The sequence below is a fragment of the Coffea eugenioides genome, chromosome 8 (assembly GCF_003713205.1).
Source record: "Coffea eugenioides isolate CCC68of chromosome 8, Ceug_1.0, whole genome shotgun sequence".
Lineage (NCBI taxonomy): Eukaryota > Viridiplantae > Streptophyta > Magnoliopsida > Gentianales > Rubiaceae > Coffea > Coffea eugenioides.
In genome coordinates this window covers 4,000,619-4,071,415 of record NC_040042.1, presented here as the reverse complement: position 1 = coordinate 4,071,415, position 70,797 = coordinate 4,000,619, and the positions used below count along the sequence as shown (strand labels likewise).

The 70,797-nt window shown below is 35.8% G+C and overlaps 9 protein-coding genes, 2 long non-coding RNA genes and 1 pseudogene across 11 annotated transcripts; 6 read left to right on the top strand and 6 right to left on the bottom strand.

Moving 5' to 3' along the window:
• Window positions 1–195: 195 nt before the first annotated feature.
• Window positions 196–1,269, bottom strand: LOC113781006 (abscisic acid receptor PYR1-like). The gene has a single exon (XM_027326826.1). It carries the CDS (start codon window positions 1,194–1,196, stop codon window positions 495–497), a length of 702 nt encoding a protein of 233 aa, XP_027182627.1. The 5' UTR covers window positions 1,197–1,269; the 3' UTR covers window positions 196–494.
• A 19,117-nt stretch (window positions 1,270–20,386) lies between these two features.
• Window positions 20,387–22,268, bottom strand: LOC113781414. The gene is made up of 3 exons (XR_003469599.1): window positions 22,225–22,268; window positions 21,808–21,885; window positions 20,387–20,621 (listed from the first exon to the last, which is right to left on the bottom strand). It is a non-coding gene; the product is annotated as an uncharacterized LOC113781414 (long non-coding RNA).
• A 253-nt stretch (window positions 22,269–22,521) lies between these two features.
• LOC113781415 lies at window positions 22,522–23,093 on the bottom strand. The gene is made up of 3 exons (XR_003469600.1): window positions 23,040–23,093; window positions 22,676–22,749; window positions 22,522–22,584 (listed from the first exon to the last, which is right to left on the bottom strand). It is a non-coding gene; the product is annotated as an uncharacterized LOC113781415 (long non-coding RNA).
• Window positions 23,094–25,830: 2,737 nt separating this feature from the next.
• Window positions 25,831–26,782, top strand: LOC113780013 (annotated as a pseudogene).
• Window positions 26,783–30,238: 3,456 nt separating this feature from the next.
• LOC113780012 (carboxylesterase 1-like) lies at window positions 30,239–31,219 on the top strand. Its single transcript, XM_027325835.1, has one exon. The coding sequence runs from the start codon at window positions 30,239–30,241 to the stop codon at window positions 31,217–31,219; it is 981 nt and encodes a 326-aa protein (XP_027181636.1).
• LOC113781374 lies at window positions 31,007–34,850 on the bottom strand. The gene is made up of 7 exons (XM_027327292.1): window positions 34,471–34,850; window positions 33,898–34,350; window positions 33,230–33,701; window positions 32,879–33,109; window positions 32,671–32,792; window positions 32,347–32,539; window positions 31,007–31,072 (listed from the first exon to the last, which is right to left on the bottom strand). Exons 1-6 carry the CDS (start codon window positions 34,805–34,807, stop codon window positions 32,475–32,477), a joined length of 1,680 nt encoding a protein of 559 aa, XP_027183093.1. The 5' UTR covers window positions 34,808–34,850; the 3' UTR covers window positions 31,007–31,072; window positions 32,347–32,474.
• Window positions 34,831–37,022, bottom strand: LOC113780011. Its single transcript, XM_027325834.1, has 6 exons — window positions 36,960–37,022; window positions 36,757–36,903; window positions 36,338–36,604; window positions 35,136–35,221; window positions 34,914–34,970; window positions 34,831–34,843 (listed from the first exon to the last, which is right to left on the bottom strand). Exons 1-6 carry the CDS (start codon window positions 37,020–37,022, stop codon window positions 34,831–34,833), a joined length of 633 nt encoding a protein of 210 aa, XP_027181635.1.
• A 2,630-nt stretch (window positions 37,023–39,652) lies between these two features.
• On the bottom strand, window positions 39,653–51,966 carry LOC113780010 (protein TONSOKU-like). Its single transcript, XM_027325833.1, has 19 exons — window positions 51,688–51,966; window positions 49,966–50,763; window positions 49,085–49,261; window positions 48,807–48,898; window positions 48,095–48,193; window positions 47,408–47,871; window positions 47,242–47,329; window positions 47,191–47,197; window positions 46,921–46,981; window positions 45,748–45,867; window positions 44,104–44,204; window positions 43,832–43,955; window positions 42,603–42,715; window positions 42,011–42,122; window positions 41,577–41,681; window positions 41,427–41,493; window positions 41,207–41,327; window positions 40,964–41,137; window positions 39,653–39,754 (listed from the first exon to the last, which is right to left on the bottom strand). Exons 1-19 carry the CDS (start codon window positions 51,964–51,966, stop codon window positions 39,653–39,655), a joined length of 3,204 nt encoding a protein of 1,067 aa, XP_027181634.1.
• A 2,220-nt stretch (window positions 51,967–54,186) lies between these two features.
• LOC113780009 (probable carboxylesterase 120) lies at window positions 54,187–55,954 on the top strand. The gene is made up of 2 exons (XM_027325831.1): window positions 54,187–54,367; window positions 54,539–55,954. The coding sequence occupies exons 1-2, from the start codon at window positions 54,187–54,189 to the stop codon at window positions 55,528–55,530; spliced, it is 1,173 nt and encodes a 390-aa protein (XP_027181632.1). The 3' UTR covers window positions 55,531–55,954.
• A 3,037-nt stretch (window positions 55,955–58,991) lies between these two features.
• Window positions 58,992–60,417, top strand: LOC113779127 (carboxylesterase 1-like). Its single transcript, XM_027324582.1, has one exon. The coding sequence runs from the start codon at window positions 59,033–59,035 to the stop codon at window positions 60,035–60,037; it is 1,005 nt and encodes a 334-aa protein (XP_027180383.1). The 5' UTR covers window positions 58,992–59,032; the 3' UTR covers window positions 60,038–60,417.
• Window positions 60,418–63,358: 2,941 nt separating this feature from the next.
• On the top strand, window positions 63,359–63,949 carry LOC113780008 (carboxylesterase 1-like). The gene has a single exon (XM_027325830.1). The coding sequence runs from the start codon at window positions 63,359–63,361 to the stop codon at window positions 63,947–63,949; it is 591 nt and encodes a 196-aa protein (XP_027181631.1).
• A 1,667-nt stretch (window positions 63,950–65,616) lies between these two features.
• Window positions 65,617–67,125, top strand: LOC113779932 (carboxylesterase 1-like). Its single transcript, XM_027325723.1, has one exon. It carries the CDS (start codon window positions 65,851–65,853, stop codon window positions 66,841–66,843), a length of 993 nt encoding a protein of 330 aa, XP_027181524.1. The 5' UTR covers window positions 65,617–65,850; the 3' UTR covers window positions 66,844–67,125.
• Window positions 67,126–70,797: the final 3,672 nt, after the last annotated feature.

The following is a 70,797-nucleotide window of genomic DNA, read 5'->3' as shown; positions in this document are numbered from 1 at the left end:
GTTGCAAGATGGAAAAGTATGTATGTTGATGGCCAGAAATTTTCCGGAATAAATAAAAATAAAAATCCCAAGTACATTCACCTAGGAGAATTTCAAGAAATCCAAATTATTTTTTCCCAAAAAATAGATCAACTGAAAAATCGTCTTAAAAATTACACAAAATAAACACGTAGAACATTTCTATACTCCTAAAGAAAATCTTAAAATGCCATCACGTTCCATAGTTCATTGATCATTCCATTCTTGGTTGAATCAAAAGGTGTTTTACAATTTTGTGATCCCCACCAAATTTTTGAGCCAAAAACACAAACTCCAAATTTCTTTTTCCTAATAAAAAAGAAATAAACTCAAGATCCCACAAGAGAAATACAGAAGAAAAAAAAGGAGAAAACTAAAAAAAAAAAAAAAACCAACCCATTTTCATTTTTCCATTTCTTCTTGGACTTTTTCTTGGCATTCTTGAGAAATATTCACATGGGCCAAAAACATTCACCTCATGACCTCAACTCACTTCCACCACCACTGATCCCACCACCGGTTTGATGATGATCACGTGACATAGCTTCAGTCGCCGACGCCAACTTCTGAAGATTCAGCCTCACAACCGTATCAGCAAACAGACGCGTGTCCTCCTCCGTGTTCCCCTCCGGCACGTCAACGATATACGATTCCAAAACGACGGTCCAGATCCTCCCGTCACGGTCAAACTCATGGACAGTCGTCACCGACTTGTAGTTCCTCAACCGATGTTCGCCGCCAATAATACTGAACCCGGTGACGTGTCGGTCGTCGTCCAGCATATCCAGCCTCTCCGTACTGGTTGCAGCCGGTAATCCGGAGATGACGTTGACGTCCCTCGTGTCGCCGACCGCCATTCTGAAATCTTCTCTGACGCTGCAGCTCTTGATGAAGTGTTTATAGGTCTGAGGCTTGTCGAAGCGGCGCACCACGGACCAGACGTAGCGGAGCGGCGCTTGGATGCGCTGCGCGAGTAGGGATGAGCAGTGACCTGAGTTGACTCGGTAGCTGTGGAACTCGGTCACCACGTGCTTGAGTGAGTCGAACTCGTCTTGGGTTAGTCCGTGTGGGACTGTTAGATGATGGGTTGTGTTTATTTCCAGGGCTTCTGCTGCTTCTTGCTGTTGATCTTCTTCTTGGTGCTGGCTAGATGAGGCTTCAGTTTCTTGCTTGTCCATTCCTGGGGAAAGAGAAGTAAGAGGAGAGAGAGGGAGAGAGGGGGCCTGAGAGGCTGAGAGAGAGACAGACAGAGCTGAGGGGGATTGGGGGGAGTTTATTTGTTGGCATCTTCGGAGGGGGAATACAGGACAATGTAGGGATAATATAGGGATTTTACTTATCAATTTGTTTAAGTTTTTTTGTTTTGGGGGTGTGGGGGCTTGGTTGAAATGGGAAATTGTGGAGTGGGGTTTTTGGGGTGATTCATGGAGTGGAAGGAGTATGGGAATATAAAAAGGAAATATGGGATTTTTTTATGGGAAGGAGTTGGAAAGTAGTGCCAAGTGACTTGCAAGTGGGGAGGACAGGGAGGGGTTGATGGGTCCCTATGATGATATGTAATGGTTTACAATCCAATGGAAATGGATATTTGGTTCTACTTCCACACAGTGTTTAAGGCTTTTGAAAAGTTGAGGGACGAGAAAAAGGATTTTTTAAAGGTTAAGGGACCATCTTAACAATTGTCTTTTGTACCTATGCAGTCAACATCAATGGTACCTGCTTCAGAAAAGAACAAATGATAAGAGTATAAACTCTTACGATTAGATGCATTGATATACGTAAAATTTGGACTTCAAATTATGTGTCATATATCTAATAATAAAAGAGTATACACTGTTAGTATATAGAAAATTATAATTTATTATAATTTCAGCATAGCAACATTTTCATAGCCTGCATTCTTATCATCTTTTTTTTTATACGTGACATTTCCATTAACTTTATTTAACACTAAATTATGATAGTGTAAAAGATTATGTGCAAAAAAGGTTTGGATTCATAATACATATACAAATTTTTTTTTTGTGAATGAAAATGATATATCAAGACTTGTGTAAAAATCTTATATGCTAATTGTGTTGAAAACAAATGGAAAAAATGTTTAAGCTAAGCTATTGATATGTCATAAATCTTGCCCTATTTGAAATTCTAATTTAGTGAATAAAAAAAGAAAATACAAGAAAACAAAAAGATGTGAGGAAAAATGATATAGAAAATAAGGAAAAAAGGAGATAGGAAAAAAATTGAGAAACAATAAGAGTTTGGGGATATTTGTATAGTATAAGTGCACACTTTCAGGGGAAATTCCATGGAATACTTTTTAGTTTTCAAACAAATTCTCTTGGTATAATAGTCTTACAAATCTAGGGATAATTTCAGAAATCTTCGTTGAAGTTTTGGACAATTTTGTTAATATTACACTTACTTTCCTTAATTTGAGTTCAAATGAAACAAAATCTGCCAATTTATCCAAAAAAATTCCCATAAAAGCTATGCTATAAAGTATTGTCTTTTGAAATTATCCTTGCATATACTCATAAATTCAATTGAACTCATAAAAGAACTTGAAAAATGCAATAAACAAGAGAAAAAGTTGATCTTAAAAAATTAATCATAAAAAGGTGATGAGGTAAATCGTCATTTATTTGACACATTTTCAAGTTATTTTTGCAATTCAATTTGTTATATCAATTTTCTATATGCCATGGAAGGGTAATTTGTTGGTGGGTCCCCCTTAAATTGCTTTCGAGTCGCTCTTTCGGTTAACTCCTATGTTTGTTCTAATTGAGTGGGTGTGTGTGTTTCTTTCCGTTGTTGAAAAAAATGGAAGGGTAATTTGTTGTCTTTTAGTATTTCATGTGAGTTATGGGGTTGGTATTGTTATATCAAAACTGAAATAAGAGAGGTAGATGTAATATCAAAACCTGCAAGGAACCAAAAGGAATTGTCAGAAAGAGAAGATTATGATTTTTTTTAGAGGTTTATTAAATTATGTCTTGAATCTATCAAGATTAGCTTTTTCTCGTCCTTTTGATCTTTTGTTTAGATTGAATAAGATGGAAAACAAGTTAACAACTATGACCTTTTGGAGTTAAGCGGGTTTGAAGTCTAAGACATGTGAGAGAAAGCAGTTTTCTAGATTTTTTGTAAAAAAATTACTGTAACAATTTGATATATGTGAGATAAAAAGGTGATTGTAAAATATGTTCACGAAAAACGTACCAATTTTTCTTTGAAAAATTACTTTCCAAAAAAAGCAAGTAATTTTACCATTTTGTGGCTGAAAGTGACATTTTGAACGAAACCCTTGAGATAAGAACGAAATAAGTGGCAAAATTGAATGATCCAAGCGCAATTTTTTCGATATAAAAGAATGTTTTTGTCTTTTCATGTTCAGCATGCAAATCAAATTCTAATTTCTGAGTATCACCAATAATTCTTCACTACACCTAGATATTCAACTTACAAGGTCGCACACTTTTGCCTGGAAATGGACATAACGGTGGGCTTTCTTGAACAAAAATTTGGTTAATTTTTACTAATATTTTTCATGGGAACTAATATTTTTTTGCCCTCAGGGGCTTGGTCTGGTGGTTGAGGGTGCTGAAGATGGGGCTTCAGGTCCCTGGTTCGAACCTTGCTGCCAGCAAGTTGTTGAGGGTGGTGAATAGTCTGCGGGGTCCACTCCCTGCGGGACACACCTAAAAAAAAAAAAAAAAAAAAAAACACAACAGTCTTTTGTGAGAAATTAAACTCTGTAACACATATCATCACATCAGAATTAATACATTTCACTTTCATATCAAACAATATGAAAAAACAAATGTTCGGTTGCTTCCAAATCAATCACTTTCATATTTCACTTGATAACTGGATACAAAATTAATTAAGCTTGATTGATACTCTATCTTCAGCTTAAGTAACTGAATATAAAATTAATTAAGTTTGATTGAGACTCTATTGTTCAGCTTAAGTAAGATTGTAGCATACAACATGAAATATTGATTGGAGTTTGATGAACATCTCATAGCTTATTTGTTCTTTTTTGGTTGAAAAGTATCGACTAAACAGCCCGTTATCCACCCTAGATACAGGCATACCAAAGTCATTTACTGCACCCCCCCCCCCCCCCCCAAAAAAAAAAAAAGGATCACAAATATCAAGGGTATATTTCCTAAAAAACATTAAAGGTTTATTAGTTATAATCTCCACCTAAACTCCATGAATTTGTCCTTGGATCCAACATCAGAGTTCCACATAGGAAACACAAGATAAAAGAACATGGAACAAGAATCTAACGAAACCATGAACCCCTTGAAAAAAGCAAGAAAAAGTAAAGAATCTGTAATAGTTGGGGGAAGAATTATCCCTTTATCGTGATTTGAATTAGTATTAGTTCCTTTATATACCGGTGGAGTAACTGAGTCAAGTTTTGCACTTTTGCCATCTTCATTCATTTATATACAAGTGGAAATGGCAAACACAAGCCATAAATTGCTCCCTTATTAGCAAAAAGACATCACTTTTGCAACAGAGAGCCAACTAAAAAAGCTGTCGACAAAGCAGGCGAGCTAGATTCTTTTACTGATGACGAATAATAAGCCCTTCTTTGCTGATGCTTTTGCAAGCTTTTGCCATCTTTTCCCATGGAGCATATAAGAAAAAGACAAGAGAATAGACATATAAATGACTCAATGCGGTGCGGACTTTAAAATGTTTTTAACCAACATATTTATGCGGTAAATGTGCAACTGTCCTTTCTCGATCTCTTCTCAGCACTTCGGAAGTGATTGGATCTTCCTCATCGCTCAAACCGACGGCTAGAGTTGTGGCAAATATGGTTTGTATGGCCATGTATACTATGCAAGTAAAGTTGATAAAACACTAAAATTAGCCATTATGTGTAAGAACGGACACACTGAAATTGCAATTAGGATTGGCAATTTGGTTGCTGACTAACTAATCAAGGATGGGTTAGATTAAACTTCTTTTTCTTGGTTTAAAAAAACATCTTCTTTGCCCCTAAATTTTATCAACTCTGATTATCTACTCGAGAGAAGGTGCTAATAGATACTGCTCAAGTCTCAAATTTCATCCTTAGTAAAGTGGGGACTAGTGGGGAAGTTAAAAATGTCAATAACGGATGGAGGTATACGAGTGAAACTCATGCAATTTCTACCCTTTGATAAAATTCCTAACATGAATCGTATTCAGCATTTCAATGTTTTATCAACAGAATAAATGAAGCCTACCTAGGGTAAGATGACACTTTGAGAGATTACAAAACACAAGAAAAAGGAAGAGGGGGGGGGGGGGGGTGATGTAAATAGGGATATGGCAAAACATTCACATGATCTCTTAATTGTTCAACAGTTAAACTTGTCTTGACAAAGAGATAACATGTCTTTGACAGTTGATTGTTGTGCTTCTAAACCATTTTCTTCCCTTGGAAAATTCCAAGTCTACTACGTAAATTAAATTCTTCTTTCCATATTATTCAAATCTCTTTCAGTCAGTATCTCTCTTTTGCCAATTGCAATAGGTCGCCAGTCAAGTAAAGCTACTTAAATACCTCCAATCTCATACGTATCAATATGTGCTTGGAAAAGACATATACGACTATTCTACTTGACAGAAAGGACTGCATTGAATAAGTACATGCATAGCAGAAAATTTGATATAGAGAAGCTGGAGCTTGCGTGGTTCCCTCCTTAGAAAAAGAATAAGCATCCACATCATTCCACGTTTTTCCAGCTCTGCAAACCAATCTCTACCTATTAAATATAACTGATTAAGTTGCATCACTCTTTGAACTACTCAATTGTTGCTTGTTTATCTTTCCAAATTCGAAGGCCTAATAGGAAATCGCAGAAACGTACATGCAAAGTTGCAAGTTGCAGCTAGGCCTACGATGCATGTATATTCTCTCACTGCTAGATATGGTATTTGCACTTTTTTGGGGGATCAATTCTTGTCCATACCTTTTTCTTTGACTTACTGACTGATATTAAGAGAGAATGTTGGCCGATGCAAAATGTTGGGGGTCATGCTTTAATGGAGTAATGCTGATTTTCTTTCTTTTGTTTGATTTCCTGTGTCACTTGTTGTGGTTGAGTCTAATAACAAAATAATTCTATATTAAAAAAAACTTGCCTATAAAGTTTGGCAGAAATTTAAAGTGATTAAATTAGACCTAATTTTTTGTGAAATGTAAGGGTTCAAACACCCAAACCTGCATTATAGAGCCACATTGATAGAGTAGAGATGTGATTTCTAGAATATACTACAATGGTAGAATACCCTACACTGTGATTCAGATCAATTTTGTCATTGCTTATTCTACTTTCTCTAATCAAAAAAATTTTTTTTTTGAGAAAATTTAAAAATGTCAACTAGCAGCATGGTGGTATGGGTTCTAAATGATGTCCTTAAGACATGGGCTTTTGAAGCTAGTTTTCTTGATGTTTAATGATTTTGTAATTTGACTTTAGGACATGGAATGTGTATCTTAATTTCTGCATGTGTGTCATGAAAGCAATTTGAGGGAGTCACTAACTAAGCGTGAAGCAAAAGATAAGAAACACTATCTAAGCACTGCTCTCAATGGTGGAGGAGAAGAGAAGAATAGACTATTATAATCATCTAGCTTGAGATACAACGGATATGGAGAAGAAAAATGAAAGTAGTCTGCATTCGCTACTTTACATAGACTTCAAGAGGAATAATAACCCAAGATTTTCAGTTTTGATTTATAGTGGAGTAACAAGACTGATCGTTAGAACACGAGCGTGATGTAATTATAAGCTTCAGATCAAGTACTATAATTATTATTGTTATGATTTTTTGAGATGTGTTTTGTTATCTTAAGCGAGGAGTTGAGAGGTGAAAAACCCGTCAATTCATTAATTTAACTATAAAGTGAGTAGAGAGTTACAATGGGTTATAAATATTATAAACCTAGACCTAAAATTTAAGTGAACAAGAAACATAAATATCAAAGGATTCCAAACAACAGGGAATAACCTAATTCCTAAGTAAAAAACATTAAAATCTTACATAGTACTAAAACTGATTGACAAAATACTATGTCAAGATAAAAAGACAAAATGCTTTTGAATGTTTCCTTTATTCATGAGTCTTATTTCCTCCATCAAGCCTGCATTTGGTTCTATCGAGAATTAGCACCCCAAAATTTTCAGGTGTGGCCAACTTGGAGCCAAGTTCTTCTTCTTCCCTTTCCGGCCCGTTTTCTTGTCCCTGCTGCTTCCTTGGGGTTTTGGGTGCTGCTTGATTGAACTGGAAACCCTTAACTTTTGCGGCTGGAAAGGAGTTAGTAACTATCAGAAATGAACTATAGAACATGGAAAATTGTCAAAAATGCATTTACTTTCATTAGGGTATTTTATGCGGACATAAATTTATAAAAAAACAAAAATTCGTTCTTTTTTAATGGAAGAATGCTAACGCATCATTTTCGTTTTTTTTTGAAGAATGCTAACGCATCATTTTCGTTTTTTTTTTTGGAAAAATATATCTAAACCTCCTTTTTCTTTCATTTAAACCTCTGCAGCGTATCTCTTGGCAACAGAAATTCAAAGGGAAACAGATAGTGCAAAAGCGAAAGTATAGTAGCGTGGACGCATTCTCATCCTTGCTTGAACCCTCTCTAACTCTTTCACTTTTCAAATTCTTAAAGGCATTGTTCTCTATGTTTTTTGTCCACATTTCCAGGTGAAGCAATATATCTCTGATTGAAAATCATGTCTTAACGATGGTATATGCAACAAGGAAACGTAACAGATCCTTAATCTTGTTGCGCACAATTAGATTGTGAGACTGCATGGTGTCTCCTTCTTAGGATAAATAACAAACTCTAGATAATTACGTTAACAGGAATATGACAGTTTGCACCCTTTAAATTCATTACTTAAATTTCATTTTTGATCATTTTGGCCCGAGTAATATTTAGTTAATGTTAAGTTTGAACTGGGATTTGATGATTAAACATCAGTTCTTGAATATTACTGAGACGGTTTTGAAATATAATCGTTTTAAACCATCATCTAAGATCACGGTTTTGTCAAGTGCACAGTTAGCATTTAATCCTTACCATTCGACTATGGATTTTGATAAAAGCTTTAGGTACTAAATAGTCACCTATAAAAGCTTATGCCACAAAGAGCTTGGACTCTTAAAACCTTTCAAGGGTGCAAAGTAGGATTATATTTGGTAGCTCTTAACCTGTCAAAGGCACTTTTAACCATCTATCAGAAATGATCACCTCCAAAAGTTGATTATATCATTTAACACACTACACTGGGAGTCTTTGTTTGTATGCAGAAAGGGGAAGTATCGTACCTCGAATTCATGAGGTATAGTACTGATAGGAACTTGAGGCTGCTTTTTGCATTGAGGGTTCTGTTTGCTTCTGAAAGTTGGATATGAAGAAATCCTTTCTGTTTTGGATCCGCTATTGCTTGAAGATGATGCTCCCGAAGATGTATAAACGCTTGAACTGCACGACTTTCTGCAGCATTCAATTTCCAAGCAGAGCTGATGTAAATGAATATTATTGTTTGATCAGTATAAATGTAGTCCATAATCCTCCATTGGAACGAAAATCATCATACGTATTACATCTACACCAAATAATGTTGGCAATCACATGTACTTCAAACAGATTAAGGTAAATTCCATATTAAGAGAATTTATCTGTCAAAAGTGACATATATCCACTGACAATTGTTCCAAGATATTGCTAAATTAAAAAAAAAAGGTATATTTTCTTGAGAAAAGCAGATTATTTCGTGCCCTCAACATCAATCAGTAAGCAGATGAAGAAACGCACATATTCTTAGTGGGATTTCCAAAAGGTAACCACTAACAGTCCTAATCTGGGACATGGTCTGGATGCAACGCACGAACATATGTATATGATCAGCGGACGTAACTAGGCATCATTAGCAAGACAACGATGTATACTTCCACTAGGTAATTCGCATGCAGTAAACGACAAAAGAAGCTTTTACGTGAACGGAAAGAATGGAATTGAAGGCAACAATAATATCTGACCTGGACAAGACGATCTTCAAGAGATGCAATTCGATCCAACAATGAGCCCTTGGAACAAGGCTCCTGGATTGTCACATTTAGGGGCATAAAGCATCTTCCATCTAATCTGTCTGCTGAAGTGTTAGTATCATCTTTGGTGCTGCTCTTATTGGCCCACAAATTCTTTCTTCCACCTAAACGTTTCATCTGGCTTACAAAACAGCAAAGAATGAATGAAAAGCTTATACACACAAATAGTTCCCCTTTAAGAGTTATTGTCATAATTATTTGTGGAGCAATAACCAAACTGATAGTAACCCACAAGAGAATCCAGGCGATTCAGCCTTGAAAGAAGAGGTCTGGACACTTCAGTTTGTTCTTGATATTCTTCTTCATCGTTACCCATTTCTTGTCAGTTAATTAGTTCCAAAAAAGAGGTTGGTTAAGGTTTTTTTAAAGCTTTTTACACTTGCTAAGAGCTATAGAAACATGCAAACTAGACTTTTTCCAAAGATATGTAGCTAGAATTTTGCCTAGATTGTCACAGGTGTATATTTTTTGTTATTGACTAGCAGATTCTCCGTTACAAGTGTTGAAGCAGTTCAATTACCTAAATACTAGGATTATGGTGCTCTTAAAAAAAAATACTCTTTGATGGCTTGTTTGGAATTAAGAATCTATCCTTTGTTATTTGGTAACCCGTTCAAATTCACTTCAAATCCTTTGTCCTATAATTAATTTTCTGTCTTGTGTTTATATAGCTGTCACGTATATTGATGTATCGATAATTCAGGCAACCTTTGACTTGTCGATCGAATTTGTTATCAATTTGCTTAAGTTATCAAAGCATTAATACATGTAGCAGTTGTATAAATACGGAGCAGGCGGGATAAAAGGTAATTTCGAGATAGAGAATTTGAAGAAGTTCAAATTAGCTTCTATTGTGGCTAACATAAAAAAATTTGCCCGTAACAAAATCTGCTCACACCCCACGCTTTTTAAATATGATTGAAACTATTTTTTTTTTTTATTAAACTCTCGGTTATCAAAGCAACCGTCTGACTAACACTATACCAAAGGGGCACTTAATGTCAGTTTTTTTGGGACATAATATGAAATTCTTTGTAGACAATTCACATGAGCCGAGCGTTAAATATTTAAGCTTCAAAAAACAACGTTTTACTAATTTGGTGATCTAAGAAAAAAGAAAAAAAAATAAAACGTTCAAAATGTTAAGAAATCATCCACATTTTCATGGGGAGCTTTAATTGCCAATGATGCCTTTGCTTAGACAAAATTCTCAAATTCTCAAACAATTTTAGTTGAACATTCCCATAATATTGGGAAAGCTGCTTTAGTTCTTAACGAAATCGATTTAATCTAACATGTATTCAAGAAAATTCTTTGGGAGATTGACAAGACAAGATGGCAGGTGAACAACCCTAGCGAGGCTATGTTTGCAGGGGTGCAAGTGTTAATTCTTCTTCCACGATGACACTGTACTTTCCGGTGGTTAGATTTTTTTTTTTTTTCAATCTATAATTTTTGTAACAAAAAGATAAATCTGAAAATAGTGCCGTCTTTAGAGATTATATGTTCCCACAGAAGTATGTTAGTGTACTTGAGATCCATTTTCTGGATGGGCTAAAAACTTCAAGAGTGAGTAGAGTATACTATTTATTATATTCTAAAGAGTTTAAGTTGGCTTAAAATGATCCATTTTCCAGATGGGCTCGAACTATCTCAATTTGATTGAAATTCTTTTTTCTCTTTTTTGAGTAAACACTTTGATTGAAATTCAATAGTGAGGTGTTTCCATGAATTCACTTTAGAAAATGTCACTCTCAGAAAGACATTAATTATTCTATTTGAGAATGAACAATAAGTCACTTTTGACACCAAAGCAATTCATGTGCCAATATTCTAGCAAAGCGTAGTCTCAATTTACAAATAAACCTAGTACATATGATTAAACCTAGTACATATGTTCAGGTGAAGATTTAACATTTGTAACCATATTAGGAGTATGTACGTTTGACTTTGGCCTCCTGCTGATCCAAATAAATAAAAATTCCAACTGATCCAGAAAAGAAAAAGGAAAAGAAACTAAGTTGACATTTTGTGTTACTACTCATTAGCCTTTGTATGTGTAATCGCATTTCAAGTGTCAACTAATAGCAGATGATTTACAGCCTCACAACAATTATTGGTATTTGTAGCCACTCAATTCTGGATGGCCACGAACCAATTAGCTGGATGGGTGTTTCTTATGATCCTCCTTAAGTTCAACCCTCGGAGTGTTTTAGCTAACTTTAATCTAACTTGTGTGCAACTTTGACATATTGACAAAAAAAAAAAAAAAACTCTTGATGGCCAAGCTCTTGAATATACAACCAGACCTGCAACCGTTTCTGACAGTTATGTGCATGTTGTATACGACATAATTTTATTTATACATGATGTAACTTATTTTCAATAATATGTAACTTTAAGACAAAATTTTGTGGGTATCATATATGTTAAAATTGAGATACAAGATGAAATCTGGACCGTATAATTTTTTTGGCCAAATCTTGACTGTGAACTATCAGAAACTGTTCCTACCCCTCTTCCATATGCAACCATCCATGATGATGGTACGCTAGTACTTGTGAAGATCACAGCTTGATAGCTTTATAATGACATCGACAAGGTTAACATGAACATTGGAACGAGACTCATGTATGACTACAACCACGCATAAAGTGCCACTACAAATATTCATGCAGACACGCACGCACACACACTCTTACACAGGGAAATTTAAAAAAATCAGTGAAGTATGTAAGTTTTGTAGAGACCAAATGCATAATACAAGAAGAACAAATGTTACCAGAGAGATAAATGCGTGACCAAATATCCCAGCATATGTTGGATTCATTGACCATAATATGATTTCATCTCCATTTTCCAATGAAAAGCCATGTTTTCAGACTCGGACCGGTATCGATTCGGTCGAACTCAGGAGTCAATGGATTTGATTGGGGTTGAACCGGATGATGTCATAAATAAAAATTATTTAAAAATTAAAATATTGTATGTAAAATACCTAAGAGTATGTTAATATTAATAAAGGTATATTCATATATATATATATTTGATGTTTCAAATATGTTTAACAAAAAATACAAAGAAATTAGAATGATCAAGTAGCAATTTATATTATTTAATGAACATTAAAAAATTTAGAATTAAAATTATAGATTTGATTGAAAAATAACATCAAATTTTAGGACAATATTTATAAAATATGAAATATTTGAGATATATTAATAATTTTTAATAACTTAGGGGTCAAAACATAATATTGAAAATGATTGACCTTTTCTAAAAAGGCTTTGATTGAACCGGTTCTTCTGATTTTTTTCAGTCAAACCCAGTCTTTGAACTGGGATTTTTAAAAAAAGGCTTTGACCCGATTTGATCGAATTTTTACTCATCCAGTTTTTTAAATAAGTCGGACAGGACATTTGATCAGTTCTCGATTCGACCGGTCAGACCGACCGGTCTAGTCCGAGTTTAAAAACACAGATCAAAAGTCGAATTCAGACTAGGCAACTATAGTTTGGCCTTAAGAAGTTCCTATCCACTGGAGAGAACTGTGAATCAATAGAATCCGTTATCTGTCAAATTAATTTAAGGGTCTTACCTGAAGACAACTATACACAAGATCTCAGATGGGAAGTTGGGAACATATATGCTGTAAGACGTTACAAATTTAGCTGAGAGGTCTGGGTGTCAACTAAGTGTATTGCATTCTCCTCTTTAGCTGTAAATGGTGTGTATAACGAGCCATTTACCTTCCTCTCTGTGGGAAGTTAAACCAAGTTATTCTTTTAGTAGTTTCCTAATTGGTTTGGTAATAGTCTTTGTGTTTTGTCGGTTGGAAGCTAGTCTGGTCCAAGTCTTGTTTGATTTCCATTGTCAGTTCGGATTTGAAATAAGGAATTGGTATTCTATAAATACTGGTAGTGCTGATGCATTGGGTTGTGCCGAGAATTAAGAAATAAGAATTGAGAAGTTTGTCTCCTGAAGCTTTTGCCTGCCTGCATTTCTTTCACCGCGCGTTGCTTGTTTGTTTTTCTATATTCCGCTGCCAAGTTTCTTTTGATTGTGTGAGATTTGTTTTGTTAGTTTTCTTGTGGGTTAATTTCTTGCACTCCTTTAAAGACACCCCATAAAAACAACAACCCGTTCCAATCTGGCAAAAGAATAACACAACTCAGTAAGGAAAAGGGGACCAACACCTGTATGCAACAAAATGAGCTGTGCGTATGGATGTGGACGTGTCAAAGCCAATCTCAAGATATAAAAACAAAGCAATGACGGTTCAGTGAATGTGTTATATCCAATCTCCTGAAACAAAATAAACCAATAAAGGTTCACTTCATACACTGGGAGCTATTTGGAAGCAGGTGAGATGAAAATATAAGAAGTTCAATCCCACCAAGATTTCCTCTAAGAGCTAGATCGTAATCAACCAAACACTTCAATAAGGTCTTGTAGCTTCTGTAGCACAAATAACACCGAAAATGATCACACTTCCAACATGGTTCAAAGTCGTGGTGCGAGACGTGAATTTTTGAAATATTTAATATTCTAAAAATTATAAAAAATATGATAAACAAAATAATTTAAAAATTAGTAAAAATAATAAAAATTCGAGCTGACTCGGGATGAGTCGAAGTGATTTGGTGTGACTCGGTCATTTCAACCCTTCACGGCGACGTCTCGGCGAGTTGAGTATCTTGGTATATCGGCCAAGGCTAAGACGGTGACGACTCGGCCGAGTCTTCGAACCATGACTTCCAATGCAAGGCAACTATACGAAGAGGAAGCATACTTGCTAATATCTTCTGCAAAAAAGTAAAGACCAATGCTATCGTCTTGGGGATAATATTTCTGGAACTGAGTAGGCCGTGCATTTGAGCGAGACACCTCCTCCAAAAGAAGTTTGTCAGAGAATTAATCCATGTTTAGCCGAAGATTTAACATGTGTAAACCATAGTAGAACTATGTACATTTGACCTCGGCCTCCAGTTGATCCAAAAAGGTAAATATATAAATAATCCAATTGATCCAAAAGAAAAACGGGAAAAGAATCTAAGTTAACGTGTTGTGCTGTTATTCATTATTGCCTCTGTATGTATAATGGCATTTTAAGTGTCAACTACTAGCAACTGATTTACAGCCTCTCAACAACCATTGGTATTTATAGACACTCAAGTCTTGAATCTTGATGGCCATGCTCTTGTATATACAACCATCCGTGATGAAAGTATGCTAGTACTTGTGAACATCACAGCTTGGTAGCTTTATAATGACGTCAAGAAGGTTATTCTATTCACTAATATCTATTGGATCCTACAAAGCCCATTTCAATTCCACGTAGAGCTGCAGAACATTAACAACCAAAAGTAAACCTAGATGTCACAAGCAAAGAAAGTGCTCTTGTCCCTGGTGAATTACAGTACCTGAATCGCATGTCCTCTGCTTCTTAGTGCAATTTTCGGGCACAATTTATTGAAATTCACAAGTGTATAGCAATGGAGTATAAAATGCTCCTCTGGAGATCTTCTAGTGCATGCCCTTTGTGAAAATTATGCTAGTGAAGAGTTAATAGTTTGCTTCTTAATGCAATCTTCAGGCACAATTTATCGTCTTGAAATTCACAAGTTTATAGCAGTGGAGTATAAAATACTCCCGTGGAGATCCTCTGGTGTATGCCCTCTATGAAATTATACTAGTGAAGAGTTCATAGTTTTGCAAAACGCAGAGATTTTTGAAGAAACAATCGACCAGCAGCAACGTATTAACATTCTGGGACATCAATTCCAGCAAATTCCAATGCTTAGTTTATCTCCAAGACACAAGAGTCTGGTTCTATATACACAAAGTGATTATCGATTTTGATTATAATATATTACTGCTATCAACACACTAAGCATCATATTCTCACATTTATGCACAACATGATAGAAGTTGCCAAAACCATAACCATTATAACTGAATGAAGTAAGCAGCAACTAGTTAATTCAGGGGTAAAGATTCAATAACATCAATAGTCTGACTTTCACAGCTCAAATGCATTTGACTCTCAAACTAAGAAGGTTAAACTCTTATTGCTGCCGCAAGAACACCTACTATAGTTACACACTACTCCTCCTATTTCTCTGCCAACTATGAATGTATATACAAGCAAAAAACAATGACTAAAATCCATTAGAGCATACCATACTGCAATCGCATTCAATCCAAATTATCATGCTGCAACTCCTGTGACATCACTTGCTGCTGCTGCTGGTGCACCGGCAACACCAAAAGCTGCTGCTGCTGCTCCAGCTCTGACTCCCCTGCATTCAGCCCTCCTTTTGGGGAATCTAGCATCTCATGCCATGTGGCAAGCACTCCCTGCCATACACCTGACTCTCCATGCCATTCAAGTTGCTCTTCTAGCAACCTCCTAGCTCCCTCTCTCAGCCATTTAGCACTATGCGCCATGCATCCAAGCCACCTTCCAAAGTATTCAGCTGACCTTCCCATCTGTTTAGCAAACCCTTGCGTGTATACAAATCCTCCTCTACTGTGTTCAAATCCCCCTCACGTACGTTCAAATCTCTTTCTTGCTTGTGATCAGGTTGTGCAGTCGCATATTAAAGGCATTCTTGCAGTTGTTATAGGCATCCTCATACCTATTTATGGTATTCTCGCGGGAAATTAGGTTGTCCCCAAGCGTGGATAACTTCTTCCAATCATTTAGCAGTTGCTGCTCTCGTTCTCATAAATCATTGTAAAACTTTTGTAGTCGCTCCTACCACTCTTACATAGGGATGTAATCGAATCGAGTCGAACTCGAGTATCGTGGTGCTCGAGTTCGACTCGACGCTAAAAAGGCACTACTCAATCTCGAACTCGAGCTTGAATAATTGTTCGAATACTCAAGATCAACTCGATTATGTTCGATTTTCTTGCGAGTATGATCAAGCTTGAGTCAAGTACTAAAGTAATTTGCAACTTTAGTATTATAAAGTAAATCAAGGATTTTGATATATAAAACTTTGCATTCACTCAAACTAAACCCATTCGGACCCTTAAAAATAGGTGTTAACATAGTTTTTTAATCTAAATTTGAAATTCAATTAAATAATGGACTGAATTTTGGCTAAGTTAGAATTAAATTGAATAAAATCCAACCCATTTAAGAGTTTTAAATTAACCAAACTCAAGTCAATATAGAAGAGTTTTCTTTGGGTTTAAGTTTGGGGTTATTGAAACCCTCATTTGCAAAGCCCAAATGATAAAGTTATGTATTTATATAGAATTTGGTTGAAACAATAAGGTTAGTAAGGGTAATTTAGTCCAAGGGCAATATAGTCCTTTTATTATGATATAAGTGAGGGTAAATTAGGTAAAAAAATTTAAATTAATTAATAGAGGTAAATTTGTCAAAAAATTTAAGATACTGAATAGGGGTAAAATAGTCAAAAAATTTAATATAATTAGTGGGGGCAAATTATTCCATTTATTATCATGTTATTGTGTGGCAGAATGGTTATTTAATATTCCGTATGAATTTGTATGATTTGCAAGGACAAACTAATCCAAATATTGTTATGTTGGTAGAAGCAGCAAATCAGTCAAAAAAACTTTAAATTAATTAGTAAGGGCAAATTAGTCCATTCATGTTATATTATCATGTGAAGGTAAGGTTATATAATTATGAGAGTATAAATTTATATTATTTGTAAGGATAAATTAGTTTAAAATTTTATTATCCTATCTCTCAATCATCCCAAGATGACTAATATCACCTCCCCATGAAATTATTGTATCCCATGAATAGGGGATTGATTTGGTTAATTTGAATATATCATCCCATATATAAAATGCAACTAAATATGGGATGACATAGGATAATTAATATAATACTGTGTCATCCCACAAACCAAACGAACCCTAAATGACTATAGATTTAGGGTCCAAACGGGCTTTAAACGGACACAAACGGGCAAGTTTGCTTAAGCCTCCTTGTCTTCAACACTTACAGAAGATGAGGAGGTTTAAGCAAAGATAGCACTTAGATTTTTTTTTTTTTTTAATCTTATGTCTTTTCTCCTAAGAAGTTGGCAGTGGCAACAATAGATGGATGAGGAAATATGAATTGGGTGTCTATTTTTTGAATTTATTGCATGCTTTATTCTTATTCTTCAAAACATATGGACTCCATTCCTGAATTGTGTATCTGAAAAATAACTATTGCCCGTTGAGTAAAAATGCTAGATTGCAACTGATTATAGTGTACTAAGAAATAATGATGTTTTGCCTGCAGTTGTACTTAATTTGAAACTAGAGGAACTAAGGATTTTGTTGTGTATGAATTGAAATTTGGAACAAAGAGTACAACCAACCCCAAGTGCTGGTATTTGTGTAACTTCCCCAAACTTAAATTAGCAGTCCTACGCTCCTATTTCTAGAAACTTATCCATCACTTACTTCGCTGCTTGTGCCTCCTCTCTCTTTCTGGATTTCCTAAGTTGATTGTCCAATATTACAATATGGAAAGGCAAAGAACAAGTAAATCCTTTGGTGACTTTATGAAGGAATTGCGTTTTTCTATTGGAATTGCGTTGAGGGTGAATAATGCTGGTTAAAGTGTTTGTTTGAATTTTTTGATGCCCTGAAGACTACAAGAGGATCAATGGGAAGTAATTTGCTTCAAATAATCTATTAAATTTTCAAGAAAAAATTAAAAGGAATGAGTTGCTTCTCTTGGTATATATGCTATATCTGTAGTTTTTTTGTGTGATAATCTTATGACAAATCCTTCAATGTCAGGTATTGATGTTGTGGTTGACAGTTGGGGTGTAAACTTAGAAAAAGATCTAAAAATCATAAGCAATTGGGGCATAGTGATTTTTGTTGACGCATATGGACCCTCGACGGGAAACATGGTATTTGGAACAGCAATGGCCAAGCAGGCAAGAGTTTGAGGTAATTTTATAATTGTCGTCAACTTCATGTACTTGGACTAGTTTGGTTACAAGATGTTTATGGGGTTTCACCACCTTGGCATTATTTAATCTAGATATCTTTTTTCTGGTTGCTTTCATCATTGACTCGTTTTTTGCATTAACAAATTAATTTATGAGCAGTATGGCTTTTGACTTGTGGATACAGTGCCTAATAGATGGTTCAAAACGTTGGACAAAGCAGCAAATATTGTTGAATTTTTAAAGAAAGAAGTATGGCCAGAGATTGAAAATGGATCTGCGAAGCCTGTGGTGCACAAAACACTTCGACTGTCTGAAGCAGCAGCTGCTCACAAGCTTATGGAGCTCACTGACAATTATCAGAATCTGTACTCAGTAATTTGACGCTTTGTACTATGGCTTGAACATTATGCCTGTACTGGCAAGGTAGCAGGACATGTTATGGGGAAGATTTTGCTTATTCCTGACTTGGAAAAGTCCTGAAAATCCTAAACAGCAGCACATGCCATGGGAAAGATGTGAACCCCCGCTTCCTAACCTGGTTTGTTCTGTTTTATTTCCCAAGCACTGTTTCTGAAGTCGGGTTTCAGCTTCATTTTCTGAAGTCGAGATTGTAATGACCGGGGAAAATGGGCAACTTCTTGTCGGTCTTACCTTCCTCCATACAGGTAATCAAAGGTCGGAGCTATATAGATGACGGGCATTGTTTTGTCCAGTCCAACTTGGTTGTTTTTGTTATCGTTGTTGCTTGTCTGATTGTATATGGCCTGGAATATTTCATGGTTTATGTAACATCTCTTATGGTGCTCCTTGGAGATTGTAAGGAAAATGTTGTCACTTGTCATGTGGTATTTGTGTTGCATTTATAGATTCAAACAGGCGCATTTGTAAAGCCCATTGTCACTAATTTACAAGTGCTCGTGGCTGCGTCTTCTAAGGAGGGTGCAAGAAGTATAATTGTACAATTTTGGAACGTAAAGGAAGTTGAATCTTTACTAATTAGGCCGTACCTAGTTTAGCGGAATACTTTCTATTTACAGTGCCTTTTTTGGTGAAATACTTTATGCTTACAGTGCCTCTTAAATATCCTTTGAATCAAGGTAAAAAAGGGATTACACTTATGAGGTCTAAATTTCCTTTGAATCAGGGAAATACCAAAACGAGTGCTCAGAAGTCGTAGTATTTGAATTTACAAGCTTAATTCGTAAAATATATCCTAACATATTTGATCTATGTAACAGCACACGAGCCTAATTACCATTATGAGATCATAAATTTAAGGGCTAATTACGCTTTGACCCCTCTCCCCCGAGCCTCCGAACTTGGTCCCTATTAACATTTTGTCTCCGTTAATTCTAAATATCTGACGACAATTAATTTATTGATGATTAAAATACAGTTATATTTTGCACGATCAAAATACCAATGACTAATTTTTGAACACATGTAATCTATTATTTGAGATTTTTTTGCTATAACACTTTTTTTTCAATGTGATTTGTATGAGATAACTCGTGATTGAAAAAATAAAAATATAATGAAAACGTGTTTGGAGAATTTCTAAATTTTTTCCTGAATAATGTTGAATCCAAACAAAATATGAAGAAAGGTATGATTGTGGCACAAAAACACCAAGTTGCATTTTATTGACTTATGAGAATCTTGTGAGAGTTGTAAGGGAAGCGAAAATTATCAAGACCAATCAATTTCTAATATAGAAAGGAAGAAAGAGAGACGTGGAAACTCTTTGATAGAAGTTACGGAGATTTCTCAAAATTCCTTTTTGGATTAATCTTATATATACTGTTATTGTATACACTATCACCATTAAATATATGACACATGTGCAAAATTTGAATTTGAAATTCAAAATTTCACTACAACAAAAATGGCCTTTAACGGCATTTAAAAGTGTCAGTATAGATAATCTAACCTGACACTTTATCTATCCTCACACCTAGGGCGAGTGTTGTCCCTTCCAATGTGGGGATAGACTCATACTATTCAACATGTCAGGAAAACTATGTTGTTATAACATCCCATCTGCCAACAAAAATCCCTTTTCTTGATAATTGAAAGTGTCAGGATAGGTATAGTACAACATTAGAATATCGAATTCTATGCTGACACTTTTAACTGCCAGGAGTTTTTTTTTCTTTTCTTTTTGATATAGAAGCAACCTGCAGGTAGTGCTCCCCGCTATACATTCTGTCAATCAGAAACCCAAAGGACTTGTAAAATTATCCCCAAGAACAGAATCCATATAGTAATCTAAAAGCAAAAGTCAATACTCAAATATAATTTGTTGAACTAAAAGTCAGTAACAAGTACTAACATAACAAATCCCTAACAAATACAAACTTGAAAGATTCTCATGTGCACAAACTTAAAAGATTCTCTTGTGCACAAACTAAAATATTCTCATCCCTAGCAAGTAGAAAGAACTTGCAGTAGCTTCCAAACTTTCCAATGAAATGAGAGCCTTCAGTCATAACCTGATATCTTTTGTGAGCCATCATTATTCTGCAAAGAAAGACAAGAAATAAAAAAATAAATTAAAGATATCAGCACCTAGCAATTACGTTCTAATGTAAAGTAACGATACCAAACAGGATTCATTTCATTCGAAATAAAGTTGATTGCTGAATAGCCAAATTTTGGTACCAAGCAGGTTTGCAAAACTTAACTGGCAAAAGCAAAGGTGATAACGCAAGTTATATTTTCTTGTATATCAAAAGGTTTTGGAATAACACACTGATCCAGTTGCCATCATTGCACTGAAATTTCTACTTGCTATCACCAAACATACTACTAAATAGGGGTGGCAATTTTCGACACGACCTGAAAACACGACACGAACCTAACACGAAATTAATGGGTTTGGGTTGAGGTTTTGGGAATTCGGGTCAGAATCGGGTTGGACCCGAGGAACCCGAAAAGAAAACAGGTCGATTTCGGGTCAACCCGTGGTGACCTGATATGACCCGATATGACCCGTTTACGAATTAAAAATAATTTAATAAATATAAAAATAATTTTATCTAACTAACCTAAGTTATTCTTTTTTTCAAAGGCATTAATTACTTAATCATAAATGAATTTATTTAATTTGTGTGTAGTTGAAATTATTATATTTGGACAAATAATATATTATATTATTTTTTACTTTTATACTGTTTTAATTTATTTTATATTTTGTTTGGGATAAAACACTTTTACGGTGTTTAATTTATTTTAGATTTGGTTTGGAATTACTTATTTAAATTTTTATTACTTGATTATGTAATTAGTTTTGTGAGAAATTGATTTTATTAGAAATTACAGTGATAAATTAATAAATTAAAATTAAGTTTCGGGTCATTTCGGGTCGACCCGCCAACCCGTCAACCTGAAATTTTCGGGTTCGGGTCAGCATACCTGACCCGTCACGGGTTGGCGGGTCGGGTTCGGGTCAACAGATTTTCTGGCGGGTTGACCCGAACCCGACCCGCCAACCTGATTTGGACCCGAATTGCCACCCCTACTACTAAAGCAGCAAACATACTAAATAAAGAAGAAGAATGACCAAAAAGATAGATGTCATGATTGAAATTACCCCCCTTTAGAAGACTAGAATTTATCAATCTAGATGTAATTTTATCCTTTGGCTTAGCAATGAATTCAAACGTTTGACATAACAATCTGGGGAGAAAATGTGAAAAAGCAATACCTCTTCTTTGAAGTTTAGATCATAAGTCTTGTCTTTACCATAAAACTCAGAAGCAGCCACATCCATCCCAATCACAACCTGCAGCAATTTCAAACTCTTCAAACTGATTTCAATACAGACTTGTTGAAATAAACCATACCACAGACAAGCATCTATCAAATAAGTTCAATTAGGATGTTCAAGAAAGCAATGGCTGGACCAATGCCAGAAGTACCATTAATTTTTTAGGCAAATATCTCACTTCCATTCTCACTCACCACTTCCCTTTATTCCCCAATGTATTTAGCCAAAGAGGGGAAAATACCAAAAAACAAAAAAAAATCTTCAATTGAGTGTACAGATGAGTTTAATTGACAAGCTTATGTAGCTTAAAAAATTGGATAATATGAAAACTAGCAATAAATGAAGTCCACTAACCTCTAACCGAAAGGCACGTTCCTCATTGTTTCCCTTCTCTGTGCCACAGTGCCATCACTCAAAATCCCTCTATACACTACCCCATACCCTCCATTTCCTATCACATTTGCTGCACTAAATTTGTTTGTTGCAATCTCAAGCTCTGTGTAAGTAAAAACTTGTACACCCCTAAGCTTGGATGCAGCCTGCTTCCATACAAACATCCGCCTTTGACATCTGCTCCATTTTCACCAGCAAAACATATACCCATAGCATTCAAGAACAGTGTAACCAGTATAAACATCCATTCCAATAACTTTTACCAGTGTAACCAGCTTTAGCAATAGCTGTTTTAAGCAATTCAAGACCTTCCTTGTTCTCCTGAAATGTCAAAGTCACAAAGTTGTAAAATATATGACAACCGAATTGAACAATGAACAGGAAGCATATTAGCAAAATGCCATGAACTAACCTGGATATTAGAGCAATGTCACCCTCATCACCAACATTTGTTGCATCTTGGCCATACTTCTTCTTAATTACAGACTGAAGAAAGAGATCAGCAATAAACAAGCATATGTCAAAGCAACAGAAACACATCAAATGCGCTCACAGATATGAAAGAGGATAAAGCATCTTAATTACAATAATTCTATTAGTTTATATATTATTGAGTAAATTAATATCAGTACCAAAGGAAAGAAGGTTGACATTTTATCGAACAGGTTATGGACAACAAATCCAGTATAAAGGGTAGTGGTCACTTATGTGGGAGAAGCCGGGGTACAGGGCAGGGGGCAAGAGGAGCTTTTTTGGCATAAGACGAGAGCTGATACCTTTGCTTTCCAGCAACGCCTCGACACTAGCAATCATTTCTGGTACCTTGCTCTGTGCAAAAGGTTATTCTTATGAGAAGCAAATCATGTATAGGGAATTACTCGAGCAATATTATATGCCAAATTCACTTCCCATTTTCATATATGGGACAACGAACTTTCTTATTCTTGACTCGTGATGTGATTAACATAGAAGAAGGCTTCCCTTTAGGCTCTCTGCAAGGAATGAGTGGTTAGCCAGTTTGTGTACTTTTGCCCATTTTTTCCCCTCATTTGTTATAAGCGGCTCACCTATTAATTTGATAATTTCTTTGCAATGCCTTCCATATCCATTTTCTGGTAAGCGCCTTCTCTGTTGGTTAGTAATTCTTTGATTAGCTCTGCATCTATTATAATTAATTGGGCTTGTGAACCATGCCAACTAATATATAGTTCTTACCTGTCAGCCGAAACAGAAAATCATGAAAACAAGATTGAGAATGAAGCAACTTTTAGAAGAAAAATCAGTATCGAACTTGAACTAGCATACCACAGAATCTTATTGCAGCTTACAGGAGTTAATTATTTTCACATCAGTTGGTTTACAGAGCAGGAGCAGGAAATTAGAAAATTGTACAATTTAGGGCAAAAGGTAACCATGCAATTACATACCTTCAATAGGGAAGCAAAGGTAGTTTGATTGCGGAGAGATTCAGCAGAAAAAACTTTGTGGGGAAAGGAAAATTTTGGCAGAGAGCTTTGAGAGATAGTTTGCCGAGAGAGATGAGAAGAGCCAAAATTTTGCTGGCCGGCAAAATGAAATTTTGAGATTTCACTAAGTGTTTTGGCAAAGGAATCTTCCGCCAAAATCAAACGACATCGTTTTATGTTTTAATTTTTTTGGTGTATCTCACATTTTCTCAAGTGTCATGATAGGGAATCTAAAGACACATTATTATTTTTATATCAGATAAAATAAAAAAAAATTAAAGTATATATTATTGATTTGATAACAAATGTCATGATAGAAGTGCTATAATGACACAAACCAACAAGTGTCCTTATACACGTGTCAAGAAAAGCCATTTTTGTTGTAGTGTTTGCTCATGTATCATCCATCTAACCATGATAGTGTATATAATATTTACTCATTCTTTTGACTTTACAACATAATTTTTTAACTCTCTGGTGTTCCGCTATCTTTTAGCTTTAGATTTTGATTTAGCTAACAAGCACTAATGGCACTCATTAAGGCCCCGTTTGGGGTTGTAATAGCTTATAAAGAAGTACTTTTAACACAGATACTTTTAACAAAAGTACTTTTAAGTTACCAAAAATTGGACTCCTTAAGTTACAAGAAATTAGTTATCAAATACCATAAAAATGGAGGGAGGGTGGAGAGGGATAGATTGGATGGTATAGGAGTAGGAATTGTAAGTGAGAGATTCTGAATTTGAAACCTCTTATTAAAAAAAACCCTAAAAACATTCACATAAAATTGAATGCATAGTTACTTTTTTGAAAGTAAATTCGACACATTGGACTAATGATCTACAATTTGTTTAGTATGAGTACGAACACCAATTACAACTTTTGAAGTGACTAATTTCTTTACCATTAGAAAATACAGTTGTGAGTTATAATTGACAATTTCAAACAATTCTCTCATGGTTTCTGGAAATTATACACCTCTTTTTTGGGCCTAAAATGACTGTTTTGACACTTTTTGCTGTCTTGTCAATGATGAATTTGTTCTTTTGTTAAAACAAAACGTAAATATTTTCGTAATTTCAGTAAGAACACCAATTGCAAGCAATAGTCCTTTACAAAACCAATTGCAAGTTTAGTAAATTGTTAGGGCAAATTACACTTTACCCCCTGTGATTTAGTATTTTTTCTTCATAACCCCCCTATCGTTTTAAAAGTTATATATAACCCCCTCATGATTTGGATTAAAGTGTCAAAGTGACGGAAATAATCATTCATAACAGAACTTTGAAAATGTCGAAGTTACCATCATAAATATATGACACACTAATCCCGTATGATTTTATGTTTTACCATATAACCCCTTTATAATTTAATATTTTATCATATAACCTCCTTATGGTTTTCAAAATATACACATAACCCTCTTTGGTTAATAAATAATTTTCAACTTTACATAAGGGTATTTGTAACATTTTAGATGACTCCGTTATGAATGATCATTTCCGTCCCTTTAACACTTTAATCCAAACTATGAGAGAGTTATGTATAGCTTTTAAAATCATAGGAAGTTATGTAAAAAATAATAAACTACAGGGGGTAAAGTGTAATTTGCCCAAATTGTTATTATCTCTAGTTTTGCATTCTTTTCTGTAAAGGTCGACCATCCTTCTTTAAACTGAATTAGATTTGATCCCATTGTTCTTCTAGCTTTGTCCGCTCCTTGATGGTTCAATCATGCACCTCCATCTTATAAAACCATCTTCGGTGACAAAATTTTGTGCGTCTTGTGTTTCATCTTGGTATGCTAATGTCACTGTACAGAAAATGTGCAAATCCAAAATTGCGACAAACAAAGAAAGATGATCTGCACATGTGTTGATGATCATCCAAAATTGAGCTTCCGTTTCAAAGATAACAGTTGACATCCTACTTCCTAAACAGCGGCTAAGTTATTAAGCTGCATGCTTTGATGCTGCTTCTGGCCAAAAGACTTATGGTAGTTTATTCCTATCAAACATCCACAAAGTGCTTAATTGAGTACTTACAAACTTCACGATTGTTTGAAACACGGCCATACAGTTAACTAGAACTAGTCAGAAGAATGTCTGATATATCACCAGTCGATCCTAATATTGATCTTTATGGCTTCCTTGGTATCATCCGCAATCCTGATGGCACGATCACGCGTCTTCCCGGACCAGCAATCCCTGCCTCATCTGATCCCAGAAACCCTTTTCACTTTTCAAAAGACGTAACTATAAACGAATCCAGCAGGACTTGGGCGCCCATATTTGTACCCCGGGAAGCATTTGACTCCTCTCCGGACACAAAATTGCCTCTGATAGTTTACTTTCATGGTGGAGGATTCATTAGAGGTAACGTATCCACACCTCTGTTTGACGATTTGCACACTGAACTCACGATTGAAATCCCAACAGTGGTCATATCAGTTGACTACCGCCTTGCTCCAGAGCACCGACTTCCGGCAGCCTACAATGATTGCCTGGAAGCATTGCACACCATTAAAGATTCCAACGACGAATGGTTGGAAAAGTATGCTGATCTATCAAAGTGTTTTCTCATGGGCACTAGTGCAGGTGGTAACATAGCCTACCATGGAGGATTACGTGCAGCTGCATGTGTTGATGATCTAAAGCCTCTGGAGATAAAAGGGTTGATTGCATCATCCATTTTTTGGCGGGACTGATTCAGAATTGAGGATGGCCAATGATAAGGTAATACCACTTTGTGCAACTGATTTCATGTGGGAGCTAAGCTTGCCAATTGGCGCCGATAGAGACCACGAGTTCAGCAATCCGATGATGGGAATCAATCCGCAGCTATTTGAACTGATCAAGGCTCTGGGATGGAAGATTTTAGTCATCGGGTGTGCTGGTGATCCATTGATTGACCGTCAGATTGAGCTGGTAAGGAAATCAGTGAAAGGTAAATTTGATGAGGGAGGATATCATGGCTATGGTTATGTTAATCCCACGGCCAAAGCAATAACTATGGTTGTAAAAGGGTTTGTACTATCTTCCATCACTTGTTGAAAAAGATTAAACAATGAACTCTGAACCATGGAATATATGGAAATAATACGAGGTTTTTTTCTTTTTCTTTTGCTTTTAAACAAAAAAGGCAGATCCATCTTTTTGCCAAAATTAGTAGTTCATAGCTTTCGGGATACTCTTTTCCTATTGTCTTCTAAGTATTTCTTCATTTTGAATGCAAGGCTCTATATTATAAAAGGCAGTCCTTGAGCAGCAAATTCTGGAATATTGAGTTATTACTAACTATACTACGCATATCAGAGTATCCCCCCCCCCCCCCAAAAAAAAACCCCCAAAAAAATGTAGTGAGAATCGTGTTTAGAGAATTTCAAAAATTTTTCCCAAATAATGTGGAATCTAAACAAAATGTAAATAAAAGTACTATAGTAGAATGAAAACATCAATTTGCATGTGATTGACTAATGGGAATTTTGTGAGTTGTAAGGTAAGCGAAAATCATGATCAAGGCCAATCAATTTATAGTTTAAAGGAAGGGGGAAAAAAAAGAAACAGTGGAAAACCGGTGCAGAAGTTTTCGAGATTTTTTTAATTTGTTTTTAACTTTACAACATAATTTTTTAGCTCTTTGGTATTTTGCCATCTGGTAGTTTCAAGTTTTCGATTAGGGCTAATGGGCAACCACTAACAGAGGCATCAAGTGTTAGTTTTTTTGAAAAAAGTACAATTAATTTTGGAAAGTATCTAAATACAGGGAATGCAATAATTGTGAATTTAGGCGCATTAACCGTGCTTGCTCAGCCGCTAGAAAAATTCTTAAATTTTTTTTATAGCAATGACTAGTTTTTTCTTTTTTCTAGTCAAATGATCCACATTCCCACATAAAGTAAGTATTAATCTCAACTATTATGTATAGGCATTAATGTTATCATGTTAAAATTTTGTATGGAAGTTCATTATTAATATTTGACTAGTCAATAAAGCAGCAAAGTATATATATTTAAAGTTAAAGGGAGCAAATTATTATGAGGGGTAAAGTTCAAAGGGCCAAACTATAATTACCTCTTAATTTAATGAGAACGCTAACCCTTACAACCATGACACATTTATTCAATTTCTACTAATACCCACTTTTTTGGCTGTCCTACTAAATTGATCATTGATCATTACCAAAACATTGATAAAACTATCTGCTGCTTCTGCTGTTTAGATGCTATTTGTGAAAGCTAAATTGGGTCTGTGATTGGAAAGACATCCATTGCTAGAAAATGCTAATGGAGTAGCTACTTCCCATTGAACCATAAGATGCATTTCGAGCCCTGAGTTTGTCTTCCTATTGAGCTAGCCTCAGATATGTGGTCTTTTTTCATCTTTTGTCATAATAAAACTAGGGGCTTGCGATGTTAGCCTAACTTGTGGGAAGGAAAATATAAAGTTAGATCAGTTAATGTAGACAAGCATTTTGAATTAAAAGCCTAGATCAATTGATATTGATCCTCAGCCTTTGACTGTCAAGGGTTAGGTCTCAAATCCCAAAAATTAGTAGCTAATTAAAAGAAAAGACAAAATCAAGATTTGTTGATGATAGAAGAACAAAGGCAATTGAACAAGAAAAGGAGAGTTTTTGCAGAGAAAGGGAATTTCCAATTCAATTAAGTACGAGGTAAGTAGCAATGTGGGAATGAATAAGGTCATTTGAGCATACATGTCTTGTTCCTCATAACAGGTTACATGGCAACAGCCAGCACTAGATGCACATAGACTTGAAATGTATTGGTTTTCCTCGCCAATTGATGACCTATCTAATCTCCCTGACTAATAATCTAGAATCTGTTTAGTATGTGTGACTGGCAATTAATAAGAACACCAATTATAAGTTTTGAAATGACTAATTTCTTTACTATTAGGAAGCATAGATTTAAGAGATAATTTCAGAAAGAGGTTTCTAACAACTCCAAATACTTCCCTCATGGTTTCTGAAATTACACACCCCCCCCCCCCCTCGATGGTCTAAAGTGACTATTATGTCCCTTTTATTCTACTGAAAACAATTAATTTGTTCTTTTGTTTAAAAATAAAAAGGACAAATTACACTTTATCCCTAGTGGTTTAGTATTTTTGTACAGAACCCCCCTATGGTTTCAAAAACTATACATAACCCCCTCATTGTTTGAATTAAAGTGTCAAAGTAGCGAAATTTGCAATCCATAACGGAATCACCTAAAATATAAAAAATATTCCTATGTAAAGTTTAAAATTATGTATTAACCACATAGGGGTTATGTGTATATTTTGAAAATTATTAGGGGATTATATGGTAAAACATTAAACTATAAAGGGGTTATATGGTAAAATATAAAATCATACGGGGTTAGTGTGTCATGTATATTATGTTTATATATTTTGGTTACTTCAGCAGTTTTAATTTTTAAACAAAGGTAATTTCAACATTTTTAAATGTTCCATTACGAATGATCATTTCGCCATTTTGACACTTTAATCCAAACCATGAGGGGGTTATGTATAGCTTTTGAAACCATAGAGAGGTTATGTACAAAAATACTAAACCATACGGGAGAAAATGTAATTTGCCCTAAAAAAAACTTTATTCATTTAGTAATTTAAGTAAGACACCAATTGCAAGCATTAATCCTTATAAAAACTATTGTAAGTTTAATAAATTATCAATAAGTTAGCTCTACCATGCTTCTTTTCATTTTGAAAAGGTTGATAATGGCCTTTTCAAAAACTGAATTAGATCCTAACGATAATAGTGGACAAAGGTTTAGCAACCTTGATGGTTCAGTCGTACTTCCCCACAGGATCATCAAACGATATTCCGAGTAGTAATCCCTTTACCCTTATTCAAAAGGACATCCCGGTTAGCAAATCCAATTCGTGGATTATTAACCCCCTGAAGCAGTTGAATCCTCTGCATTGACCAAATTTACTCAAATGATTTTCTTTCATGGAGGAGGATTCGTGCAATTTAGTGCAACCTTAAATACTATTGGCAATTTCTGCACTGAAGCCATGATTGGATTAGATTTTGTCTGGTACATGATCCTATTCTGGCTACCTCTATTCATTGACATTTCATAGCCAAGACCATGTACATGGTACTTACATGTGCTTCTCTTTTTTCTATGCTAATGTCACTGTACAGAAAATGTGCAAATCCAAAAATTCGACAAACACAGATGATTTGAATGACGATGATATGGTCCACATCCCAAACTTGACATATATGCTTAGGTTAGCATGTTGGAAAATGTTGACTCTTCCACTCTAAAACGCCAGAAAATTGAGCTTACGTTTCTAAGTTGACATCCTTCCTAAACAGCCGTAACTTATTCGCTTCATGCTTTTGATGCTGCTACCTGGCCAAACGGCTTATTATGTTAATTGCTATCGAACATCTATAAAAACTTGAGTACTCATAGAACTTCACAATTATTTGAAACACAACCATACAGTTAACTAGGACTAGTCAGAAGAATGTCTGATATATCACCAGTCGATCCTAATATTGATCTATACGGCTTCCTTGGCATCATCCGCTGTCCTGATGGCACAATCAGACGTCTTCCAGGACCAGCAACCCCTGCCTCATCCGATCCCAGAAACCCTTTACACCTTTCAAAAGACATATCTATAAACCAACACAATGGCACTTGGGCTCGCATATATGTACCCCGGGAAGCATTTGACTCCTCTCCGGACACAAAATTGCCTGTGATAGTTTACTTTCATGGTGGAGGATTCATTGTAGGCAACGTATCCACACCTCTGTTTGACGATTTGCACACTGAACTCGCGATTGAAATCCCAGCAGTGATCATATCAGTTGACTACCGCCTTGCTCCAGAGCACCGACTTCCGGCAGCCTACAATGATTGCCTGGAAGCATTGCACACGATTAAAGATTCCAACGACGAATGGTTGGAAAAGTATGCTGATCTATCAAAGTGTTTTCTCATGGGCACTAGTGCAGGTGGTAATATAGCCTACCATGGAGGAATACTTGCAGCTGCATGTGTTGATGATCTAAAGCCTTTGGAGATAAAAGGGTTGATATTGCATCATCCATTTTTTGGCGGGACCAGGAGGACTGATTCAGAATTGAGGATGGCCAATGACAAGGTAATACCACTTTGTGCAACTGATTTCATGTGGGAGCTAAGCTTGCCAATTGGCGCGGATAGAGACCACGAGTTCAGCAATCCGATGATGGGAATCAATCCGCAGCTATTTGAACTGATCAAGGCTCTGGGATGGAAGATTTTAGTCATCGGGTGTGCTGGTGATCCATTGATTGACCGTCAGATTGAGCTGGTAAAGAAATTAGAAGAAAATGGTGCATCAGTGAAAGGTAAATTTGATGAGGGAGGATATCATGGCTATGGTTATGTTAATCCCACGGCCAAAGCAATAACTATGGTTGTAAAAGAGTTTGTACTATCTTCCATCACTTGTTGAAAAAGATTAAGCAATGAACTCTGAACCATGGAATATGACATTATGGAAGTAATAGGAAGTTTTTTTTTCTTTTTCTTTTTGCTTTTAAACAAAAAATGCAGATCCATCGTTTTGCCAAAATTAGTAGTTCATAGCTTTTGGGATCTTTTTTCCTACTGTCTTTTAAGTATTTCATCATTTTGAGTGTAAGGCTCTATATTCTAAAAGGTACTCCTTGCGCAGCAAATTCTGTAAAAGTGGGATATTAATGCTAAGTACATGTATCAGAGTGCTTACCCCAGAACAGGCCGATATTAGACAAACGTTTGTTTGGATAGGGTATTATTTGAAATATTATTTGGAATAATTACTGTAGCACTTTTTGTAATGTGATGTATGTGAGATAAAAAGGTAATTGGGAATATAAAAAGGTGGGTTGGAAAATGTGTTTATGATGCAAGCGAAATATTATTTGAAATAAGTTTTGTATCCAAACATTATTTTTCAATTATTTAAGTTGAATACTTGAAACAAACAACGATAAATCCCATCACAAGGGAAAAGTGTGTTCTAGATGTTCAAAGTTTCCCATTTTCAACATGGCATGCATTAATTACTGCATATGTGTACTCCACGAGAATCCTCCTAATTGTTGAACTCTGAAGAACAGAACTTCAAATGCCAACCTATATCCTAAGTAACAAGCAAAAATGCCAAATCACATTAAGAAATTCAAAAGTATGGATGCACGGAATGGGAGTCCCTCGAATCCCCTGGAACATACTGAATAGGTCTGTGCTTGTACCTCAAGGTTATGGTCTACATGCTATTGGAACTGTGTAAATCTCATATATTTATGTAAGAGATAGATGTCATTTGAAAAAGTGAAATAAACTAGAATTCCAGATTTTTGCAGGAAATTTGAAGTTTTCAGACTCTACTAATTTACAAGCGTGCACCAAATAAATTTCAAAACATATGATATTTCGCCACTATACTGATAAGCTTCAGTTGGATTATTTTATCATTTATCAAGCTGATGGCTTACGCATCCTTAGGCTGAAAGCCTCAGATATGACCATGTTATGCCTGCTGTGGGAGGTGACAGTGACAGGGAAATGTAAATTGATAAAACTTGAGACTTTTACCACTATTAGGAGCCTGGTATGAAGCTAAATATCCACCAGACTTCAGAGGAGAACATTGATGCTGCAAACACAAACAACTTCTACCAACTGGTGTCCATTTTAAGCCATTGTCCTGTGATAGATGCAAGTCATGTTGAGCAATTCACCTTCCTCTCTTTAAAGACTCCCCACAAATATAACAAACCATTCCAATCTGGCAAAAAGGAAAATGCATAATTAATTAAGGCAAAAAAGAACAGGGAGAATCTATTATTTTGTGCATGTTCAAATCTAGTCTTCAAGATTAAAAAAAAATTAAAAATAAAAAGTTAATTCAGTTCATACAGTGGGAACTTTCAGGAAGAAGGTGGGATGAGAATATAAGAAGCTCAATCCGGTCGAAATTTCCTTTTAGAGCTATATCACAGTCAACCATGTATTGCACCAAGCTCTTGTAGTTTATATAGCTGCATCAGAATGAAAGAATTTAGTATAAATTCTCGAATGATTACAATTTGAACATAATGGGAGAAGAAAAACAGGAAGATCATACCTTTCAATGTCTTCTGCAAAAATGTAAAGGCCAATACTATCATCTTGGGGATAATATTCCTGGAACTGAATAGGCCATGCAGTCAAGCGAGATACTTCCTCCAAAAGAATTTTGTTGGAAAAGTTCTTTACTGCTTCAGGTATTTTGGATGATGACATTGTAGACAAGTGTGCTTGAATTCTATACAAGATTCTGGGCAACCTTGAAGAGTTCTGAATTTCGCATTCACCTCTGTAAGAATTTTAGAACATGCATGTGAAACATCTTAGATTTCATACATTCTGCAAGAAGTGCACATTTCTAATTCATTAATTAGAGAGCAAAATTGTGTGACTAGAAAAGAAAACACACTTCCATATGTAATCAATCAAGGGAACAGCGAACGCCCTATAAGCATCAATCTGATTGCAACATGATGGACCAGCAACTATCTGGCTGCTTCCATCCATATCCTTCACCCTTGTTGTATCAAGAATGGAAAGTGAAGAACAGTCTAACAGGTGACAGTATGAAGCATGATCCAAACTTCCAGTTCTACCATAGTCTTCACTTCCACTTCCATTTGATAAACATTTATTTGCTGAGGTGAAAGGAGATGTCTGGGGGGCTTTCTCAGTAACACTGGAGGATGTCCGTAGCACTGTCAGTTTTTTTTCTCCAATTGCATCAGACCAACTACAAGGATTTGTCGACTCCAACAAGCGATGAGATGTTTCACCTTTCTGCTTTGCCTCCTGAGAAGCATCAGACACACTGGCAAATCGTACATCCTCAACCATATCAGCTATAGGCAAGCACAGTGTCTTTCCCTTGCCTGCAATGACTGTTTTTTAGGGAGACAGTCAAGAAGCACAAGACATCAAAGTGAGGAAATTTAATTGACAGATGAAAACATTTAATAGAATCAAGAAAAACTCGCCAGGGGATGGCAGTTGTGAAGGGCATGAAACTAGACATGTGCATAAGGTGTATGGCTTTGAATTTTCAGAACCAGTGGAAGGCCAAATTCCATGAATTACCTGAGTCATCTGAAATCTGAAGAGGGTTGATATTAAGATATTTGGTTCCACAAACGTCTGGAGGTGTACATTTACCATGAGATTCAAACTTCTTATCACGTGATGCTGCAGAAACAAAAGTACCATCTTTTGTAGAGCCGACTTGCAGCCTCTTAAATCTGGTGTTAGATGTCATTTTAACTGAAATATGTTCATTCATGCACCTTAATCTCTTCAAACTGCCATTGTCAGAAAATTTTGCTGGAATCCTCTTAATTTTTGGACCAACAGCTTTTGAACTGCCACAGCTCGCATCATTAAGTGGCAGAGTTTTCCTCATTGTTCGAATAGTACTACCTTTTTTCTTGTAATGAGTTTTAACGGAGAATTTCCTATTTTCTGGAATTACATCCAACCGCTGTACTTTTGGCCTCTTCCCTGAATCATTAAATGATCTTGACTTACTCAGACTACCTGCGAAATGGAAGACATTTCGCCATAATCAAAGTATCAGAAGCAGGGTTCAAAACGACTAATACAGAGGATCGAACCAAGATACAAAATTTCCAGAGTTTGAGGATCAAGAATCAATACCAGTTGCCGTTTGAAATAGTTTGGTTTTTGGCAGATTTCGACCTGATTTCCCTTGAATGCTTTTAGTTTGAGAAGAGTAATCATTTGACAGTGACAATTTATGACTAGGCTTCACCTCAAAACCTGGAGCCCGAGCTTTGCTAGAGTCTTCAGATATACAAGAAGGCCGACTTTCTGGTCCAAGTGCTAATCTTTTTGTCATTGACGTACAAATTACATTGCCTGAAGTTCTCTTAGCAGATAGTAGAGAACTTGCTTCGTCTCCACTGCTCTTGTCAGCATCCAATCTTTTAGTATTTATATCATGAAGTTCCTTGAAATCATAAGTATTTGACATTTGACACCCTTGGTTTGATGGATTTAAAGATTCGTACTTTGGACATGTAACAAGCGTTTCAAATTTGGTTTTGGTCATCTTATCTTTATCTTCTGATAGCATGCACTCTTCACACATCCAATTGCTGTAAGGAACTGTCTCCAACATTGGGCACATGCAGTAACTATCACAAATAACAGACAGAGAATATCTAAATCATACTCCATCCAGGAGAAAACATCAAGAAGTGCACAAGCAAAGGATAAACATCCATTGCCAAGACTCATCTAACTATTTAAAATGAAAAGAGCATTCACAGAACAATTTCTTTTTTTTTTTAATTACTTACACATGCTCTGCACCAACATTGCACTTGCTACAAACAGCAAGAAATTCCTCCTGTCCAGCATCTCCGCAGATGTCACAGACCTTTACCTACGTGCCAATGACAGCAACCATCTCATGTCACTCCAGGGTTTCAATCACCCAACAAGCATGAACACATAATCATAAGAATAACTGGAAGTGTCATACAGATTCAGGGAGGCTGAGAACCACTGCATATTTGTCTTATTTATTAGACTAGTGCCATGGAAGTCAAGCTACTATATCAGAAATATTTTCAAACTGAAAATGAAGAGCAGCCAGCAAGTACTTCATAGTTTTCCTCTATGTTTACTGATAAATATTATCATTCTTTCATCTTTCTCGTGTTCTCAGGACTAAATTATAAAGTAGTCCAACAAATATCAAGAACAAAATATTAAAGAATAATCAATTTCATAAAATACTACCACACAAGAATGTTAAAAGAGTAAAAAGTTTAAAAGTCTAACCTAAAATACCCCATATCTGAAACAACAAATCCATTAATAACTTCTCTGCTTTTGATTTTAAACACTAAGACTGGTAAAAGAAATGCATTACTTTCTGTTTTAAGGTACAATTTAAACTAAAAAATTAGACAACTACTCCGTGGCAGGACAGAAGATTGCATTAGGCTGGTAGCACTGGTGGGTAGATGGCTGCTGTATAGTGCAGGAGGTCAGGCATTCAACTCCTATTAGCAAACCTACTGCAGTGATTAAAACCAAAAAGAAAAATAATGGACAGAGGACTCCTACATTTTGTTCAAGTTATGTGCACACTTCCAGATTATTGTTCAGAAAGATGTTAATTACTTTCTGCATTATACAAAGAAGCATCGGAAGTCCAGTATATAGTATCAAATAAGCAAAAAAAGTAAGTCCATCATGTAAACACAAATATATATAAACAGCATGTTAAATACTCTAATTTTCTTTCATTACACAAATCTCCCTTTCTGCAATGTTCAAGTAGGACAGCAACAGTAAATCTGCAAAGGACTTAACGTGTCAAAGGAACACACTATAAGTGAGAGCATCTGGGACCATTGCAACTTTAGTAATCAATCAACCAATAAGTTCAGAAACTACAAAATCTAGTTCTATGACCTCAGTACTTTCATCACCAGAATGTCTAATAATCAAGCCACTGTAATGAGGTAATAGGAAAGAAAGTAGAACATACGTCATACAGGGAAGCTGATTCACCATCACACCTCACAAACTCTGAAGGCTGAGTAGGTTTCTCTGCATTTGATTGATCAATTGAGGTTATGCCTCCATTATAACTTGAGCAATTCACGAATCCAGTAGCACCATCTTGTGCAAATATAAGCTTAACAGTTTTTTGGCTATCAGCTACATCTTGTTTGTGTTGCACCTTTTCAGCCCTGACTGTTATGACTGAAGATGATGACCCTGTCTGATCCACGGAGCTACAGCGAAACTGCCCCTAAACAATATAAAATGTTTCAAGTAAACAATTAACCAAAAAAAAAACTGTTTCAAGACCTTTAAAGAGGTTGGACCAGCATAATAGTCATTCAAAGAAGACAACTAAGCTGAATTGATCTGAAAGGAACTATTAGCTATAATTGAACCCACTGTTTCATCTGTTTTGTCCGTGTAAATACTTTGATTCTCAGCTGAGAAGCATGGGCCAGCTCCTTCTACAAATGAACTTCGATCATTACTGCTATCTAGAGTGCCACCTTCACTCTCATGAGAAGATGCAGCAGAAGTTTCAGAAACCTGCTCAAAATAGGCATCATGTTCACAGGATTTATCTGAAGAACAGTTAGATTTACCTCCCCTCTGCAAGAGTTCTCGGCCGAGATGCGTGCAAGAGGCACAAGGGGTGGAGCAGACATTGCACCTTCCAAATTGAGTCGTCATATCAAAATTTTCCAGTTTAAAACCTGTCCAAACAAAACTTACTCTCCCACAACAGAAAAGTAGAAACTACTGAAAGTAGAAAAGCACAAATAACATGAAGATTCCCAAAAAAAATAATAATAATTCCACTTTTGCTATAGATGCAACGCACTATGAGTTCCAGATCTGTTGGCCACCTGGTATGCTTCTGGTATTTTTTTTAGAGTTTAAAAAAACAGAGTATTGTAGGACACATAAAGCAGGAAAGACTCCTGATAATCTTGACAGTGGTAAGTTTATGAGAAAAATTCAGTAGAAGTTACAAACTCGAAGCAATGTGATATATCTTAAATAAGAGATGGAATGGAACTATCACCAAAACTAATGCCTTTCAATGATCTGACACCGTTACCTAAACATATATACGTGCTTAAAAAAAAAGTGCAAGTAAGCATGAAACCCTATATTTCATATCGCACTGAAAAAGCAAAGGCATTTCTTCATCATCCTAAGATTTCCCAAAAAATCTTCACAGAATCACAGTTTAAGATGTATGCACTGCTGAAATAAATTCAGAAAAACAGAACATCAGAAACCTCTCAGCTTCAAAAGGAAAGGATAATATTAACAGCACGGAAATAAAATTACTGTTCGAGTTTTTTTGCCAATGAAGCTTCAAAATATCATCAAATAGTACTTATTATACCTAAAAAAGGAACTATTCCCTTATACATAATACGAAATGTTGCACTATGCACATGTTAACAACAAAAGCAGCAGGGATTTGTTAATATGATGCCAATTTACACCTCGTTTAAATTGTATCAAGATGGTACATGTTAAGCAAACTTAGTTGCTAACCCTGGAATCTGATTTTGTCTGATACTTAAGGGTCTTTATTCCTCGTCTTAAAACGAAATTCAATTCTCCCAGTCGCCATTCACCAACCCATTCCGCTTTCCCTGCTAAAAATCTAGAAAAACAAAAAGCTATATGTGTTCTTCTACTATTAGAAATCCTTTGAGCAACCCTTTTCAAGATATTGTATCCTGCAGAATTTCAGCTGCTTAATACAGAATATCTTATCAATTACTAGAATATAATCAAGTTCACCAGACAAAGGGAAAAAGAATAGAGAAAAAAAACTAAATTAAATATCATCAAGAGCACAATTTGATGCCAAGTAAGACAAGAGAAGCAGTAACCACATAAACATATTTCTAAAACCCTAAAACCCCTAGAATTCAACCAAAGCAGCGGAACATTATCAACCAAAAAAAATTTTAAATCTATTTTTTCCGTAAATTACAAGCAATACAGAAAATCAAGCATTGAAGCTAAAATGTTGCGACTGAGGGAAAAAAAAAAAGGAAAATAAAAAAAGAGAAATAGGAACAAAGGCTTACCGGAATCAGTCGAGCTTTATCGATAAATTTCTTCAAAAGTCTCGAATTTGCAACGTTTTACTAGTTGGAACTTAGGAACTCCAAAAACCAAAAATGAAAACTAATAAACATGCTATATATTTGTTCGAACTTCAAAAGAAAAAAAAATGTATAATCAAAGTGAGAAATTTTCTTCAAAATTATGTACTAGTTGGCTGTTTATTTATCCGACCGCAAATTTGGTTAGACTTCGACCAGAATTTGGTTTATTGACTTTTAAAAGATTTCGAAAGTGGCGGGCTTTGTTAAGTGGGCCATGAGGCCTCCACCGACGTCGTCACTCTTAGCTGTGGCGGCAATTTTGTAAATTTGGTCCTTAATTAAGACCTTGTATTTCAAAAGTGCCCCATAAAAAGTGCAATAGTTATATATATATATATATATATATGTGTAAACATAATATCGCTGACAATAATTTTATTTACTAACTTGATTTTTTTTTTTGGTTCACTACAAGGGAAAGGAAGGATGAAAATTCGATAAAATATTTTTTTATATCAATATGAAAAATAATCGTATCAAAATTTTAATAATCGACTATTCAAGAACTGTTTCAAACGATAGAAAAATTAGCGAAGATTTGTTAATGGAATCAAACACGTTTACTTTTGCCATTTCTCTTTTCGAATCACGGTACTGGAGATGGACGGCAGCTTCTTTGCTAATAAAGGAATATCACTAGCTTAAGTTTCCGGCAATTGAGCTATGGATTCCTTTCAACTGTTTTGTTTCTTGCTTTTGCTGGAGAAGGTTTCGAGTTTCCTGCGAAGTTTCCTTGATTTCTGGTTTGCGGCTCAGTTTCATAAACGATTACCAGGATTCATAAGTTTCTGTATTATACATGAATTAGTTGCTAAAACAAGATAAGAATCCATTCTACTTTATATTAATGGTTTGTGTACCTAATACATACACAAATAATCACATTATGAAGAGAAACTAATGCTTAAAGCGCATCATTTGTGTAGCTGTTAGATCACAAAATCAACTGGGATAAATATTTTGGCAAGTATTTGCTTTTAGTGTTTCGATTCTTCATAATAATACGCAAACTGTATAAATAGAGAGTGGAAAAATGAAAAGATTGGCAATGTTCACAAGGTAGAAAAGGCACCTATCTACATAAGCTTCTTATGGCCAGCGTTGGAAGTAGCGCAGTTGATGTCCTGTTGGTTTTTCTGTCAACTTCGACGGAGTTGTTGAGAACAATCAGGAATTGCACCAGGGACAAGCTCAAATCCTTCGGCAACAGGGTCTAACACCGCAACATTTATGTCCTCGCACTGACAGATGAATCATGTTATCCTGAATGTGACTCTGAGCTAAACCAGCTCTTGAACTTGTTGACCAAGCAGTATACAATTTCTCTGCAACAGATTGGCAGAATCCATTGTCGCTAAGATCTAAGCTTAGCAAATGTTTCGCCCTGGAAATAGCAACTAAAATATCTGGAATGAAATTAGATTCTGGACGAAGTTCTTTCTTTTGAGATGAGCCAATAGGATTGTCACTCAAGTCCTGAGTCACTTTCTCCCCAGTTGTGTTCCGTCAAATCACTGTCTGCAACTTCAAGCTGATTGTATATTCTGCTGTGACAGTGACAACCTCTTGCGGAGAACCCTGAACGCCTCTTGGATGCATATGTTGCTTTCCGGAAGGTGGGGTTGGTTTGCTTGAAGTTTGAGCCTTTTTCTTTCATGGGTAACTTAAGCAAACCCACAATTCTGGAGCCGTTGTTGCTTTCTGGATGGAATTGTTTTCAGCTACAGTTCAGCTCTTCCAAAGGAGGAGTTGCACGCTAGTTCGCTCAAGTATCCTGAGGTGCCAACCGGGCCAGTTGGCATTTGCTTAACACCAATAAACTTTCCAAAAACCACTATTGAGGATTAGCAACCTAAAGGACCGCCAATGCCTTGCCACCCGCTTTCATGCTTTTCTGATTATTTTATTTTGGGTTTTAGATTATGAGAGGAATAATCTGCAGAAATTTTGTTTCTCACTCCAATTAATTTATGATCATATTTGTCAAAATTCTTCATTAATGCCAGGTAGATTGCAACTCTCTAGTATTTAATGAGGGGCATGCGATGGGTTTTAGCTAACTTTGTTGTGTGATGCAGCAAGTTTACCTTCTTAATTATGTTTCACGTAGCGACACGCAACACTCGAATGCATGTAGGACTTTATGCATTGAACATCTGATGTTAACCAAACTGTTTGTAATGATTGCCTTTCTTGAAAAAAATTTACTCACATTCTTTTTTATTTGAAATCCATGCGGTGAATTGATAAAGCCACAGAGCAGGGGTTAAAGATAATGTCCGCCTCTGATTAGCGAAAATCCATTAGCATGTTTATTGACAGATTAACGTTGTAAACTCCATACTTCAAAAGAAAACGAAAGCTATCGCATCTCAGGACAAAGAACACATCTAAGAAATACATAAGCAAAAACTAACATCACATGCTTCTTAGTAGAAAAGACAACATACCTCTTGCATAAGAGGATTCCCTCCAAGATTCAGCTCAAGAATACCATAAATCAAAGACACTTCAATATTCAGCCTAATAATATAGTCACATGTCAGTCCACATGATGATAGATCAAGCTTCACCAGTTCCTGGGTCTCATTAGCTAGCGACTTAGTTAACTGTAATGCCCCATCCTGCAAAAGGCCTCCCACGTAACTTCATCAAGTTATTGCTCCCTAAAGCAGATATGCTAATACACTTACTGTTCCTATGGAGCTGCCTCCAAGTATCAACCCGGACAAGCATGAATTTGTGGCAAGCTGGCAAAGGCTATCAACCACAGGTTTGCTTAACTTTATGCCAGTTAGGTTGAGTTCTTGGAATCTAGTAAAATCAACACAAAAATTTTTGTCTTTGATTTTACATCTTAATTTGAACAAATTGTGAATTAAAAAATAATTGAGATCTGTAATGAAGCTACACCTGTTTAAGCTACAAATCTTCACAAAAAGGTTGATAATGACATTGCCAGATATAGGGTTGTTGTGTCCTGTGCAAAAACAGAGAATTTGGAAAGTCTTAGAATAGTGCATAAGGAGGATTTTGAAAATGACTCATCTGATTGAGCAGTACCTAAAGACAGATGCGCAAGTACAGATCCAGAATCCAGTGAATCAGCAATCTTTTGGATTGTTCTAGACGTGATAGAACACTTCTCGATATTCAAAGTATAAAGAGCTGGTGAAGAAAGCTTTCTTAAGAACAATGATAAAAAAACAGGAAAATCTGTGCACTTAGGAGAATGGTAAGAAACAAGAAGATGGTTGCAATACAAAAATCCAGACACAATATAATTCTAATATTGATCTTTAATATCTTAACTTACAGTGCAACTGATTAGTAATCAGCAACTTACAAGTAAGCAATATCTCCAGCATGTTAGCACTAAAATGCACGCTTGCAGACAAAATTACGTATTTAGCACAGTACAGTGCTTTCTCAAATATGATTTCGTTCATGAGAATAAGGGATACAGACAGAGAAAAACAAAACAAAGAGAGGTTCACCTTTACACTTCTTCAAAATGGTGGAAAGATAAGAAGCACATGCATCTGTCAAGCGGTTGCCCGAGATGTTTAGTACTTCCAATCGGTTGTATAGCACAGGGCACTCACAAATCTGCATATGAGAAGGAAAAACAGAGTCTCTTATTGGTCGATATGAAATGACTTTCACTACTGTGGTTAGAATAAAGTTGCAATTCAAGCTATTTTATAGTTTTCTATGTCAGTGTCCATAAACCATCTAGACAAGACTCTGATGAAGTCTAACTCAAGTACTACTCAACCCCTATGTCCTTGTTTACATAACTTATAATAGAAAGAATTGAGTCGATTTCTCTAGATACTGAACCTGTATAACTTGTGCAAAATCTCACAATTAGAGTGAATAACTGGGTCCTGAAAAATTTCCTCTTGGAATAAAAAGGAAATGTTCTATGGACTTGTTGAATTATCTATTTCAATAATAAACTGTGTCATTATCTTAAAATTCATGAGCTTCCGTTTATGTCATTTCAAAACTCTCACTTCGCTTCCTGATTCATGAGTTTCTTATCACTGAAAAGAATGAGAACAGGGTGAAGGAGGTGGAACATACTTGAAATAAAGCAGTGGGACCAAGTAGATTGCAATGCAAATCCAAAACTAAAGCACCATAATCCTGTCCTGATGATGTAAACACCTGCTTAAGTCTCTCCATTGTTCCATTTCCTGGAAAATAGGAGAGATGCAGCTAACTAGTAAAAGAGATATACAGGTTATTTACACAGCAAATGATATATTTATGCCAAATTAAAGTGATATTGATGGCTTATTTAGCTTCAGTAAAAAAATTCATTTCCTAGAAATCGACTATAAAGTCGCTTAAGAAGTCTGACACTATGACTTCTCTTTTCCCTTGTCTTGGTCACACCCAACACCTCCACACAATAATCTAAGCAAACTCTTTTCCAACTCTTCTGGCTTGAATTCTATGAAGATCTTAATGTTGCCTCTTAATTTTTAGTGGTTGATAATCATGGCAGAAAGCAAAGTTTGGATTGAACAAAATGCAATATTCACCAAAATAATACCAATGTGCTCAGGCTAAACATTGGTGGATTTAAACAAATTGTCAAGACATCCAAACAAGATTGCTTGGCTTCTTCATCTGCAGTAGCCATGGAAGCTCACAGAGAAATGCACTGCATTGCCTCAGGCAAGTATTTGAAGAGATGCTCAACATGATATGTGATAATTCTTTCCTTATGACGTAGAATAATTCATCTATTGTAGAACTCTTGATAACGTTATGGAATTAAATATCTGAAGACTTTGATGATGACAATAGATTTCGAATGTGTTAGCTGTTTATACATCTGTTTTAGGTGCTGGAAGAAAAGAGGGTATATACAATGAAAGGTGGAAGATGTCTTCCTTAATCAGAGAAGGCACATGATTGCTGTACTAAACAATAGCACGTGATGAGTAACAGCCCAATCATCAGATTAATCAAGTCATGTGTAGAAGAAGAAGAAATAAAAATTAGAAAAGCCAAGAAGGAGAAGAAAGAAAACTGGAAAGGAATGAAAGAAAAGTCGATTTCTAGAAAATCAGTAAGTCAATCTTTAAGAAATAAGTTGATTTGTCAAAACTTTGACTTCTGTATTTATCAAAACCAGCTAAAACTATCATTCTTTTTTTTATTTAGAAAATATTGTTGTTAATGACCCAGAGAAATAGAAAATATGATGGGCACTTCCTGAGAGAGAACACAAAGGAGAGGCTATGCAATTTAGTTTAAACCAGCAAGTTAAATAGCAACAGAGGCAAACAAGCTATAATTACCCAAAAGATTGTGAGAAAGGTCTATGACTGCGACTGTCTTGTGAGCATGCAAGGCATTAAGCAGGGGTGCAACTGATATGTCTTGCAATCCACAGTCAGATACTATAACCTCATCTTCTGATACCTAGAAAAAACAGTAGATATCAAAGGATACGAACATCATTTTCAATTTTAAAGCTGTTTAAGAGAGGTTTAAACCCTTAAACACCAGTAATCCAACTTTTCATCAAAAGCAAGCCAACAACATAGACACACAGCTCCTGGGATCTCACCTCTAGATTATATAGCTTCTTAAGAACTTTCAAATCAGGTTGTTCAGATAGCTCCTTGCAGCAGTCAACATATAACTTCATGACTGGCTTTGGTACCCATACTGCTTGAAAGACATTGGAAGAGTATCTGAGTACATGGCATTTGGACTAAAGAATCATGGTGTCTGTACAGGTATTGGAGCCTCATAAAAAATAACCCAAATGGCATAATTGGAGATTTTTTGTGTGGCTTATGTAGACATCAATAATGAAAATTGTAATCATTACATGTAGTATTCCAAATTAACAAAAACGCTGACAATCACTTACAAACAGATGGTTAACTGTTGCAAAAAAATATTAAAACTCAAGAGAAGCAACTTCTTTCTCTCAAAGCAGGACAAAAATCGATTGCTCTTCATTCTTCACTTGCTAATACTCCAGTCACAAATAACACTCAAACTTAGGGACACATTACTTCACAGATGAGAGATTGATGAAACTCTCAAGTTTCTTTCTTACATCACTTAAATTGGTGAAAGTACCATAAAAACAATACTACTAGTTTTTGAGTGTATAAAATTATTTTGGGGTAGAATAACTTTTTGTATGTTATATAGGATACCCCGTAAACATAACAAAATCATCATTATATTGACAAGTTATTTTCCATTGGTGACCAGTAGCTTTTCTTTTAGAAACACATGCATGCTAAACAGTTATGGTAGAGAGGCCAATGGACCACCTCGTACAGAAGATGTACTGCTATGGTTCATGCAACAAGATTGAGTCCTCGGAGAGCCACTAGTACTTTACCCACTGGCTTCTGTGGACTATATGGGAAATTAGAAAAGGCAGAAACCAATACTACTGTTGTTAAATGATATAGAGTTAATTTGGGTACAAGTATTTTTTGTATGCTATTTTAGAAATAATATTCAAATAAAACCATGATATTAGGACATGCACTTCAAAACAACAAAAGTAACTTGGGATTTTCTCGTTGAATAGTAGAGCACTGACTTTCAGAAGAATTATGCCAATTTGCAGTTCAATGATGTGTAAGCATTCCTTGATAAGTTGGGGGCTGCCAAACAGCTCTAAGGACTAAAATGTAAATGAAAATGAAAACCTATTAAATACTAATGTATTAATCAATAAATGCATTTGATATATAATCAACATGCCAAGCAAGATGTGGAATGCCTACCATACCAAATAGACTTCCAACAGAATAATAAAGATCTAGTTTGAGATAATTGGACTTTTATTAATGGAGATAAAGTTATAATAAATCAGCTCATCCTGGTGCCATTTTCAACCCAAAGCAGATTAAAACCTCTATCTGTCCTTAGAAAATTGAAATGCCTGTTACAAATTAATACTATGTAATGTTAGAAGTAGAAGGTGTGAAGTCAAAAGTGTAGCTTAAGATGCAATTGGAACATTGAGACAAGCATTGGAGTATATATTTCTTTATCCAAAACACAACCTGTTTATCAATAAACCACAAGTTATCTCCTGTCATTTCACCATTCCACAATTATCTGATAGCAAGAGACCAGTCTTTTTATCAAAGTATTCAATAGCAGCATACTGGTTGGGGAAAACAAACATCCAAGATTCTTCACATGGTAATGGATAGTTCAAAAGCAAAAGGCCTACCCCCAAGTGAAACTTCAAATATGTTGTTTCCAAATGTGTGATTCTTCAATTCATCAACTGCTTCCAAAGTTTCCAGGACTTTGCCATCTCTTTTTAGGTCTTGAACATCCGGAACTAGACCTGATGAGAAGTTTAATCTGTATTAGCAGCTACTCCCCTATCTGCACTCCTATAAAACTTAAATAACTAAGAACAAGGCAAGTGTGTCAGTGACTCAGAACTGAGAACAAGACAACAGAGTTAGCCATTAGAGAACTCGGGACAAGGCAATTATGTAACATCTCATCAGTATTGTGACTTCATGTTAAAATCCAAAAGCCTGAGGCAATGGACATTTTGCACTCACTTCCTCATTGCTCCCTTTTCTTCCTTTATCTGATTTTCCCTTAGCAATCATTACAGAATTGTAATTGGATTAGAATAATCTTTTGTTCTCTTGCTTTCATCCATGTCATGTGAGGAACAATTTTATCCAGCCATACCCCTTCAGTGATACTTGGGAATTGATAAATCGATTTCTGTATCTAGAAAACATAGGAATCTTTTCAGCTATTCTATTTAGTTTTAACTAATTGAGTATGTCAACTTGGACATAGAAAAAGTATCCCTTAGTTTCTTGCAAGTTTGTGCAGCAAGAGAAAATGATGTAGGTCTTCAGAGTATGACATCAATTGGTTAGTATAACTTCAAAGGGTTCCACACCCCATACTTTCTATTGTTTTGGTCAAAATTATGAAATCAATCAGTTAATATTTGAGGGGCAGGAATATCAAGGAAATGTTGATGAAGAGTAGCTATTTTTCTGACTTGGATGTTCAGTTGAAAAGAAAAAAACCAAAAAAAAGGATAATTTACCTGTGGAAATAATTTTCAAACACTCTGTCACACAAAACTTACACGAATTTGTGGAAATTCACACACAGAATATTGATTTTAACCAACCAACTACCCATCACCACCCATTTCCTTGAATAGTCTTTTCTAGTAAACAGGCATAAGAAGGAATTAACTTCCCCTTTCCTTTCATTTACTTTCTCGTGAACTGCTTTGCTACACAAACTTGCTAACTATTCAAATGGATTGTTAGCTTTCAAAAGGCCTGGTCCACTAGAAAATGTATGGTTTATAATACAATATATGAAAACAACTTGAGAAGAGAATATTAATTCATACCCTTTGCTCTCTTCTCGGACGGTAGTACAAGCATGCCACTCCAACCTTCAGCTGCTCCATACTAAGTTCATTTCCAAGCATACAAGAGTCTGGTTCTAAATGTACAAAGTCATCATTGACTTTGAATATCATATGTTGCTGCAATCACAACCTAAGCATCACATTCTGTCATTCATGCAATTATAACTGAACATGAAAGTAAGAAGCAACAAATTAATTCAGGGGTGAAGATTCAATAGCATTAGTTATCTCAGTGTTACAGTTAAATACATTTGATCTGGTACATAAAGCCATGGACCAAAAGACTCATGCATAGCTTACAAGGAAAAGGCTTGATAAGAGTTTGAACAAAAATATTTGCTTACTTGAAGCTCATGAACAGGACTCTTGAGATTGCTTTTACTCTTACCTACAAATGCAACACAAGCGAGTTACTCTTCTGAGCTAGTATAAGCATACAACAGAAATAAGATGGGAATTGACTTACATCCATTTGAAGTAGCAACCTCTTTTGCATGGAAGTTATAAGCTGTTCTTCTGGAGGTATGCTCCCCATCATTTTCAGATTCATCATCTGAAAGAACAAGACGAATTCGTTTACGACCAACCGCTTGACTACCAGAAGCAATAGATGCCTTCCTGGGTGAAGATTCAGGCAGCTTGACTGCGGTTTCAACTGTTGCATCATGCACAGCTCTCAACTTTTTAGCACTTTTACCGTTACGGAGAAATGATATTAAAGGAGCATTCTCACTCAAGTCATTTGCAGAAAGAGACTTTGATCTACTGGCATTTGATATACTTCTCTCAGGTGAAATTCTAACTTCAGGTGGATTTAATGATAGATCATCAATCTCTGTTTCAGTTTCAGAACAATCATTTGCCATGTCTTGTCCTTGAGTCTCCTTAGGTGTTAAATGCTTCAGTTTATCAATTAATGACTTCAGGCTCCTGAAAGAAGAAACTTTCATTTCAGAAAACATGTGAACCTTATAAAACTATAAAGGAAAGGCAAACTAAAAGAAACTTATATCGGTGATTGGATTCAAACATGCAGGAGTCAAATCCACATCCACAACAACATTGTTCCTTAGGTCTTAGTTCCACAACCTTTCTCTTAGTGACTGATATCTAGATTGGTTCAAAATGGGTAAAGAAAAAATTTCTCTAGTACCTTGCTTTGTCAACATCATCAAATCTGATCATTTGGCTGTAGTGCATATTTTCAAGTGCAGATAGCTGGGCAGAAGGCATGTTAGCTTCAACAGCAATCCTGCATTATAAATGAACATCAAAGAGCATGAGTATAGGCGCCAAACTGGGCAGCTAAAAAATGGCAGCAAAGGCACAGATTGAGTTTCAGCAGCAAGAAGCATCTTCTAAACAACTTTGACCTGTCATGATAGCAATTTTTGGGAATTGTAACAAATTAGAGCACTAGTAACTGCCTTCAACTGATTTAATTGATTCAATTAGTTCCTTTTTTTTCTCTCTTTCCATCAACAGACTGAGGAATCAATGCCAAAGCAGTCATCCATATTTTCCACATGCAAAATGACAAGCACAAGCAGGGAAAATTGTATTTTACCTACATTTAAGGAATTCTCAGATAAGTTTATAAACTCAGATATACACCTGTCTGCTGGGCTTAGTGAATATTCACACAGAAAGGCTTCAACATTTTTGTTCCTGTAACTGTCACTGTGTTTTCCGAAAATAGGACATTTGAGGAAATAATGAAAATCTATCATACCCAGTCAATCTATAGCCTTCATGTTAGAAAACTTTAATCGGAAAATTCACAATAAAAACTCCAAGCACCTGTGTACTAACAATCAGAGCTGCAAAAAGACAGCAAGGAAAATGTAATAGGTGAAGATACTTGCCTGTAACCCTCTTCAAATGCTTTGAAGGCTTCCATCCAATTACCGTTTGAGTCAAGAGCATTTCCTATGTCAATCTTGGATAAAGCTTGTCCCTAGAACGACAAGGCACATAAACTATACCCACTTACCAAAACAAGAAAAAATAAGATTCATATAAAAAAGAAATCCATAAAGACCTAATGTGCATTAACTAATTTGATGCATAAGCTGCCTGTGTTAAGGACACTGATGACTAAACCGCACAAGTATCAGATGTCTAGAGAGAAATATTAAGTTACCTCCAAGTTGCCTATTAAATTGTATGTTTCCCAGCTCTTTGTGTACCACTTAAGAGCTTTCTTGAACTTCCTGAGTTTTTGGTACGACTCTCCGATCAATAGAAATGAATCACCCATTTTCTCTTTGTCACAAATTTCATTAGCTATCTTCTTCCTCTTCTTTGCATACTCAAGATGCTGAGCACAAGAAATTCAGAAGCACAGTTACTCAACTTTCACTTTAGTATATTAGCAGACAATTGAAAGAAAACAGAAGGACACAACAAGACACCGCTGGGATTAAAATAAAAACAAAGATGCACATTCTTCAATATGTTAGACTGATTTTCTCTTAGCATGAAAGACATTTGAGTCAATGGAGACGTATCCATTAATCCTTATAAAAACCTTAAGATCATTTGACTCCTCCAGTGACATGTCAATATCTCTTGATGTTGACCACTAAAAGTATTTAATGGATGTCAATCCTTCATTAGCAGTCAATATGTAATTAGCTTATGCAGATTAAATTTGTTATTCCACTGCAAGAAATTACTACCTGGCATGTCTAAACCAATTTCTTCATTTCTTATATTCACGATTTTACCCATCTGGTCGACCAACTGGAACAACCTGCTTTCACAAGCAGGCATAGAGTAAAAGATATTTAATGCCAAAACATGGTCATAGAAGAGAAATCATTATTTTTATATGCAAATTCAGAAACTCACGGACTGTGATTGATAAAAAGAGACTGAATGGTTAAACACAAAACAATGGATGCAGTATTTAAATTTAGAGCTGAGGCACAATTTTTAGAATATTAATTCTCTATGGAGAAGCAAGTTAGCCAAACTAAATCATAATTCATAAGCAAATAAGGAAATAGTTTCACTATATACCTTCATCCATGCAAAGATCATGCTTGATTTCTCAATAAGACGATCAAGAGATGCAATCTGTTGCAGTAAACACTTCCTCTCACCTGCTGTGCCTCTAGCTAGTTGCATGTTCCTCGCCAGCCTCTTGAGATTCTGCTCTTCTTTCTTTATTTCATCCATCACATTTATTGCTGCTTTAACAGTTTTAATATTCTGTTCAATTTGACTGACTAAAACATCCTCATCTTCCATTGACTCTGCCCGTTGAAGTGCCATGTGGTAACAATTTATGGCCTCATCATACTTTTGGACCCTGTAGTGCAACTCGCCAAGATTAATATAACCCTTTGCCTCACCTTGGCAGTGCCCAATTCTGTTACAAATAGAAATATCTTCATCCATATGCTCCCGAGCTTTGTCCCATTTCCTGAGCTCCATGTAAACAATTCCAAGGTTGTGATGAAGCCTACTACGCCCATCATGATTTTCACTAAGCTCTTCTTCATCACAGATCTCTAATCCTCTACTAAGAATTGTCTGGGCTTCTTCCAGATTATCAAGATCTATTTCAAGCATTCCAATGTTATTGTGGGCGTCAACGTACTCTGCAACAAAAGTAGATTTACAAGATGATGGATTCTTCATGAGATTTTTAGCAAGTTTCATTGCTGACTTGAAGTACTTTTTCGCATTCTTGATTGAGGAATGGTCATCATCAGACTTCATAAACATTTCATGGTATGTTCGACCTAGTTGAGTACTTGCTCTTTGTTGCTCAATGAGGTCATTCGTGTCCTCTGCAAGCTGTAAATGCTTTTTCTGCAATGTAAAATCAATAAAATTTAATCCTCTAAACTAATAAAAATCAGAAACTGGAATCTTTAGAAAGATCAACTGTTCAATAATTTGTAAAGCAACTGAAGGAAAGAAAATCCTGCTTGAAACTTGAAAGGCTTGTGACTCTAGGCAAGAACCCATTTGACCAAATTCAAATTCTACCCCATACACTAAGAAATGGTATTTTCTCCTTGCAAAGGCTTAATGCGAGCACGATATCCGTTCGACCTTAAACATCACAAACCAATTGCACAGGCAAGTTTTGCATTTACAAATAACATGTGCATTACACAAAAACAGGTTCCAAGAGTACACATATTACAAGGTATCAATATCATGTTACACGACAACAGCTTCTCATAATTGCGGCATTACGCAAGCCGATGACCATCACTAACCAATATTTGGAGGAAGGAGCGGAGCTAAGTCAATACCTTTGATAATTTGAAGCCGACCAATGGATAAGGGTCTTTTTTCCCCTCCTCCTAGCACGAGGGCTCTATTCTCACCATCTCTATTACACTCTCCCTCCCCTCCCAGCTTCTTCCTTCCCACCCTCCCTATTCTAAAACAATTTTTTTTCTAGCAATACAAAATTAAAGTCACTAACTTTGTATGAAGATCAACGGAATTCTAATTTATAATTAACCAAAAAGCGAAAATGTCAACCAATTCAGCAATTAGATTGAAAATTAGTTCTAGAAAGCAGAATCAAACAGGTAGTGGAAGGTACAACACCACATACCACAACAAGAACAACCAACAATTATAGGCATTTCTTCATCAATCAATCAATCAGTTAATGAAAAAAAGGAAATTTTTAATTTTCTGGGCAACATACAACTCATAGGCCTAAGGTACCACACTTTCAAGCTACACAATTATGTAATAGTAACAGAATATTACCTGAATTTTTAGGGCATCCTTGAAATCTTGAAGGCGGAGATACAGTTCTCCGAGGGTATTACAAGTCGGAAGGAGCTGTTTATCTGGCAAAAAATTGCTTGAAACGTCATAATCGATGCGGAGCCACTTGAGGGCCTGGACGTATTCTCCTCGATTTTTGTGAATGTTGCCGATGTAATTTGCCCACCGCGCCTCCTCCGCCCGATTCCCCACCTCCTTTGCTTCCTTATAAGCCCGTTTAGCATCACGGAGCTGTTGTTCGTCGTTGTTTTTCCGCATTTTGATGTGTGTGTGTATGTGTGAGAGAGAAGGTTTAGGGGTTTGGAGTTTTTGGATTGACGAAGGTCTTGATTGATTTTGGTTTTGAAACGTTAAAAGGAGGGAAATAGGGATTCCCGCCACAAAGCTTTAAATCAAAAAAAAAAAAAAAAAACTTTTTGACTACTATCAGTATTATGGGCATAATTTGTTGAATATTAGAACCTTTTGAAAATAATATATAACCGCTTGATTGGGAGGTCCACCTTAAACACCCGTATAGGTAATTGCAAGTAATTGACCATCTACCTAAATATGCTTTGCATAAGAAGTTCTTTTCTTTTTTTTTAATGTACACTAATTCCTCTTTTGTATATGGTAGGTCGAGCTATGAGAATAATAACAAAATTTTTCTCAAATTTATCAAAGCTAACATATAGTTGGCCTAGAGTAAAATCCCAAAAAGTGAGATTTTTAGAAGAAAATTTTCAAAGGGTGAATAACATATTAAATGAATGCATTGTTTCCTCGAAAGTTATATTCATAGAATGCAATTTTTGAATTGTCTAAATATTATTTTTTTCAAAATGCATTTACTGAATGCATTTTTTTAAAAAATAAACTAATTAAATACGTTGTCTCACACTTTTCAAAAACTTGAGAATTTACTCAATTGATTGGTTGTTGCTTTAAGTGAAATTTGTTTGGATAGAGTATTCTTTAATATTTTATTTGGAATAATTACTGTAGCACTATTTATGATGTGATGTATGTGAAATAAAAGGTGAGTTGAAAAATGTGTTTATGATATATAGGCGAAATATTATTTGAAAAAAATGAGATATCCAAACAAAGCAAATAGAGTGTGTTTGGATATAAGTTTATTTCAAATAATTATTGTAACACTTTTTGTAATGTGATGTATATGAAATAAAATTATGTATTGAAAAATGTATTTATAATACAAACAAATAATTTTTGCTTGGGAAAATCAAGCTGTTATATTGGAAAGTCCAAAGTTTAAGGGAGGAGGGGGGGAGAATGATGAAATGTAAATTAAATTTAATTAAAGTTGAGCTACTAGTGATACATGGATTTTGGATTTATGAACTCTTTGCTTGAGAGTTCCTCAATTAATTGACATTGGCACCAATAAGTAAGAGCTCCTCATGCTTAGTAAACAGACAATTATGGATTTATCAATTCTTAGAGCAGAGTACAAATTACCAAAACTCTCATGCAGATAATCTGCGGTTCTGCTACAAAATCACATATAAGAATGAATTATTTCTTTAATAAAGAAGCTGAAATATAATATTATAAGTAAACCATTTTGTATGAAGTGAGAAGAATGAACCCTATTTATCATCATTACTGATAACTATCTATTTCTTGCTTAAAAAATTAACTTCCCCTAATTTTATTTTCCTTTTCTTAAGCAGATTTTAACACAATTAAGCCTCCAAATTGCCTAACTTTTACCATCCTTTTTGTTCCTTGTTATAAATTTCTTTTTCCACACCACGTCTACTCTGGAGGGGAGGAGTTGGAACTTCACTGGATGGTGCCTGAATTTCAATGACTGAGCTTTAGTTGAGTGGAAGAAATGAACTCTCACATTTAAGAAAAAAAAATGAATAATATCATTTATTTCCTTTTTCAAATTTATATAACTGAAATATGTTTACGCAACAATAAAAGTCAACTGCAAAGCAGTTTACCTGATAATACAAATACAAGGAATATTCTTTTTGGAGATTATAATTATTCTGATAATTGGATTAAATTGACCTGATAATTTGGTTGTGCTGGAATCTGGATCTGCGGTCCTGTCTGGCTTTAATATTGTCAAACGGACATGGAATAATTTGGATTACAGGAGTAGAACTTTGAAGTTGGAACTGACCCTAGATTTTACTTAATAAGAATAAGGTAAGAACCCTACACAGTCTCATAATTTCGATAGAAGAATTCATTGCCAAAAACCTTGTTTGGATTGCAATTTTTCTCCAAATAACTTTTACGTTTTTCATGAACATATTTTTCAATCATATACATCAAATATTTATCTCACATACATTAAATGGCCACTATATATTTTTCTACAAAAACTCGTAAAAATAGTAATCCAAACGTTCTCCTATCTAAGTTCAAGAACTGGTCAATGATTTCCTCTTCCATGGAATGTTGGCAACTATTCTTTAACTCCTCGTTCAAAGGAAAGCAAAAACAAATTAGAGAATGGGGCCAAATCCCACAAGTCGCATGAAAATGTTTACAACATCATATTCTTCATTGGATCAAATGTCATTGTATCCAGACAGCAAAATTAAAGAATATTCTAGTCGCACATTGTTAATGAAATTCTATAGCAGAATTCAACTGGATGGCAAGTTTGACGAGGTTTGGGGTAGGGAGAAAGGTCGTTTCAAGGTGAGGTGATCACTCAAGTGAGGTAGTCACGTACGCGACTGCAACAAGTCCATTATCAAATGCAGCAAGAGATAAAACTAGCAAGGCTCTACAAATACCTCATGGACTCTGCCATTATTTTCTATCCACAGTTGCTTGTCCAAGAGATCAATCATGTGAGATCAATTTCCACAGCCAATTGATCCTAATGAAGACCCCTATGGCTACCTGGGAATGACCAAAAATCCCGATGGCTCTATCACACGCTTGTCTCAAGTTCAAACCCCTGGCACCCCTGCCTCATCCGATCCTAGCAATCCTTTTCAAGTATCAAAGGACGCGGATGTTAACCAATCTAAGGGCACTTGGGCTCGAATATTCGTCCCCCGAGCAGCATTTGATTCCTTCCCTACCACAAAATTGCCTCTCATTGTTTACTTTCATGGGGGAGGCTTCGTTGTATTCAGTGTAAATACAGCCATGTTTGATGCTTTGTACACTCCAATTGTTACTGAAATCCCGGCTGTCGTCGTCTCTGTGGAGTATCGTCTTGCTCCGGAGCACCGGCTTCCTGCAGCTTACGAAGATTGCTTTGAAGCCTTGCATTGGATTAAAGCATCAAACGATGAATGGTTGGAAAAATATGCTGACTTTTCTAAGGCTTTCTTGATGGGCACCAATGCTGGTGGTAACATAGCCTATCATGTTGGCTTAAGTGCAGCTGCATGTATGGATGATCTCCTGCCTCTGCGAATCAAAGGGTTGATATTGCATCATCCATTCTTCGGTGGGACCGAGCTGACTGAATCTGAGTTGAAATTGGCCAAGGACATGGTTATACCGTTGACAGTATGTGATCTGATGTGGGATCTAAGCTTGCCAATTGGCTTTGACCGTGATCATAGGTATTGCAATCCAATGGCATTCATTACATCAGACCAATTTGATCAGGTTAAAGCTCTAGGGTGGAAGATTTTGGTCACTGGCTTTGATGGTGATCCGTTGAGAGACCGTCAGATTGAGCTCTGGAAGAAATTAGAAGAGGACGGTGTATCAGTAACAGGTAAGTTTGACGAGGGAGGAAGTCATGGGTACGAGGCTCTAGATCCCGCCAAGGCTAAAGAACTGGCCATTACCATTAAGGACCTCGTAGAATCTGCCACCACTTCTTGAAAAAGTCTGTGCTTGGGATATCTTACAACAGGTTACTCTCAAAATTTAGTCAGTGGTTTTGTGTTCTTTATTTTCTTCAAAAACTTTCAGGTTTACAATTACAACAGGTTAGACCTGGGCTTAAACCATTATCACACGATAATAACCATGGAATAGATTAGACCCGGGTTTATTGAAGTAGCCAGATTTAAACCCAGGTTATATCTGTATCAAACTTCTAAATCTGTATTATGGAAGTAAATTTTAATCCGATGTCTCATGCACCTCAACCCTCTGGTAACTCATCTGTTTTTGTTGAGTTGGATAACTACAAATCTACTGGAAGTTTTGAAGAGTCGGGTTGCTCTCCTCTAACACTGGTTTTTCAGACATTGATTTCAGATACCAGGGTTAAACTTCTACACAAGTTTGAGCTACTCTTTGATCGATCTTTATGTGTTAAAACTCTTCAAGATATTCAAACATGACAATGCTGATCAAAATATTTTTCATGCTTCGTATGTTCTCTTATTTGGGGTGTCTAAGCCCACGTGGGATTCTCAATGCCACTTTTCCAGTAACAATTCAGTATCACTTCTATATTTATGCCAAGTGTTCTGTTTATTTAACTTGTCATGTGCTGTTTATTTAAATTTCTTCTATCATCACGTGATAAGTGGAATTGACATTGAATTAGGATCTCAACTGGTCTAAACCGGGGTTGAGACTCAAATCATGGTGCTAGCAGTCGAGAAAATATCAAATATATGATATTAACCAATAACCATTACTAGGACCTACAACATCATGCGTACTATTCTTTTACTTCTGGCCAACATATAGAGTTCAACTGGATGGTGACCTGATGTTACCTGGCCATGTTTCAATTGCTCACAACCACCGAAAACCTATACAGGATGGACCGCCAGGTCTACCACCGCATAAACCTTGGAATGTCTTCATATACAAGAAATCTACCATCAATGGAATTGATCCATCCACGAATTAAGTGACATAGACCTTAATCCTAATGGCTTAATCAGGGTTGGGACCTGATTTGCCATGGCAGTTGCAGTCGCGGTCAGCGACTCAATTGTTTCACCTATCTTGGCTGCGGTATATTGATCGTTCATCAAAAGTGATAAGCAAATTTTGACAAATAATGTTTTTCAAAAATTCTAAAAATTTATTATAAAAAGGAAATACTATAGCAAGAAAAATGATGAAATTAAAATGAAAAGTTTGAGTTATTAAAAATAATAAATAATTGAATTAGTGGTCGAACCGGTGGTCCAATCGTTGTTGGATTTGTGAGATTTTTTTGGTTGAACTATTTCCTATTCGAAAAGAAACACATGGACCCGACTAGTCTTGGATTCAAATTCCAGCAACCCCACTGCATCATTAACTAATCAATGGGATTGGGATCTTCCATTATCCAATCTAATTACTAACCCAGCCGGTTCGGTGGCTGATTCATCAAGTTGACCAATTCAACTGTCAGGTCGAGTCGAGTATAATAACTACATTACAAATGGTAGATATCAATATGGAAAGGGAATATAGTCCTTTTAGCCTAGTGAATGAGCCTGAGATTTATATCAGCGGTTGAAGCCTCCAATTCTGTTGGATCTAAATTGGATATTTTCTACAATATGATAGGATGTGTTTCATACTACCATAAGAGCTAAAGAAAAAAAAAATCTTGCAATCAGATTTTTCAATTTTGTAGAAAAGAATAAACAATGTCAACCTAGGGCATTTTGGGAATGTGGGAGGATATTAATGGCAATACAAATTGACTTTCATTATCTGGTTAACAGAAGGGGAAGTAATTAACATTATATAGTGATTTAGAGGTGAGATCCCTGTAATTTTAAAATCAAGAAGGGAGGTGTGTAACTTTTGCAGAAACTAGAGAGGAAGTCAGTGTAATTTACCCTTATTTTAAAATTCAAGTTAGTGTAATTTACCCTTATTTTAGAATTCAACTTAATGGACTCATGATTGCTAATGACTAAATTATGTCAGTAAAAATTTATCAATTGTCCTAAATCAATCTGCTTTAAATTGGATACATTGAGAACCAGTTATGTTCTTGCCCAAACTTTAGGTACCAAAACTATACATATATTAAACATTAGGGATCAAAAATTTTTTTTAATCAAAATTTTAAGAACTAAAAGTGTAGAGGGCTGTACATTAGGACTAAGACAGTAATTTTCCCTATAATTTTTGTTTCTTTGTTTGGTTTATAACGTGCGACAAAGTCCCTTTAAGAAGAAAACAACCTGGGGGCTGGGGTGGGTAACAACCCCGAAACAGCAGATCCCAAAATCTCTTCAGTGGCCCGAGAGGATCTCCCAAGTAGATTGAATCTTGAAACTTGAACTTGGAAGACAGAAGAACTGCCCCCAAGTTTTACTTTTCTCTCAAGTTCTGGGCTTGAACCCTCCTCAGTCCAATGATAGATGGAAGGATCGGATTCGACTACCAACGAAATATGATAGCCAACAACCTCTTGGGTTGAGGTTGTTGGAAGTTGCTTATCACCACTAAACCTTTAGTCTTGATGGGAGTGGGAGTTAACTCTTGCCTCTCATCGTATACTCATTTAATTTTGATTATCACTTTCAGGTGGTTTGTTGGAAGTTGAGATTTTAATTTTGGTGGGAGTGTAAGTTAACTCTTGCCTCTCATCATATACTCATTTAATTTAATTGTGTTTATCACTTTCAAGTGACTTCTTCAGACGAAATCCAACTCTGTCGGTTAGGCTTTCCCTCTTACTAAAATAAGTTAAAGCAAGTTATACAAGTGTTATTGTTACCGCCAAAAAAAGAAAAAGAAAATGATAGTCTCTAGTCTAAGTTCAAGAAGTGGTCAACATTTCACCCTCCACGGAAGTTTGAAAGCTATTGTTTGACTCTTCGTTCAAATCGAACCACTACAAACAAAGGAGTAATTAGCAGTTATTAATATTCCAACAACTCCACCAATGGGGCCAAATCCCCAATGTCCACAAGTCACAGCGAAAATCCCAATTTTTTGTTGGATCAAAACTCATCGAATGCAGACAGGAAAATTTAAGTTACAGCACTAGGAGTAAATCAGCTGGTTTTTAATCGATTTCTCCATCAGAAGTCAACCAAACGGTTATATAATAAATTAGCGTTCTTGTGAGGTGAGCTACCAGTCCTTTGCCTGGTGGTCACTGTCAAGCACTTAAATTTTGGTGATGTTGGAATGTGAAGGGTTTAATCTTTGCCTTCCATCAAATTATCACTGTATGTAACTGTCTTCAATAACTTTATCTGATGAAATTTTTACTTTCATCGATTTTCCCTTTCCAAGGTTAGGATAAATTATGTCATAGGAATGTTAATCCCATATAGTACAAGTCATTATCAAGAGCAACGAGAGTAAACGTCAAACTAGCTGGCAAGGCTCTACAAATACCTTATAAACTCTACAATTATCTTCCTTTATATCTACAAAAAAACATCTGTCCAAGAAAACCATCATGTCAGATCAAGTTCAGCAGCCAGTTGATCCTAATGAAAACCCCTATGGCTACCTGGGAATCGCAAAAAATCCCGATGGCTCAATCACACGCCTGTTTCAACCACCGAGCACACCTGCCTCGTCCGATCCCAGCAACCCTTTTCATCTTTCAAAGGACTTGGACATAAACCAATCGAAGGGCACCTGGGCTCGAATATTCGTTCCTCGGAAAGCATTTGATGATGATGATTCCTCCCCTAAACAAAAATTGCCCCTCATTATTTATTTTCATGCTGGAGGTTTCGTCGCGTGTAGCGTAAATACAGCCATGTTTGATGCTTTGTACACTCCAATTGTTACTGAAATTCCGGCTGTAGTTGTCTCCGTCGAGTACCGTCTTGGTCCGGAGCACCGACTTCCTGCAGCTTATGAAGATTGCTTCGAAGCCTTGCATTGGATCATCAAAAACTCCAACGACGAATGGTTGGAAAAACATGCTGACTTTTCTAAGGCTTTCTTGATGGGCAGTAGTGCTGGTGGTAACATTGTTTATCATGTTGGCCTCCAAGTAGCTGCATGTGTTGACGATCTCCTGCCTCTGCAGATCAAAGGGTTGATAATGCATCAACCATTCTTTGGTGGGATCGAGAGGACTGAGTCAGAGTTGAGGCTCGCCAACGACAGGTTTGTACCGCTGTCGTTAACTGATCTGATGTGGGATCTGAGCTTGCCAATCGGCGTTGACCGCGATCATGAGTATTGCAATCCAATGGCGAAGATTAAGCCAGACCAATTTGATCAGGTCAAATCTCTGGGGTGGAAGATTTTGGTCACTGGCTTTGATGGTGATCTGATGATAGATCGGCAGATTGAGCTTTGGAAGAAATTAGAAGAGAAAGGTGTATCGGTGACAGGCAAGTTTGATGAGGGAGGAGCTCATGCGTATGAGCTTGGAGATCCCACAAAGGCTAAAGAACTAGCCATTGTTATTAAAGACCTTGTTGAATCTACCACCACTTCTTGAAAAAGTATGTGCTTTGGGAAGCTATTTTGATCTTACAACAGGTCAAAAGCCAAAAAGTTCAGCTAAGCCAAGCTAGTGCGCTGGTATGGTAGAACTAGCTTTTCTGTTTGGTGGCTTACTAGCTAATTTCATTTGTGTGCAGTATGGACTACTTTTGATTATATCGAGTGAGCTGGACTTTTGATGTAGTAATATTTGGACTTTTCTTGTCCCAAAATTGTCATCTAGTTACATGAGTGATAAAATTGTCTGTGCCCTTCTGTTTTCAAAGAGATAATAATACAATTAGGTCTTGGATTTGTATGGTAGTGTAACGGGATGATAGTTGTATCAGTTATACAAAACTTATACGACTAGTGTTCGGAAAGAATTACAAGTAAGAGATTCTGAATTCAAAACTTTTTATTTATAAAATAAAAAAAACTATATCGGCTTTCATGTTGCCTAAATTTTTTTTCCCCATCTTTTTCGTTCCTTAGCTGTCTTTTTCTTTTGTAAAATTCCATTTTCTACATTTCATCTGTACTCGAACAGGGAGGTTGCAACTTTACTGAAAGTAGAGGTGCATCAACTAGCATGTTGAGTGGAAAAAATAAAGTCTAATCACATCTAAATGAAAAGTAATATATCTGTTGAATGATTTTCTGTGTCAATAATAATATCCATGTCCTATATTTTTCATCTTGTCTTTTCAATTTTATACAACTGAAATATAATTATGCAACAATAGAGGTCAACTTCACCGCATTTTACCTGATGTACCAATAAACAAGAATATTTTGGGTGGAGTTTATAATAAAAATTGAACTCAAATTGTTGTGCCAGTTTACTTGGATGTTTGGAAGATAGAGAAAATCGTCCAAAAAATTGTAAAACTAATAAACTATCCCTTTATTCATCATTATTAGTTACTACTAGTCATCGAGGCACACTTAATGCGTGTGCAATTTGTCAAAAAATATTTTTAATTGAAAGAATTACAAAAATAGTGCAAATGAGCGTAACTATTTTATGTAATATGTGATAAAAAGTGTATTATACAGAAATATGTACAATTAGAAGTAAAAAACGCATTAGTAAGGGAGAATGTGAGAATTGAAGGGAGGTAATTTTGATTGGATAAAATTTGTGTTTCAGTTGATAATAGAAATAATGATTAATGGAGAAGCTAATCATTAAAAAATAATAGAGATAAAAATAAATTTGAAAACAAACAAAGTTAATACCTACACAAATTTTATTATTGTAGAGATAAGAAATGACAAACCCCTTTAGAAGAAATCACCCCTAGGGGTAACAACTCCCAAAATATCTGCTCCCAAAATCTCCTTCTGTGCTACCCGGGGACGTTCCAAAATCACCTTGAACTTATAAGTTGGAACCCTCCCAGATTTTACTTCTTTTTCAACTTTTGGGCTTCTTAAGAAGCCTCCTCGGTCTAATTAATAATAATCGAAATTCAATTGCCAAATTTGACGGTCTCCGGTCTCAAGTGGAAGAAGTGATCAATATTTTCATCTACCCGGAAGTTTGAAAACTATTATTCCACTCCTCGGTCAAATGAAAAAACAATAAAAAAACAAAAGGAGTTGTTGGCACTTAGCACTTATTGACTGATCTTCAAAGTTCAATCAATTGCTACATGTTGTACGACAAATTAGCAGATAGAACGGCGTTCTTGTGTAGTGAGAGTGTGAGGCAAACACGTATACTAACCGTCTAAACTACAAATCCTATCAGCCAACGCAGCCAGAGAGAAAACTATCAAGACTCTGCTGCCTCTACAAATATACCTTCTATCCTTTCCTACCCACAAAACATCTGTCCAAGAAAACCATCATGTCAGATCAAGTTCAGCAGCCAGTTGATCCTAATGAAAACCCCTATGGCTACATGGGATTGGCAAAAAATCCCGATGGCTCAATCACACGCCTGTTTCAACCAGTGTTTTGAAAACCGGACCGGACCGGCCGGTTCGACCGGTTGAACCGCGAACCGGCCATGGCTCCGGTCCGGTTCAATGCCAGGTTTGACTTTGTCAAGAAACCGGTCAAAAACCGGTCGGACCCGCGAAACCGCTGAACCGGATTTGAACCGGTTATTTCCAGTTTTTGAGTTTTCCTTTTTTTTTTTTTTGCAAAATGTAGTTATCAAGATTCGAACTCAAGACCTTTGTAATAGAAGACCAATGTAGTAACCGTTGCACTATCACATCTTATTAGTTTTTTTTGATAACTTATTTATATAAAACAAACACTCATATTTCTTTTGTTCCATTTTTTTTTATAAAATATCATCCTTTCATGACTCTTTCTTTTTAATCTTCAACACACACACACACACACACTCTCTCTCTATCATCTTTTCTTTTGCCACTCATTTTTTTAATCAAACCTCTTTATTTTTTATTTATTGATGTTTTCTTCCATATTTTAATTTTGTTTTTGTCCATTAAATTTAAAAAAGTTAAAAAAGAATTATTTTTCTTTAACCCAATTTATTTAATATCACAACCACTCACTTTTATCTCATTTTTTGTTTCTTATCAAATTTGCATTTCTATTTTCAATTCTCTTGATTTTCTTCGAACTCCAAACTTCCTTTTTTAAATTGTAAATTTAAATTCCAAAATGTAAATTAAAATTTAAGTTCACAATGTCTAAATTCTCATAGACGTGAATTTTGTATAATTTCAAATATTGTGATATTTTTGGATTATATTTAAGATTTTTTTGGTAGATATAATTGAAATTGAGATGAAATTTATTTGTTTTAACTTATAATTTAAAAAATTTATTTTTAAAAATCCAAGTTATTCAAAAATAGTAAACTTTTCATCATATAAAGTATTAAATTATCCATTACATGTCTTATTTTGTGCACATATATATTTATATAAATTATTTTTAAAAAAATTCATTGAACCGAGGTTGAACCGGTCTGACCGGTTGAACCTCGACCCTTTCACTTCACCGGTTCGATTAACGGTCCGGTTTTTAAAACATTGGTTTCAACCACCGAGCACACCTGCCTCGTCCGATCCTAGCAGCCCTTTTCATCTTTCAAAGGACTTGGACATAAACCAATCGAAGGGCACCTGGGCTCGAATATTCGTTCCGCGGAAAGCGTTTGATGATGATGATTCCTCCCCTAAACAAAAATTGCCCCTCATTATTTATTTTCATGCCGGAGGCTTCGTGGCGCGTAGTGTAAATACAGCCTGGTTTGATGCTTTGTACACTCCAATTGTTACTGAAATTCCGGCTGTCGTAGTCTCTGTCGAGTACCGTCTTGCTCCGGAGCACCGACTTCCTGCAGCTTATGAAGATTGCTTCGAAGCCTTGCATTGGATCATCAAAAACTCCTGAATGGCTGGAAAAACATGCTGACTTGTCTAAGGCTTTCTTGATGGGCAGTAGCGCTGGTGGTAACATAGCTTATCATGTTGGCCTCCATGTAGCTGCGTGTGTTGACGAACTCCTGCCTCTGCAGATCAAAGGGTTGATATTGCATCAGCCATACTTTGGTGGGATCGAGAGGACTGAATCAGAGTTGAGGCTCGCCAAGGACAGGGTTGTACCGTTGACATTAAGTGATCTGTTGTGGGATCTGAGCTTGCCAATCGGCGTTGACCGCGATCATGAGTATTGCAATCCAATGGCGAAGATTAAGCCAGACCAATTTGATCATGTCAAATCTCTAGGGTGGAAGATTTTGGTCACTGGCTGTGACGGTGATCTGTTAATAGACCGCCAGATTGAGCTTTGGAAGAAATTAGAAGAGAATGGTGTACCGGTAGCAGGTAAGTTTGATGAGGGAGGATGTCATGGGTATGAGCTTGGAGATCCATCCAAGGCTAAAGAACTGGCCATTACCATTAAGGACCTCGTAGAATCTACCACCACTTCTTGAAAAAGTATGTGCTTGGGAAGTTATTTTGATCTTACAACAGGTCAAAAGCCAAAAAGTTCAGCTAAGCAAAGCTAGTACGCTGGTATGGTAGAACTTGCTTTTCTATTTCGTGGCTTAGTAGCTAATTTCATTTGTATGCATTACGATGCAATGATACTGTATTGTATTGATGCCGGTGTCACAATACTGTTTGATGTAATAATAAATATTGCAGGGGTTAATATAGGACTACTTTTTGATGTACATCAAGTAGCTGGACTTTTGATGTAGTAATATTTTTACTTTTCTTGTCCCAAAATTGTCATCTAGTTACATGAGTGAATAATTTTTGGGTAATAGGATTTTCCTTACGTAAAAAAATTAACTTTCCATACATTTTCTTCTCTCTTTGTCTCTGCCCTTCTGTTTTCAATACTGTAGATAATAATACAATTAGGTCTTGATTTGTACAGTAGTGTAACAGGATGATAGTTGTATCAGTTATACAAAACTTATACTACAAGTTCGAGAGGGGAATTGAGTTGGGTGATAAAATGGCAAAAATGATGACGAGGTCCTTTAATTCATCAAAACTTTTCACTTACCAAAAAAAAAAAAAAAATACTAGTATTGCCTTTCATGATGCCTAAATTTTTCCCATCTTTTTCGTTCGTTAGCTGTTTTTTTCTTTGGTAAAATTCCATTTTCTACATTTCATCTATACTAGAACAGGGAGGTTGCAACTTTACTGGAAAGTAAAGGTGCATCAACAAGCATTTTGAGTGGAAAAAATAAAGTCTAATTACATCTAAATGAAGAGTAATATATCTGTTGGATGATTTTCTATGTCAATAACAATATCCATGTTATATTTTCATCGTGTCTTTTCAATATTATACAACTGAAATATAATCATGCAACAATAGAGGTCAACTCTCAGCGCATTTTAATTTTTACCCATGTACCAATAAACAGAATATTTTGGGTGGAGTTTAAAATAAAAATTGAACTCAAATTGTTTGTGCCAGTTTACTTGGATGTTTGGAAGAGGGAGAAAATCGTTTGTAAGTTACTAGCTATCAAGGCACAGTTGATGGCGTGTGCAACTTGTCAAAAAATATTTTTAATTAAAAGAATTACAAAAATAATGCAGGTAAGCGTAACTATTTTATGTAATATGTGATAAAAAGTGTATTATATAGATATGTACAATTGGAAGTAAAAAATGCATTGATAAGGGAGAATGCGAGAATTGAAGGGAGGTAATTTTGCTTGGATAGAATTTGTGTTTCAGTTGATAATAGAGATAACGATTAATGGATAAGATAACGATTGAAGGATAATAAAAATGGATAATAGATATTAAGATAAATTTTCAACAAACAAAGTTAATACCTACACAAACTTTATTATTGTAGAGATAAGGAGCGACAAATCCCCTTAAGAAGAAATCATCCCTGGGGGTAACAACTCCCAAAATTTCTGCTTCTAAAATCTCCTCCTGTGCTACCCGGGGACGTTCCAAAATCACCTTGAACGTATAAGTTGGAACCCTCCCAGATTTTACTTCTTTTTCAACTTTTGGGCTTCTTAAGAGCCCTCCTGAGTCTAATTAATACTAATCGAAATTCAATTGCCAAAATTGACCGTCTCCTGTCTCAAGTTGAAGAAGTGGTCAACATTTACATCTTCCCGGCAAGTTTGAAAACTATTGTTGTACTCCTCGGTCAAATAAAAAAATAAAAAAAAAACAAAGGAGTTGTTGGCACATTGCAGTTATTGATTGATCTTCAAAGTTCAATCAATTGCCACCAACTACTACATGTTGTACAACAAATTAGCAGCCCGAGAGAAAACTATCAAGACTCTACTGCCTCCAAAAATACCTTCTATCCACAGAACCTTTGTCTAAGAAAATCATCATGCCAGATCAAGTTCAGCAGCCAGTTGATCCCAATGAAAACCCCTATGGCTACCTGGGAATGGCCAAAAACCCTGATGGCTCCATCACACGCCTGGCTCAACTTCCGGGCACCCCTGCCTCGTCCGATCCTAGCAACCCTTTTCATCTTTCAAAGGACTTGGACATAAACCAATCGAAGGGCACTTGGGCTCGGATATTCGTCCCCCGGGAAGCATTTGATTCCTCTCCTGCCAAAAAATTGCCCCTGATTATTTATCTCCATGGTGGAGGCTTCATTTTATGCAGCGTGAATTCATCTATATTTGATGCTTTGTACACTCCGATTGTTACAGAAGTTCCGGCTGTAGTTGTCTCCGTCGAGTACCGTCTTGCTCCGGAGCACCGGCTTCCGGCAGCTTACGAAGATTGCTTTGAAGCATTGCATTGGATCAAGAAATCCAAGGATGAATGGCTGGAAAAGTATGCTGACTTTTCTAAGGCTTTCTTGATGGGCACCAGTGCTGGTGGTAACATAGCTTATCACGTTGGCCTCCATGCAGCTGCATGTGTTGACGATCTCGGGCCTCTGCAGATCAAAGGGTTGATATTGCATCAGCCATTCTTTGGTGGGATCGAGAGGACTGAGTCAGAGTTGAGGCTCGCCAAAAACATGGTCATACCGTTGACGGTATGTGATCTGATGTGGGATCTGAGCTTGCCAATCGGCGTTGACCGCGATCATGAGTATTGCAATCCAACGGCGGAGATTAAGTCAGGCCAATTTGATCAGGTCAAAGCTCTGGGGTGGAAGGTTTTGGTCACTGGCTGTGATGGTGATCCGTTGGTCGACCGTCAGATTGAGCTTTGGAAGAAATTAGAAGAGAACGGTGTATCTGTGACAGGTAAGTTTGATGAGGGAGGATTTCATGGATATGAGATTGGATATCCCGACGAGGCTAAAGAACTAGTCTTGCGAATTAAAGAGCTTGTGAAATCAGCGACCACTTCTTGAAAGTGTTTGCATTTATGGACAAATTATCTTGCAGAATTCAACAAAAAAGTTCAGCAGCTGAGCAAATCTTGTCAAATGGCATTACTACTACTACGACTACTTTTTTTTTTGTTTTTGTTTTTGGTTTGGTACAGCTTTCAATCTTTGGTACTATTTGCATTGATTGTTTACCAGACTTTTGATTTAGTAAAATTTGGACTTTCCTTTTCTTGTCCCAAAATCATTCTAATTGCATACGTGGTAATTTGAATACTGGGATTTTGTTTTTTCCTGTTATGCTGATCTTTTAGAATTCCTCAATCGATCGTCAAACTAATTTTCTTATCAACTGTCTTTCTTTTAAAGATTTCTTATCTATCTTTCAAGTTTGAATAGTTATTTCTTTACTAGTATGGTTTGTCTTCTACGTCTAGGTCGAAGGAAGCAAGAAACAATCACGTTGACTTAGACTGGTTTTGAGACATTAATTTCAGATATTAGGTCTAAATTTGGATTAGGTTTGAGCTGTCTCTACTTCCATCATTGTATACTAAACAGTTCAAGATATTCAAACCCGGCAATGGCGATCAAAACATGTTTGATGCTTCTTATCTTCTCTTATTTGAGGTGCCTAACCTGGGATCTGGGGTTGGGAGTCAATTCACGTATGGTAGGTGGCTGTGAATGTATCAAATGTATCTGATGCTTGTCTATTAATAGGAGGACCTACAACATTCCACAGTTTCTTTTTCTTTTTTTTTTCTTTGAGAGGGCAACAAGTAATGTGTTTAAATCTTGAAGAGGTCAACTGGATGATGATATAATGCTACCTGACCATCGATCAATTGCTTAAAGTTCTAGCTAAGGAACACTACCAGGAACACATAACAATCTTGTGTAAGAATTCATTGACTCCTGATATCTGAGTTTGGTCGAGTCGATATCCGATCCAAATCTGAAAACATAGGTTCCAGCAACAAACTCATAGCGATCTAAATTTTGATTGCACGATTGGATCAGGGTTAAAGTTGTTATATGCCTGCTCTCGCATCAAGCAACACACGGTTCAACTTAAATTTAGGGTTGTAATAGGGATTAGTTGGGAAGCAAATTTTGGGGGTGTCAGGTAAATGGGTATGAGGGACAAGAATGGGTATTAAAATTAATGACCTCCAGATGTATTGTTTGGGAGATCAGGATAGGAGTCATTCAAAGGGAAATGAAAGTAGATACTTTGCACCTATGATTTCCCACTTATAGCTTTGGTTTCACCTAGTAGACTCCAAAAATCGAAAATCAGTGCTAAGCCAACTTGAGAGTCAGAAAATCTCCCAACGTTTTTCTACAAAATGGCAACAAGCGTTAGGAACTAAACAACCAATATGTAGTCAATATAAAACAACAAAGAAACAAATTCAATGGCTAAAAACTCACAAAGTCACAAGAGGAGATGGGTGTTTTCACCATAATCATCTCATTTCAATCATTCTGGTTTTTGTAGTGAAAGTAAATCGAATGTTGTGATCTTTGGGACATCCATTGAAATTTGTGAACGTCTTTCTTGGTTAATTACTGAAGGAAAGCGAAGGAGAAGAGGGAAAAGGAGCGAGAACCAGTGGATGATTTTTGCCTTTTCCTTTTTTTTTTATCCTTTTTTTTTTCAATAAAAAAGGTAAGAAATGAATGCATCAGTCTATTGCCCAATCAGCCAAAGAAAAAGCCCGTATGTACAAAACATCAAATTCAGGCCCAAGACAGTTGGAGGCTGCATCTTCTGATACAAGAATGATAGGGAAAAAGTCAAAAACACTTCTAAACAGTTCGCTACTGGATAGAGTATTATTTGAAATGTTATTTGTAATAATTACTGTAACATTTTTTGTGATATGATGTATGTGAGATAAAAAGATAGTTAAAAATATAAAAATATAGATTAAAAATATATCTATAATAGAAGCGAAATATTATTTAGAAAAACCTGCTATTCAAACACTCCTTCGTCTGAACTAGAAAGAAAAGAAAGGAGAAATAAAGAAACGGGAAAGAGAGAGAGAGAAAGGAAGAAGGAAACAAAAGATGATCGGCTAAAATGAACTAGAAAGGGAGTGTTTTGTCTTCCTGCCACGTGGGTCAACATCCATTTTTTATTTGACTTTTTGACTTCTTGTCTTTCACAAATCACAACACAGAGACAACGGAGAACCGCAGCAGAACTGATGGCAACTACCGCTTTCTTTCGTCTGAGAAAAGAGGGGAAGAGACGGGAAATACCGAGAAAGAAAGCAAAAGACTATTCACGAAAAGTCAAAAATAGCCCTCAACTGATAGTTACTGTTTTGGAACTAGTTATTCTTATTTGGGCAAGATAGTAATTTCATATAAAAAATGACCTCAACAGTGATATACTGTTTGGAGAAGTAATCAACATTTTCAGGACATAAACGGAAGAAAAATTTTCTCCCTCCCCTAATGCTGCCACGTGTCTCATGTGGAGTAGAAATCTTAACTCTTTCTATATGTGTAATAAGATAAATCTTAGGCTCAATCATTGGCCCAAAAGGTCCTTTTTTTCCTCCGTTTTAACTAATGTTTGTACTTGTAATTTACTCTTTTTCTTCGTCAAATTAGTTTTTAAGTCTTAGGAAAGTTGTTATAATTTTATGATGGTAGATATTATGATTGTAAATTTCTTTGATGCATGCAATTATAATTGTATTATATTATACTGGAGGTTATGATTTTAATCTCATATTTGGATTTTATGTGTCACCTGTACTAGGAATACAAAGTGTATATAATATTAACATCAATGCACATTTGTGTTCCTTTGATTTTAATGATTAGAACAGCGTCAGCTTGTTTTCAATGGAATTAGTGATTGGCTACACTAATTAGGGGTGCGCAAATCCGAAAAATTTCAATTTTCCGACTGATTTCGATTTGAATTTGGAAATTTGAAATCATAAATTTGGAAAATACTTAGGAATTCGGAGTTTTCGTATTCGAAAGTAGCGAAATTGGTTCGAATTCGAGGCCATGATTCTTAAAAGCGGAAATTTCGATTTCGAATTCACAAATCGAAATCGGAATTCGGCTACCTAATTTGATTTCAATTTTGTATATATAATTATATTATATAATAATAATTATAGTATAATATCTCAAACAGGCTAATCTAGATCATTATAATATATGTAAGTCATTGAATTATATAATAGTGATAGTATAATACCTCTAACTGACTAATCTAGATTAGTTTTTTTTTTCAATAAATTCCAAACCAGTTTTTTTAAATATGAATTTGGTAGAATATCTAATTTTGAATTGAATCTGGAGCGAAATTGAATTCGGAACTTTTGAATTCAAAAAGGAAATAGATCAAAATTTACCGTGTTCAATTTACCGAATTTTCGGAATTCAGACTTCCGAATTATCAACGGTGCACACCCCTAACACTGATTTAGATACTTAAGCATTTTTAATCTGATTATTGTGCTTGCAATGGTATTTCCTACTTTTAATCAACTTTTCAGAATTTTCCAAAAAAAAAAAATTATTTGTCAAAATGAAATATTGAAAACCTAAAAGATTTTCAGCGTATACTGACAGGGTGTCGAAGCCTATGCAATAATAAAATTAAGCATAATTGCAAGTTAAAATGACCAAAACCCAATTCCAAGTACTGGAGCAGGGACTCTAGGTGTGCAATGGGTTACTTGATTCACCCTGTTCCCGAAGAGTTTGCTTGATCCGATATACCCGAATGGAATGGTTATTTCTTTTCACAAATAATTATGAATTTGTAGACAGGGCAAGTAGGGTCGTAATCCACAGGGATTGGGTATATTTTGTTTCTTAAGAAATCCAGAGTAACACAGGGGAGTGATTGTAGGAACGACAACAACTAAATAAATTCAAATAAGAAAAGAAAATAAATAACTAACTAAGAAATTAAAAACCACAATTCACTGAATT

Coding starts and splice junctions, on each gene's coding strand:
- LOC113780011 (XM_027325834.1), bottom strand. CDS start 37,022: ATGTCTGCTCCACCCCTTGTGCCTCTTGCACGCATCTCGGCCGAGAAC. Junction 36,904..36,959: donor AGAACTCTTGCAGAGGGGAG/GTAAATCTAACT, acceptor TATTTTGAGCAG/GTTTCTGAAACTTCTGCTGC. Junction 34,971..35,135: donor AATGTTGGTGCAGAGCATGT/GTAAGTAATTAA, acceptor TATTTGTGATAG/TTACTGCATGTGCCCAATGT.
- LOC113780012 (XM_027325835.1), top strand. CDS start 30,239: ATGTCTGATATATCACCAGTCGATCCTAATATTGATCTATACGGCTTC.
- LOC113781006 (XM_027326826.1), bottom strand. CDS start 1,196: ATGGACAAGCAAGAAACTGAAGCCTCATCTAGCCAGCACCAAGAAGAA.
- LOC113781374 (XM_027327292.1), bottom strand. CDS start 34,807: ATGTCAAATACTTATGATTTCAAGGAACTTCATGATATAAATACTAAA. Junction 34,351..34,470: donor ACTATTTCAAACGGCAACTG/GTATTGATTCTT, acceptor TCCATTTCGCAG/GTAGTCTGAGTAAGTCAAGA. Junction 33,702..33,897: donor TCAGATTTCAGATGACTCAG/GTAATTCATGGA, acceptor CCTAAAAAACAG/TCATTGCAGGCAAGGGAAAG.
- LOC113780008 (XM_027325830.1), top strand. CDS start 63,359: ATGAAGATTGCTTCGAAGCCTTGCATTGGATCATCAAAAACTCCTGAA.
- LOC113780010 (XM_027325833.1), bottom strand. CDS start 51,966: ATGCGGAAAAACAACGACGAACAACAGCTCCGTGATGCTAAACGGGCT. Junction 48,194..48,806: donor GCATTTGAAGAGGGTTACAG/GCAAGTATCTTC, acceptor TTTATAATGCAG/GATTGCTGTTGAAGCTAACA. Junction 42,716..43,831: donor CCTTTCTCACAATCTTTTGG/GTAATTATAGCT, acceptor CCTATTTTCCAG/GAAATGGAACAATGGAGAGA.
- LOC113779127 (XM_027324582.1), top strand. CDS start 59,033: ATGTCAGATCAAGTTCAGCAGCCAGTTGATCCTAATGAAAACCCCTAT.
- LOC113779932 (XM_027325723.1), top strand. CDS start 65,851: ATGCCAGATCAAGTTCAGCAGCCAGTTGATCCCAATGAAAACCCCTAT.
- LOC113780009 (XM_027325831.1), top strand. CDS start 54,187: ATGGGGCCAAATCCCACAAGTCGCATGAAAATGTTTACAACATCATAT. Junction 54,368..54,538: donor GGTTTGGGGTAGGGAGAAAG/GTCGTTTCAAGG, acceptor CAATCATGTGAG/ATCAATTTCCACAGCCAATT.